Source organism: Haemaphysalis longicornis, unplaced genomic scaffold (assembly GCF_048455015.1).
Source record: "Haemaphysalis longicornis isolate Haplotype H1 unplaced genomic scaffold, Haemaphysalis longicornis Haplotype H1 scaffold_5, whole genome shotgun sequence".
NCBI classification, from domain to species: Eukaryota; Metazoa; Arthropoda; class Arachnida; order Ixodida; family Ixodidae; genus Haemaphysalis; species Haemaphysalis longicornis.
Window position 1 is genome coordinate 181691805 of NW_027526385.1, and position 72089 is coordinate 181763893.

Sequence of the window (72089 nt, forward strand, 5' to 3'; positions counted from 1 at the left end):
GCTGAGTTTGTCTTGCCTAGCGGACGAGCAGTGATGATTTCTGCTCCCGAACAGCGCAGGTGTTGCTTGAGATTATTAGGCGGAATGTCCTGTATTCCGTGTATTACGCCTCTGATATGCCCGGCTGCAAAGGACTCGTACCCGTTGACTGGAATGACGTTTTTTTGCACCTCTAGTTGCGTGAGACTTAGTAGATGAGTAGCAAGCAGAGGTGACTCCAAGTCTACAGCGAGTAGGTTTGAGCGTTCCAAAAGGCGCACCTGAAAGGCATAGTTTACGGGAAGCGTCTTGACATGGCGCTCAATAGCCCGGTGCGCATGAATGAGGCCTATTTGCTTTAGGTTGACTGGCTACTTGGGGCGGAAAATGACGGTGATGGGCAATCGGGTTCGCTGAGTTGGCATACCTGAAGTGTTGTGGTTAGCCTTGCTGGTTGTAGGGGCTTCTACGTCCTCGTGTTGGTTGCCAGTAGTGAGCTGAGAGGAGCTCGTAGAAGCGTCGGTTTTTGATGTGGCTGATCCAGCAGGCATAGCGGCGTCAGGCGGAGCGTTAGAACGGGAAGCTTGCCGCTTGGCCTTTTTGTCATAGGTGTTATGAAGTCTGTATTGTTCTCACCAGTTATATTGTCGATGTCTTCTGTTGGATCGCCCAAATGCATCTCCAGTGCTGAGTAGGGGCTGAGATCATGAGAAGCCATGTCAGCAGCGGCAGTGGCCGCTGCCGCGGAGGTATGGTTCGTCGTGACGAAGTACTGCGATCCACGGAATTCTTCGAATTGAAGGACCCACGTACGCCAGAAAGAAAGAATGGGATAAGATAACCCTGAGAAAAACAGGGTTTTCGTAGGAACGGCGTGAAGACCTCCGCGCCCTTCGTCTTTTCATCTTCCCAAAAATAGATCCATCACATGGCTTCCAGGAATTGGGAACCACTCCCACTTCACCTGCTCAAAAAAACGTTTTTCACTCACACTCTAGAAACTGGATTTGCAGAAACGGGAATTTAAGCTTGGAAACACCAGAAATCCTCATAGCGACGTGACTAGGTTCCTTAGGTATAAAAAAATCATCGATGTACTTAAACATTTTGGGGAATACCCCGTGTATGGTATGTTCAAAATCCCTGTACATCTTTCCTGCAAAAGAAATATATGCCGAGAACCGGGTGTCCGAAGTACGAAGAATGAAATTCACGACTGCTGGTCGTTTGTGCAGGCAGAAAATAACCCGACAGACTTTGCGACGCGTGAGATCAGCGGGAAGACCTTAGCAGAACCAGACCTGTGGTGGAGAGGTCCAGGCTGGATGACTGCACCTGATGCGCACAAACAAGAAATATTGAATCTCAGCACTGTTTTACAGTTGCAAGAGGGCGGCCAATGCAATAAATTCGAAGCACGTGCACTTTCTCGGTGCGTTATGCAGATATGGCGGTACAGTTGTTATAACCGGCTGCTACGCATCACTACTCAGGTTTCCTGAATCGTAATCTTGTGAAGAGAAACCACCAACACGGGCCGTTGAAGTCAACTGAGTAAAGCCAGGCAGAAATCTATAGGATAAAACAAGCACAAGAACCTATTGCTGACTTAAGTCGAAGCAAGACAAAGAGCAAGGAAAATATGGTTTCACTGCATGAAATGGAAGTATATTGAAAAAGTGATGGGGTGCTTTGGCACAAAGCACGACTACAGTACAGCAAGCTACCAAAATCGGATATTACTGTTTTGCCTAAAGGAGGTCACTTTGCGGAGCTTTCGGCCTGCTACGTTCATACCCTAGTTCTGCATGAAGGTTTTTATGACGTGTTGTCATAACTGGGCACAAGATTTCGGGTACCGCAAGGACGTCAGGTGCTGAAGAAAGTTTTGTACAATTGCATCGCTTGCAAGAGGCACAACATTAGTGCTGTGACGCAATCTACCCCACCGTCACCAGCAGAACGCGTCAATGTGGTGTTGACATTTGAAATCAACGCCGTACACGTTGCCGGAATACTGCACGCAAGAGAAAATGATGGGCACATAAAGATGTATGTCATAACTTTCACATATGTCGCCACAACGGGTGTACATTAGGAGTTAGTATCCAACATGTCGACCAACAGTTTTTTGCCAGTGTTCAGACGGTTTATACCAAAGATAATATACTAGGATAACGCAAAGACATCCAAGAAAGAAACCAAATAAGTCAATAGAATTATGCAAGCTATCCAGGACAAGAAAATGCAAGATTAGTGCTCCACACGCAAGAGTCAGTGGAATCTTGCGTGCGGAGTTCTATACAAGGACTTGAAACGTCAACGCGGAAGATAACCGTACCGTGTCGTGTGCTGCGCACGGACCTGATTTTAGGGTATCTAACACTTTAAACTCGAAAAGCAGCATTTTTACGGCTGAAGCGTATGGCATATTTCTGGTTTTAAAGCACATAGTTCATAAAATTCCCAAGTCCATCATCTTCACAGATTCCTTGAGTGTAGTACGTGCATTGTCATCTAAGCAGTTTTGTAAAAACCATGTTATTCATCTAGTTTACAAAACCATTATGTCAGCATTTGCATTAGGTCTTGAAGTGACCGTATGCGGGGTGCCAGGTCACTCGGGGATCGCCGGAAACGAGACAGCAGATCAAATGGCCGCTACTGCTGCACTTGCAAACACATTGGACATAACAACAATACCGTACACTTACCTTAAGTCACACATCACACAACACCTTCGCAATACATGGCAAGCACACTGGAATGAACAGGCAGACAACAAACTACACGTCATAAAGACACTCTTGGTAGCATACACCACTGACACACACAACAGGCACAATGAAGTTACCCTGGCTCGATTACGGATCGGCCACACGCATGCAACACACTCATACCTGCTCACGGGATCTCCAAGAACGTTGTGTAGCAGGTGTGGAGACGGCCTATCCATGATCTATGTGCTACATTAATGCAAAGCACTCCCCACAACACGACAGAAACACTTCGCCGAACTCTACAGACGACACATTCCACTACACCCAGCATTGTTTTTAGCGGATGATCCCATGATTTATGTACAACGCACCTTTAAGTTTCTTAGTGACATAAAGTTTTTACACCTCAATTCCTATCACGCGTAGTTATTTTCAAACCCGATTTCATGCCACGCATTATCACAACCTGGCGTTTTACACCAGCCGTCCTCATTGTCTTTTACTGAATTCACTTTTGTTTTTGTTGAACGATTTTAGCGCTTATGGTTACATCCTTCATACCTAACCACCGTTTTGGCGCTCGTTGCCTTCGTTTGCCTTGCGGCATTTAACACCAGCATCATCATCAACGCGGAAGATAATAGAAAAATCAACAACCCTATTACAGGAACTTCGGACGATAGTCACCGATCTGGAAGGCAGGCTCAACAACCGTCGTCCTACCTACGCGAATGCTGAACCTGAAAAACTGCTGTCTATAATACCTGCGGACGTCATTGGAGGAAGAATGAAACTTTACGAGGGAGGAAAGTAGACGCAAAATTTGCATATACAAAGGACTTGGAAAAGCCGGTGTCGCACCATTCGGTCTTGGAGGATCAGAAGGCACCGGGAATACTTGAGGGAGTTTGGAGCGACCGTTCGTACCAAGGCAGCAAGAAACGGAGGCATCTTAGTAGGAATCGTAGTTCTCGAATGTCATGAACCCAGAACATTCTATGAGGTGTGTCGGATTGAAAAGGTGTATCCCCAACGTGACGGCGTAATTAGGGCGTGCCAACTCCGCAATACCCACAAGGAGCTACAACTTCGGAATACAGGGCACCAACAACCGGTTAAAGATTGTTTTAAATACACGCGCCGACTCCCAGCTCATTTGGCGCGGACTGAAACCTGTATTTCTTTATTTATTTCGTGTTCCCCGTAATAAACAACACAAACAAATTGATGGAGCGAAACCCACTCCAGTCAAGCTGTGGCAGGCCAATAAAAAATAAATGAAAAAGAGCGAAAGCCCAAAGGTATTTTTTTAATAAAAAACCTATTTGTAAATGAGAAAAACAACAGTGACACAGCACAAAGCCAAACTCTCCACGCTTACCCAAATCGCAGGCAGCAAGCTAATAGCGAAATGGTCAAGCACCAATCACAAAAGTAAATCAGAATCAGCACAAATAAAACAGACACACTAAGGCAACCCCGGACACTGCGAAAAAGAAAGGTAAACAGCGCACATATCATGTGGCTTCGCCCCTTCCAGAAAAACGGTCTGCGAATGCTATATAGCTGACACCAGTCAACAAAAAAGTGGAACCTATGACTGTCGGTGCATATCTTGCAACGTTTCAATAACGGCGAGAAACAGCATGCCACTACATCCTTCACACTGCATAAGGAAAAGACAGGCGACAGTCAGTGCAAGTTGCGCTTGTACGAGAGACCTCCAGTCCCGCACACGGAATCAGCATACGGTAGCTTCCACAATGCGCTTAAATGACATTCTGCAGCCCCGCACACCGTACACACCATACTAGAAAATGCTGTTCATATGGTATTGCAGCCACGCACACTGCAAAGAACAGAAACCGGTCACACTAACACTGAAAAAAAAACTTGAGCGCATCACTCGCAACAAAGTACCTCTTGGCTCGGGGTGCTGGATATCTGTCACACCTCAGGCAGTTCCTTTGAAACAAAGTGAACCAGTTCCGTTAAAATTGAACTGCTACACAGTCATTCAATACTGTCCGTAAATGGGATGGTTCCAGAGCTTGTCGTTTTACGCTGTGGATTCGTCGAATGTACACAACTGCTCTTGTACAATCTTGTAAATAGTGAGTAATGGAAGGTACGTCTTTTCAACAGAAGCATCGACAGGTTGGCCTCAGTTGTAACGTATCAAAATAATGTGGGAACCGTCCATGTCCAGTGATCAACTCAGTTAGCTTTTTGGTGGAGGGAAGAAGGAGGGAATGTCCAATACATTGGGTAGCCATCTGTACAGTTGTCTGTTGGTATTTTTCATGGACCACCTTTGCTGCCATTGCAGGTGACCCTCTTTTGTTAATCGCGGTCTCATCATGCGTTTGGACAGTTTACCGTGGGCACCTTCTCCTCTAGTAGCCGCACTTGCCGCCACCATGCCCGCCAGCTCGTTACCCCCAAACACTTGAGGGTCCCTGTACGTGATAAAGACGAACAGAAACAACATTCGCGAGAGAAAGGATGTCTATTTTCAATTGGAGAACTGCTGTGGATTGATTAAACGGGTTATGAAGATCGGTTAGGACAAAGAGGCTGTTAACGGGAGAAGAAGGTAGATTTTCAAGTAAAAACTGTAGTAGTTTGTCCAGGGCTATTGCTTCTACTTCGAACGAAGAGGTTGGGGTAACGAGCCGGTGGCGGCGCACTGCTGTAATAGAATCAGGCCTAGACACGATAACAAAGCAGGCACCAGCTGAAGTACAGGTATGCGATTTATCTGTGTAGGCGTGTCGGCCAGGGATTCGTGATTTTTGGTTAGCGTCGGCAGCAGTGCCCCTCTCACTGCTAATTCGAATAAATCTGGCTTGATGAGTGAGAGGGTCAATGGGAAGGTCTACGTCGGAAGGTTCACAATTAAGTGAGTTGAACGTGATGAATTGCTGCTCATAAAACAGGAGAAACAGAAGTAAGGACTCGAATGCCTAGGTGTATGTCTAGAGGTAATGTATTAGCCATTACCTCCACAGCAGCCGTTCTTGCTGTCGTGTACGCTCCCGTCACCGCAAACAGTGTAGATCTGAGAAGCGAGCGTACTCTTGCCCGAAGCATGGAGTGTTCACTCGTATACCACCCCGCTGGAGCGGCGTACGAAAGGGCTGACGTCAAAAACAAATGATGTAATAGGCGAAGATGCTGTCTATTTACAATGGTGTGCTTACGACTAAAGCGTATCATGGACACCGCAAGGTTTTCGACGATGGTTCGGGGGTGATTGACGTGAGCGATAAAGGTTAAATGATTGTCGAAAACAACCCCAAGGAGCCTCATCTCAGGCACTTATCGCAAGGACGTCCCGTAAAGTCTCACTGTGGGTTTTCGGCTCGCTCCTCGTTCTCCTCTCGAAACCAGTAAACAGGAAGATTTCGTCGGATTATACGCAAGTTTTGCGTTGTTGCTCCAAGTGGTAACTCTATCCAAGGCTTGGTGAGCCGCTGTTTCAAGCTGCCTTCGCGTATTCCCATGTATAACAACGATCGTGTCATCCGCATATGTCGGAAGGTATACGTTATCAGGCATCGGAAGAGAGAGTAGATCATGGATATCAGCATTCCATAATAGCTGGCTTGATGGTGAACCTTGTGGGCGTCTGTTTTTCGCTGCATGGGTAATACTTCCGGAGTGTGAATGAAAAGACATTGTTCGGCCCTTTAAAAATGAATGCAATAGCCGGTATCTATTGCTAGGGCAGCGTTGGGACCGGAAGAAATGTAGAAGCCCTGCATGCCAAATTGAGCCAAATGCGCCACCAAAGTCCAAAGATATGGCCAAAGATAAATCTCCATTATCCCCGCGTTCTTGAAGTGAGCGACGGAGACCCACCAATGCAGTTGTCCGATTCTTCCCCTTAGTAAAATCATACTAGTGAGAATGGAGAAGACCAGATTGATGAAGGAAGAAGTATAAAGAATTTAGCATCCCCTCCAGCAACTTCCCCAGCATAGATGTAACACAAATTGCACGATATGAGGAGGGTTGATGTCCTGGCCTTCCAGGTTTTAAATGGAACGTAACACGGGAAATTTTCCAGTGGGACGGGAAGTGTCCAAGCTGAAGACAGGTGTTAAACAGATTGAGGAAGAATTTGGAATGGGGGTAATTAATAGCTGAGTCGAAAGAATAGTAATACCGTCAAAGCCAGGGGCTGAATTAGGGTTCAGGCTGCGGGCGGCTTCTCGTAATGCGCTTTGGGTGAAGTCGACATCTTGGTACTCCGACTGATATGGTGTGAGGGCAAAAAACGTGCGTAACGCCGTGCGAACCAACGCACCACTCTTCCTCGTGTCCTCTGATATGAGCGTCTTTAGAAGAAGATCGGCAGATTGTATGGTTCCAGTTGTGGAACTGCCGTCAGATTGTAGAAGGGGCGGCAGTACTGTTGGATCTGTATAGCGGCGAAATGCGACTTCAAAGGGACGTCCGCATAAGCTTCTTCTTGTTTCCCATGAACAGGCCTGTCTTGCTGGTGTGACCTTCGCTTCTTCTATGTGAATCCTGTAGTCACTATGGGCTTTGTAATCGGTAAACTATAGATGTGCTCGTTGAAGCGCATCCGTGCATCGCTGAAAATGCCGCCCTAAAACCTTTATTCCTTTATTGATTCCGTGTTCACCATAATAAAGAAACAAGAAGAAATTCGGGGAACAAAACCCGCTCCAACCAAGCTATGACAGCTTAACAGCCAATAAAAAATAGGTAAAAAGGAGCGATAGCCCAATGCTATTTTTTAATGTAAAAACCAATTTGTAGATGCGAAAAAAAAGAAGAAAGAAAAAGAAACACCAAACCAAACTCTCCACGCTTATCCAAATCACAGGCAGCAAGCTAATAGCGAACTCGTGATGCACCAATGACACAAAGAAATCAGAATTGCTACAAATCAAACAGACACACTAAGCCCGCCGCGCACACTGCGAAAAGAAAAGGTATACAGAGCACATACCAAGTGGCATCGCACAGTCCCGAAAAACGGTCTACGAACGCTATATAGCTGACACCAGTCAACAAAAAAGTGGCCCCTATGACTAGCTTGTCAAAGCATACCTCGCATCGTTTCAAAAGCAGAGAAACAACATGCCACGATATCCTTCACACTGCACAAGAAAAGGGCAGACAACAGTCAGTGCATGTTGCGCTTGTTCGAAAGAACTCCAGTCCCAAACACCGAATCAGGATACCGTAGCTACCACACTGTGCCTAAATTACATTCTGCTGCCCCGCACACTGCACACACCATACTAGAAAATACTGTTAATTTAACTAAGAGACGCAGTGCGAGAATTTGCCACCCTGTATTGTGACTACTGAGTTGTCTTCTAGTTCCTACAGTTGCATCGAAGCGCTTGACGTCGTTGCGTCGTTTCTGTCGTCTGGTGCTCTTCATCTATCTCGCTTTGAGGCGAAGGCCATCTAAGGACGTGCACGTTCTTCTTGGGAGCCTTTCTCTGGTGCACGTAGAAGCTAATGAACACGTCGTTAAATTACAAGCTAGTTTAGTCTACAGGCGAGGCAGCTTCGTATTTCGCCCCAACCATGATCTTCTTTCTTTCGTGCACGGTTCGCTGCCATGCCGAGGTTACCCCGTACAGGAGAGCGTGCGTCCGGATCACTTACTGAGAGATTGGCCAACTTCCTCCGCAGAGGAGGCGAGTGTAAACAAGGCTGCAGTCTTGCGTAAACATACATAGTATCTCGACTTTGTAGACACTGCAGACAGCTTTCTGCTATCGGGGGGAGCTAACAAGGCGTATAGCAAAGGGCGTAGGCAGCGTGAGCGGTTAGGGGTGGCGTATCAAGCCGGAAGAAGCACCCTTTGCCCTGTCTTCTTACTCCGCTCTCAAGGACCACGCTGCTCATAGATAGGGTATACCTGTCGCGCTCCTTCTTCGCTGTATTCGCTGCTCAAGTTTGCTGTGCGCCGCTAGCAGTGCGGTGCCCAATCTGTGATGTGCCGATTTCTCGTTATCTCTATCTGTCTTTCTCTTCACGTGTTTGCCTTGTTGTGGCCCACGGCCGGACTGGAGGAGCGGCGAGCGCGCACTTGCGACCGCCGCCCCTCCAGCCCGGCCGTGTGTGGCCTTGGGTTTTTCATTCGCTTGGAGCGTACTTCGAGCGGTGCAACACGATGCGAGCAAACCATTGGCTTTTATTGTGGGACGCGTTTTGCATGACCCACTTTCTTTGCCTTTTAAGCCCGTCCGTGTTCTTTCCGTCGATACGTCATTCGGAAAGTGAAAAACGGGATTGTACGAGATCTTCTTTCGGTCTCATCAGCGAGCACCTCAGTTTAACGTGTAGAACCTGTAAAATATTCCCATCAAGGATGAAGATGATGACCTACAAGAAGACCTGCTCATACAGCGCGAGGAGGCGATCTATATGTTTTCCGCCATTAAACATGCGTGTTCCGGCAGCGGCGCTCTCCCTCGTCTCAACAATCTCGTGTATTAGATTCCCTCTAAGCTCCCTCGGTTACACGGGGGCGGTCGGCTACGCAAAATTACAGAGGCTGGCGCTTAAGAGGTGGGATTTAAAAAATGGTGTAGTACCTTTGATATTAATTTTCTTTATAACACATGCCTGCATAACGAATAGAGCACCACAAGATTAGCCTGATGATGCGATTAACGTTTTACTTAACGTCACTGTTAATCCTATTTTAACAGTGGTGCTGTTGAGGCTTTTGAGTGCACACTTTACATACAGAAAAATATAACGTAAATGCCGAGCCCAGGTACCCGCATGGAGAATCGGCTACAAATCGAGCGTAAGCAGGACTAATGCGGGCCGTACACGAATACTGTAAATTTAAAACTTAAGCATTTGAATGAGGAACGTACCCGTGAAAGGAATTCGTAAAAAAAGCTAGGATTGGTGGAAGATTCAGATTTAGAATAGCAACAAAAAATGAACTCTTTGAACTGGAAAATAAAACTCGCAGGGCAGGTGCGTAGTCAGTAATACGAATCAAGGTTTGCGTGTGGGCTTGCAAAATAAAAAGAAAAAAAATACTAAGCGCACTTCCCAGTCAGCGTTTGAGCAAACAGCGTCGCCGACAAAATGACTATTTTTTGCTCCCAACGTCACTCGCTCCGCGTTGCTAGGGCAACTACCTGCACTCATAAAATTGGGGGCGGAAGGACTATCTCCAACTCTGTGCCACGCACATGGCGTATGAGCTTACCAAAGCAGATATGCACGCTGCAGACGACACGTATTATTAGGAAGCACACCGTGCTGCTGGCGAGAATGAAATCACCCAGAGGAGCAAGAAGACGAAGTTGTGCAGGCCTTCAACGGAGGGGGAGCGCTCGACGAAGACTTTGCAGTGGTGGACGATGGCGGGTTCTACCTGGTTGATGGCCTTTTTCAGGTCGGGTTGTTAGACAGTTAAGGGTTTAATTTCCGACTCTGAATCCTCACAGACAGTTGGAATGCGGGGCAGCTTGGTGTTCATGGTTCCTAACCTTAACGCATATGTCTAGGGATGGAGGGAGGGCCCACGCCACTACTGAGGGCTGTCTCGAGACATGGGGTCAGGATGCGGGCAATGACATCGCGTGCCGACATTGGGAGGAGTTTTCGGATATGAGCACCAAATTACTGCTGTGGGTGGTAGTACTTACTTTCAAGGTGGTAGCAGTCTTGTGAGTTTGATGTTTTCCAAGGCTGCGGCTTATACAAGGCTCTATTCTTCACAGAATACCTAATATAATTCGGAAACAATGCCGTCAGGTTGCGGTGGATATTATGGTCAGTTATTACCGGAAAGTCAAACAGCTTACTCACTCGGCTGTGAAGGTGGGGTGAGAAATACGGCACCTGCTCAACACAGGGACACGTGATAGGGTGCATACAGCCGCGGCGGGCGCCTAGTTTATTTATGCGTCGATTTGCTTCTTCGAGTAAAGGTCATTGTGGAAGTGAGGAAGAGTCAAATCGGCTGCAATCGTGAACCTAAGCGGTCTTGATTGTCGTAAACGTTGCGTACGTTTGTGTGAGCTTCCTTTCTTTTTTAAGTTCAAAAACTAAATTAATTTATCAAACCCTCTACTTCCGAATTATTTACTAACTCTCGCTTGTAATTATATGCGCTTTGTTCGTTCATATACCGTAGTTTCTTATTTATACTTTTGTGGAGGTGGTGCATTAGTCCATGTTATTCCCGATTCCTGTCCAATCCCCTACGTGGGTATTGTTTTGGTTTTGCGAGCCCGTCATATGGCGCAAGCCCACGCTCAGCCCTGGATACTCATCTAAGACTCGGCGCTTGTCCTGCTAGCTTTTAGTCTCCTTCTGCTCATAAAGTAAAGTTTTTGTTCCAACCTCAACGTCCGAATTTTTTAGACAATTCTCGCTTGAGATTACATGATCTTTCATTATTAATCATTATTCATTCTTAAACATTAATCATTCTTAAGGCCCATTACTTGCCAATCCGCTACGGGTGTACGTGTGTTCCGTATTTCTTTGTAATTTTCTGCGTACGGAGGCCGCAACCAAGGGCTTAAAAAGCGCGGCTCTGAGGAAGCACTCTGTGAGGCAAAGCCACACCTCGTGGTTCTTGAGGTAGAACGGCGGAGGTGGTGGGAAGGCCGCGGTATTCGGTGTAGTGGTGCGATCACGAGGAGTCGAGTAGCTTGGCGCAACCTGCTTTCAGCGGCCGCAGGTTTACGGGGGGCTTTTGGTGAAGCTGGGTGGTGGTGCAATGTTACTCCGCCCTAGGGTTAAAGCTAGAGCACAGGGATTCTGCAAGGCGGTTAGCGTTTTTACCATGCTAAAGTGCGTTACGGCGTGCTTGGGGACAGTGACCAGGGGCGCCATGACGTGATTGTGGTGGGATAGACTTATGACGACGATCGCGTTCACGTAGTCATGACAGACGTCGTACGGCCGCTCGCCATTATCTAGGAGCCCACACCGTAGGGGACCGTAGGTAAGACAGTGCTAATGTGGCAGTGCTCAGCCGGTGAGACAAAAGTGAGAATGCCAAAGTGCGCTTACATTTTGAGGAACCTGGCTGGGGGGAAGCGCCTCTAGAAGGCTGCAAGGGGAGAAACGGTATGGTGAAGCGGGGCTCCATGCTGACGGCGTCCGTGTAACAAATTCATGTAGGCGCCGACATAGTTTTTCGGCAGGTTCAAAATTTATTTGCCTATGTTATACGATGGCAGCTGGAGGACGGAATCGAGGAGCCACCTCATGCTGCGGCCGAGAAGACCAGAAGCCGCTGTCGTTGTTGCAGTTGTTGCTTTCTGTGTTGGACATACTCACTTGATGGATCGGCCAGGATCTGGAGGTTTTGATGGCTAAGGAGGCCGCTTTGCCAAGCTATGATTGAAAAAAAAAATTGTTTGAAGAACAAGTTTATGATTAAATTAGAATTTTTAAGCGAATAGTGTGAACTATGCGAGAAGATGTGCGAAAAAGCGTTTTATTTCATACTACGCGAATAAACTAGATGAAAGTAGACATGGTATTTCTCTGACGTTCCTCGTCCTGCCTGCTGAGGCCAGGCGCTACTGATGATGACGGCAGACCCATGATTATGTAGAAAGGCGCTTGTAGGTAATGAAGGAGTGGCTGCTGCAAGCTCGAGTGAAAGGCACAATATTATCACCAAGAAGGTACAGCTAGACGACAGACTGCGAAATCGCGAGGGAAGTGGAGCTTTCACTGAACCTCGGGCATGCCCTTCCCTATCGCTCATGAACCTAGGTTCATTAAGTGTTAAACGTCGGCCGTTCTGTTCCCCCGTTAAAACCTTTTTTGAGGCAGAGTGTTTACTGTCCCACCCTGGCAAGCCCTTCGTGCCCAGCCAAAAGTCCTATTAGCTGTATATAGGTGGACGCCACGTGGGACAATAGGTTAAAATACAGAAATTCTTTATTCATACTCCATAAAGCTAACCACGTAAAGGCGACAAAACATCGGTCTTAATTCCTAATTTCAAATGCGTAAACCACCAAAAACGTCTTGCACGATTTCTGACACAGTTCCAGGACATTCTTGTGGAACTCAATGCTTTTTGGTATTTGTGGTTCGGGAATTCCGGAGCGGCGCTGCTTTGGATTTGCTTCTCAGCGGAGTTGGTATATTACTCTGTATCCCTAGCGGTGTCGCCAGACCGTGTGATTGGCCCCCTGACCTGGAAGCCGACTCAGATTTTGCGCTGCCTTGGCTCTTCACATCGGCGGCTGGCTTGTCGCCTTTGAAGTCCTTGGAGTGAGCAGAAGACTTCGTGTGTCCCACGTCCTGGTACTGCTGGAGAAAAGGAGGCTTGTAGGCTGTTTTCATTGTTGAACTCGAAATCGTCGCATCCGCCTGGTCGTAAACTCTTCTTGTGATGGTGTTCATGAACTGCATGTGAATGTAAGGAAGAAGTTCAGTTATAGCCTGAGAACATCTGCCATACGAAGCACTATGTTTGGTGTCACTCTGAGAAAACACCTTAAACTCACAAAGATCAAAACTTTGCAAGAGCCACTTTCGCGATAGCTCTGTGTGAACAAATTTTTCTAACAGGGTGTAGCGTTGCAAATTACCAGGAATGGTGTCCCATTAGAACAAACGAAAACCTCACCCAAATTTCTGCAAAAGCACAGGCATATTAGCGAGCGTAACTGTGTCCTTCATAAAAAAAGCTGTGGTGCTTTACAGCAGGTAAATTAAAACCAACGCGCCTAGGCGAAGGGAAGTACCAACGGGAAGCGTAATATCTGCCCGTAAAACAGAATGCCTTGAACTCTCCCGCCCACTAGGGCCGCACTGATTCTGTAATAGCTTCTTACCACACCATGGAACAGCTCTTCTGACATAAATTGGTATAAATGTAGCTTCTCACACAAACATTTGGTTAACACCTTTTCCTACATTTAAAACAAAGAGTTTTTGAGGGGGTCGTGAACATCAGCATCAGCCAGAAAAAATGTCACTCTTGCTTACTTTTCTTAACACACGCTCATGAAGAGTGCATCTGTTTTTAAGCGATAGTCCACTAACTGCACTATGCGAAATTTTCTACGTTTTCCTCAAACCCAGCTTATGAAAAAAAAAATTGTTCCCGCATATATTTACTGGACATTTTACGACAAAGCCACCCTCACCTCGAAAAACTTCACCCAGGCAGCTACGACGGGTGGGGTCATATAACTCCTGTTCCTTGCCTCCATCTCTTCAAGGACGGCGGAGAAGAAACCCTCGAAGTTAGGGGGTCGGACTCCGGCGTGCTTCGTATGGTTGACGGAATTCCTGTGGATTAGCTCAGAAACCACATCGGGATCGTCCAGGCTCTCAACGATGGCCGAAAGCTGGAAGCCCACCACGCAGGCGTGCGCCTTGAACTTGGGGTTGCTGGGAAGCGTCTCCAGATCCGCATGCTTAAAACGCTCAAAGAGCTTCTGGTACTCGGGGTACTTGCGAAACATCCGCCGGAAGACAATAACTCCGAAGTCGGGGTTCTTTCGGGTGAAGTTTCGCCAGCTGTCCCGGACAAGCCTCTCCTCTCGTGGGGTCATCCCTGTCCGTGGGTCGGCCACGTCCTTTAGCAAGAGGTTCCCCATCGCTGATTCCTCAAGGTCCGCTATTGTTCTTCGTCATCTTCTACGTCCTGCTATCATGGTGCCCCGAGGACAGACCCCCTATCGCCGTTGGTACCCTTCGCGGCAGTACCTGTTATTTAAAACGTAGATGTTGTGTTGTGGGACGGTGTGCTGCCGCTTTTGGGAGGAGGGGATGTTGTGTTTTGTAATGTAGTTCTGTTTATGCCACCAGGTGTCGTACAGTGCTAAGGTGGACAATTTCCAGTATCATCATCAGTAAGCGCAGCCCGGTTTTAAATAGCATGTAACAACAATAAACGCTCTTTTTTCAGTGGGTACAAGGTGGCGTCTGCATCTCTATGCTACGTATGGTGACTCGTTGCGCTTGATATACAACATAATGGCGACGAGGTAACCCTTTTCGGCTTCGGGCGGAACGGCACGTCAGTACTCAAGTACGGCATACTACAATCTTTTTCGATGGCACTGACGCCGCCACCGCAGTTTCGACCGACACCGGGAAAGCCCGCCATATCATGGACGCAATGGTGTCGGCTGTTCGAGAACTACCTCGTAGCGTCGGCAAACGACGTGTACCTGCCAGCACACTGCAAGGCGCTCTTTCTACATTGTGTAAGGGTCGAGGGACAACGAATTTACTACACGCTACCAGAGAAGCAATCTACGGAGGACGACGACGAATTCAAGGCTGCTCTACAGACGCTCGAGGCGTACTACTCAGCAAGTACTAACGTTGTCATTGAACGCCAGCGGTTTGGTCAACGCGTTCAGTTGCCGGATGAGACCACGGACATATTCGTTTCTTCGCTGCGAGAACTTTCACTTGCCTGCGCCTTTAATGACAAGGCCGACGAGTCCATACGCGACCAACTCGTCGCAAAGACGAGTAACCCCGTACTTTGGGAGCGGCTACTTTTGGAAGGCTCCTCATTGACATTTGACAGGGCCCTCACAATTGCTCGAAGTATAGAAGAAGCTGCAAAATATTCCAAGCAGTTGTTATCAGCTAGCCCTGCAGGGTACGTGCAAAAAGTGGATAAGCGTTTGGCGCCAGGGCCAGCCGAGCGTGCCGCGTCGGGACAAAATAGTAGGATTTGCTTTTGCCGCGCCTCTGCGAAACACGTAGCCAATTCTAGAATTTGCAAAGCAAGGAACAAGACCTGCGACAATTGTGGCAAGGTAGGTCATTTCGAGAGAGTCTGTCGTAGCGAGAAGACTCCACCCCCACTCTAGCCAACATCGGTAAAATTGGTCGATTTTTCACGAAGAAAAAATAAACATTCAAGGGTGCTTCGCCACTCCAGTCCAGTATCGGAACCGTCATGCTCAACTTCTTTTCCACGTGGTACCACAAGGCACAAATCTCCTGGGAATCGACGACATCCACACACCACTGCAACTACAGATAAATGCTAAGTCACTGAGCTGCTTCCACACTTCTTTGAAACCGGAAGGGCTCCCTCCTGATCTGCTATCCCAGTTCTCTCACCTGTTTGATGGAAATTGGGGTCGTGCAAAGGGCTTCGTGCATAAAGTCAAGATACGCAAGGATGTTGCTCCTGTAAGCGCTAAATTACGACGCTTGCCGGTTGGGGTGAAAGGAGCCATGAAGAGAAAACACAAGTTTGGTTCATTCAAAAGATTGTCTCGTTAGAATCATACTGACACCACTTTTAACGTAAACTTCGCTCAAATAAGCTACATATTTAGGAAAAACGGGAATGGTCATGCGACCCACCAGCTCATTTCCCGCAACAGAACCTATGATGTCACATAGCTCTGCGATTGGCGCAGGCTGGCAGAAGCAGACGAAAATTAGGTGGAGCTTACAAACTAGACGAACGAGCGATTTGCGCTTAAATATAGGGCACATTCTTTACAAAGCAATAAGAATGATGGGACAAACAGTGGAAGTTACGAAAGGACATGTAAACATAGAAGTACTGATGCGTTCTGCTGTTCGTACTGCGCACAGCATGCTTGGTTTAGCTGCACAGCACTACGGGGCTTGGGGTTGTCTCAGACGACACTGGCCGATTGACGCAAGCAACGGTGTCTTACGTGACCCCATTTGTCGAGCGAGCACTGTTTCAGGGAACGAATATTTTCTCCCAGAACAAAAACAAGCCAGGTTTAAATGCGGGCAAAAACAAACCAAACGCTTGCCACGGTATGGTGGCGCCATCTAGGCTACGGAACGTAAAGAAATGCGGGAACAAACCAACAGCGCTGTACAGGGTGGAGACAAACTTTGAACGGTCCCGTGCCGCCGCAATTGGGCAACGGGCTCAACGCGTTATTCTTTTCGTTTCCCACGAGACCTAGCAACGCGAAACAGACAATATGATTCAAACTTCTTCAGTAAACCGCATTGCGGCGATAATTTTAGCGCGGTTTTGACACAATGACTTGCTTCGGCGGCGAGCGAGCAACCGAAAATGGCGGTGGCAGCGTATACGTGTCTCTACCCTGTACGGCGGATGCGTGAATGAAGGTACTCTAGGCTGCAAAGCGGTTGGTTCGTGTGATGACATTTGGGACCACGAAAACGCACGATTGAGCGGGAGAATCAAAATTTTAACCTAAATTGTTTAATTTCTCAGTGAATAAAGCACCGTTTGTATCCGGACAAGCGCTGGGGGCACTATAAAACACAAAATCTTACGAATAAAACCAACTTGCATTTTCTCTTCATGGCTCCTTGAAGGACTCTGTGGAAGTTGAACTGGATCAGCTAGAACAGGCAGATGTGATTGAGAAAATTGACAGTTCCCCTTGGGTCTCCCCAATAGTTGTAACAAAGAAAAATATCGGGAAAATTAGGACGTGTGTAGACCTGCGGGAACTTAACAATGCAATCATTGTTGATTCATTTCCCTTGCCCCACACAGACGAGTTGCAATACAAGCTGCATTGTGCAAAGTTCTTTTCAAGACTGGATTTGGCCTCGGCCTACCATCAAATGACTCTTAACCCAGACAGCAGGGACCTGACTGCTTTCATCACAGAGCATGGGCTGTACAGGTAAAAGCGTGTCTGTTTTTATACTCGCTTTAGCACCAGCTGCTTTCCAGAAAATGTTGACTACAATCTTGCAAGGCTTCAGAAATACTCTGTGCTACATTGACGACATTATGGAGTTTGGGTGCACAAAAGAAGATCATGACGCCTGCCTTCGGCAGGTTTTGAAGTGCATTGCCCATGCTGGGCTAAAACTGAATGACAAATGCATTTTTGGAGTGAAGGAGCTTGACATGTTCGGTCGCAGAGTGAACGAAGGAGGAGTTCGCCCACTCTTGAGCAATGTAGAGGCCATCCAGACAGTTCCAGCCTCCCCAAATGTGGCAACGTTGCGCTCTTTCCTTGGCATGCTTGGGTATTATGCAAACATCATACCGCACTATGCTGAACTCGTTGAGCCTCTACGACAGCTCTTACGGAAGGGAGTAGGTTTCACTTTGACGCCGGAAAGGCAAGCCTGTTTTGACCAGCTGAAGCTTCTCTTGGCAAGTAACTGCTTACAGCTTTTTGACCCTGGTCTTGAAATAGCGGTTACAACAGATGCTTCTGACGTTGGCATAGGAGCTGTACTCCAGCAACAGAAGAGTGATGACTTTCATACAATCGCTTCTGCATTAAGGCGCCCAACACCAGCTGAAGCCAAGTACTAGGTAGGCAAACTGGAAGCACTAGCCTGCATGTCGGCATGTGAGCATTGGAAGAGGTACCTTTGGGGCAGGCACTTCACGTAACGTTCAGAACATCAGGCACTGGTGACGGTGCTCGGTGCAAATGGAGGGGGCCGTCAGCCTTTCAGGATTACCAGATGGCATGCCAGACTGCTGGCATACAACTACACAATTGAATACAAGAAGGACACTGAAAACACTGTCGCAGATGCCCTTTTCCTTTTACCGCAAGAGAAGTATGGAGCCCGTCCGGAGCCGGAAGATGCTGCTTGCTTTGGTTCTTCATGTTTAACTCACGAGGAATTCGTAACCGCAACTGCGCAGGATACAGTACTTTGCCTAGTGATGCAGTGGAGAACGTCCAGGTGGCCATCAGCCAAGACGCTGCCTCCAGAAGCGACGCCTTTCTACAGGGTTCGGGACGAACTGTCAGTGATGAATGACCTGTTGCTCCGAGGGGAACAGTTCATGTCGCCTTCTTTGTTGGTGAGCAGACTTCTGGGTATCGCCCCTGAATCACACCCAGACAACACGCGTGCAAAACAACCGCTCCAAGAAAAATACTGGTGGCCTGGCATGAGCAAGCACATGGAACAGTTGATCAAGTCTTGTGCCTTTTTTCAATCTGTTGACAAATCAGCAAAGCCAGAGAGAGAGAGAGAGAGAGAGAGAGTAAATTTATTTTGCAAAAAAAGGGGGGTGGGGAGCACGTGGTCGCATTCCTCATTTCAGGATCCCGTTGGAGCTTGCTGCCTTCTCCGCATGTTCCACCAGCCGAAGGTGAGTTTCGCTGCTGGAGCTGGCCAGTTCTCTCTCACACTGCTCATAAGAAGGGTTGGGAATTGGGTGAATATTTGGGTTTTTCTGGCGGGCCCAAACCATGTGGTAGAGGGTACAGATCTCACCGCAGTGTGAGCATGTCGCGCTGTAGAGGGTGGGGTTGATGGCGTGAAGTTTAGATAGGTGTGGGAACGTGTTTGTCTGCAGAAGCCTCAGGTTATGTTCCTGTTTTTTGGTGAGTGACGGGTGGGCAGGAGGATATTGTTGCCGACTAAGCTTGTAGTGCTGTGTGATGCTTTGGTATGTTACTAGGGGATGAGTCGCTTGAAGTCAGTCGTCTCGCGGTGCCCGGTAGGCTAATTCTCAGGCTGTCGTGTGGGCCATGACATTGCCGCGAAGGGGCGAGTGGGCAGGTGCCCAAACCAGACTGATCTTGCGTTGAGGGGGTCGCTGGAGAAGGATTCTTGCAGCTGGTCTTGATATTCATCCGCGTATGTAGCTTCGGCATGCTGCTTGAGAATCAGTGAACTGGCGACATGCTCGGTGCATGTGGTGACGGCCGCTGTCATCGTATCCATACGAGCGTAGTCGGCGGCGTCCGTGTACCCAGTTTTGGAATTTGATCCATGGACTATATCTAATGCCTGTGCTCTCGCCGCACGTCTTCCTTGGTGAAACTGAGGGTGCATATTCCGTGGAATGGGAGCCACATAGATGTTTTGCCTTATCGTTGTAGGTATGTTCATGGAAGAACTGCCTTGTTCTTCTGGGGTATTTTATCCAAGGCGACCAAGCAGCCTCTATGAGCTCCTCCTCGTTGTTGTGTACTCCCAGTTTGAGAAGTCTGTCCGTTGCCGTGCTAACGGGGAGACCAAGTGCTTGTTTATATGCTTTCCGAATGAGTGTATCAAGTTTGGTTACGTCGCTTTTGCAGAGGATCGCATACGGGATGGCGTAATTGATGCGAGAGATGATGAAAGCTTGGACAAGCCGTAGTGTGTCTGCTTCCTTCATCCCTCTAGTCTTCGAGGTGATTCGGCGGAACATGTGAACAATTTGCCCTGTTGTTTGAGTGAGGTGCCGAAGAAGTATGGGGTTGGCGCAATCTTCTTGAAAGGCAATCCCCAGTATCTTTATGTCTGGGGAAATCGTGATCGTAGCTCCGTAAAGGGTAATTCGGATGCTTGGGTCTTGGTGCTTTCGACTTTGGCGCTTCCGGACACGGAGAGGCTCAGATTTGTCTGGAGAGCAGCATAAACCACACTTGGTTGCATAAGCTTGCACGATGTCAGCAGTCTGCTGAAGACGATCTTGCATTTCCCCTATCGACACTACGCCCGTCCATAACGTTATATCATCGGCATACAGGCCATGTCGAAGTTCAGGGATGGCATCTAATAGTTTGGGAAGGCCGATGAGGGCGATGTTAAATAGCAGTGCGGAAGGAACTGCGCCCTGTGGCGTGCCTCGACCTCCAACTTGAATGAGAGGTGATTACGCGTCGGCAACCTTCAAGAGTGCTTTCCGGTTAATAAGAAAATCCCTGATGTAATTGTATGTCCGAGCTCCACAGTGGAGTTTATTGAGATTGTTCAGAATCCTTTGATGATTTACATTGTCAAACGCCCCTTTTAAATCAAGGGCGAGAATATCTTTAGGCATGTGATTATTGGTCTGCATCATTATTTCTTCTTTGAGCTAAAGAAGAATATCGTGCGCACTGAGACTTGGTCTGAATCCGTACATGGATGTAGGAATTCGGCAAGTATCTTCTAGGTATTGTAGGCGAGCGAGGATGACGTGCTCGAGTAGCTTTCCTATGCAGGACGTTAATGAAATTGGGCGAAGATTCTCAACGCTTGGCTCCTTTCCTGGTTTCGGTATTAAACGAACCTCAGCCGTCTTTCATTCCGGCGGTATGACTCCCTTTTCCCAACAACAGCCATTCATGAATTGTGTGAGCGATGTGACAGTCATGGTCAAGGTTGGTCAGTATCTTGTTTGTGATACGGTCGCGGCCGGGTGTGGTATTTCTTCGTATCTTGGCTAGCGCTGCCCGTACCTCTGATTCGTCAATGGGCCTATCCAGGTGGAAGTTTGGATCGCCCGAGTAGTCTGGAGCAGAGTATAGCGGAGATAGAGGCAGGTATCTTTGCTTAAGCTTTTTGAGAAGGTCGTCCTTGGTGCCCGGGAAAGGGCGCAAAATGTTTTTATTGTCTTGGTAGTTTCGCATTTACTTTTTGAACGGTCAATAAAATATCTGAGTATGCGCCACGTCTTAGAAGTGGTGAGAGTAGCACCGAGGCTGTCGCAGATTGTAAGCCAATTATGCTTGCAAAGTTCAGCAGCGTATTTGGCCGCGTCCTGAGTTCGCGCTGCAATTCGCAATTTGAGTTTACGGTGTTGCTTTTGCCTCTTCCATCTGCGGATGAGTGACCGGCGAGCTTCCCATAAGTGGAGTAGTTTGGTGTCTATATGCGGAACCTGTGTAGTGGCATTTAGCTGTTGCCTTGTGGCTTTTACATCAGCTCGTAGCGCTTGCGTCCAGGTGTTGATGTCCTCGATCTTGGAGCTAGGCAGCTCAGCCCTGCGCTTGCGGAACTTGTCCCAGTTCGTTATTCGGACTTCGCCTAGGGGTGTTCGATATTGTAAAGGGTAATTGAAACGACTTCCTCCTCCAGGTTCACCCAAGTGGCGTGGTTGACGTTTTTAGTAAAAGTCAAATCCGGGAACGTGTCGTGAGTTACGCTGTTGCCCATTCGCGTCGGCGTACTGCAGTCCGTAAGTAGCAGCAAACCCTCTTCATCCACGCAGCGGAAGAGCTCATTGCCTCTCTTGTTCGCATATCGGTATCCCCATATGGGGTGGGCCGCGTTGAAATCCTCAAGGACAATAAGGGGATTGGAGCCCGCGGTGGTAGTTACTTGTTGCACTAGGCGGTCAATGCAATCTTCCTTATTTTTTGGCCGGCAGTAGACATTCAGGACAAACAGACTTTTCCCCTTGTATCCTTTCCTCGGGATGAGCTCGCTCGGGATGCCAGTTTGTTCTGCTTGTGTTATAGCGTGGTGTATGGCAGTGATGGATTTCTTGATTAGTGTGCAAGAATTAAACCTCTTTGAGTTTTCATGTGTGATATATTCTAGAAGCGTAGCGTGTGCGTTGGTTTCTTGAAGCGCAATGACGTCGGGTGCAGTGGACACTGATTCAATGTACTGCTGGAGTAGACCAATCTTGTTTGTTATGCTCCTGCAATTCCACTGCCATATTATGAGTTCTTTGGACGCTCCTGCATCGTGCGTACCCATTGAGGGACGTAGAGAGGTCCTTGTCTGCCGTGTCTGTTGTGATCAGTCGATGGTACGGCTTTTCTTTCCGAGATGACCGGCTGAGGGACGGCGTTGATTGACTTTCCAAGTGGTCAAGGCGGTTCAGTATGAGCGTATTTGTTTGCTGGCACTGTGCTATGATCTGTGCAAGTGAGCTAACCTGCGCAATGAGAGCACCAAGTTGCTCATTAACAGTTTGAGCATGTTTCTCGATGGCTTCCTGACATTCTGTTCTGACGTCATCAATTTGTGTAGGAGTGGGAGCATGATTCGGCGTGGTTGTTTTGCTCGCGTCGGAGATTTTGCGTTTTTTATCTACCCCTGCTTGTGTGTGCTGGGCTGAGGTGTTGGACTGCGTCAGTTGCGATATGGCTGCTTTGAGCGATGCAATTTCGCTTCTAAGACAGGTGACTCATTTTTGTAGGTTAGTGTATTCATTGCAGGTGGGTTTGGGGGAATGAGCAGTGTTAGAGAGAATCTGAGACCAGCTAACCTGCGGAGTCGGCGTTTCTTGGTTGCTCGAGGTGATCGGCGCCCACTGCTTTGACTGGCTGCAGCCGGTGGGGGCCCTGGACTTGGAGCGCGACCGTGACCTGGAGGAGCGCATGCCTTGATAGGACCCTCTTCTGCGCGATCTTTCGCGGCCGCCAGAGGGTGGTCTTTCAGCACAGGCATCCTTCTCCCAATTCTTCCGACGAAGGTAGTAGGGCTCCTTGAAACGTCGCGGGCAGTCTTTGCTCGCTGTCAAGTGCTCGACCTGACAGAGTGAGCATTTGGGGGAGCATGTGTGGTCCGGCTCTGGATTTCGTCTTCCACATTTGGCGCAGGCACTGGCGTTAGGTGTTGGGCAAACATCAGTGCGGTGGCCTGCTTCATGGCAATTGTGGCAGTAAGGAATTGCTTGCTTGTATAAGTAGCACCTGGTCTCCACTCCTTTATAGTATACGTAGAACAGTACCTTGTTGCATAGAATCGTGATCAGTACCGTGGAAGTACTTCCGAGACGACGACATGTTAGAAATTCAGTACCGGGGAGCCAGAGGTCTTCGAGGACTTCCTTCCTTGAGTAGTGTTGAGGGATATTATGTATTATGCCTCTGCAGGAGTCGTACGGGGAAACTCCATATTGGCTCACCGGGTAGGTTTTCCCTTGTAGGATTAGCTGCGTGATGCGGTTGAGGGCTCTGGCGGCTTGCTGATGTGGTGTGCCTATAGTTAGGATGTTCTGGCTCGGGTCGACCCGGACTCGGAGCTCAGCTTCTCTCCACGTGATTTCGGCGGCCGAGAGAATGCTCTCCGCGAGGAGTGCCGGGCTTTGCTTGCGTAGTTCGAGTCCTTCATTGGGGCGAATTACCATCTTGATATCTTCTTTCGGTGGAGGGGGTGGTCTTGGCTTTTTTGCGTTGGCACACGGCCTAATGCTCGTTTTACGTTCGGTTTGGAGATCAGGCTTGCTCTGTTTTTTCTGCGCGTCGCCTTGCTGACCGCCTCAATCCATACTTCGTTGTCTTCTTGCATACTTGGGGTTTCTAGTCTTTCCTGGGCTTCCATCTTGTTATCTTGTTCGTCGACGGGCATAGCTGCCGCGCGTGCAGCCATCACCGCTGTCGCCACCACTTCGTATTCGTGCTGGTGTCGGCCGCGCCGATGTTAGGGTTAGTAAAGCAGCTCTCGCCTTGAATCTTCAAAGTACCGCGAAAAACTCACTCACAGCCGTAAGCGTGGCATCGGGGTGATCCTTAAACCTTCATAGTAGTGGCCGTCGAGTTTTTTCTCGTGAACAGTGGACCTATTCGTTGCTTTGGAGCACTTTTCCAGGAGCCCATATGCTGCGCGTTCGCTCGGGTTGGCCCCCGTTGTGCCGCTAATTCAGCCGGTACCATTTCCTTCAGCACCGTGGGAGAAGATAGGCATCGAAATCGTTGGTCCTTTCGCAAGGGCCCCTCAGGACTGTCGTTTTGAAATTACTTTAGTAGGCTACTTCAGCAAGTTGCCAGAAGCAGGGTTCACCTCTAACGTCACTTCAGTGGCGACCATGTCCTTTTTGCGGAGTATATTTGGCCGTTAAAGGGGCACTGACACAAAAATTTTGCATCTTGTTTTTTTTTGTTGCGATAAGTAGCTAGTGACCTACTTATAACCTGTAGAAACCTCATTTGCTTCAGCGTGCGACGGTTGTTTAATTAGAGGCATTTTCAATGCGGCCAGTTGCAGTTTCGGTTTCAGCGAGTGCCGCGAAATGATGGATTTTGTGGATTTTGTGTGCACAAAGCTGACCACGTGACCGTCGGTGGGATATCACACAGCAGAGCCGCCGTAGCACTGTCGAATCCGCAGCGACGGCAGTTTCTGCGAATGCCCCCGCGTACTGATCTCGTGAGGCGCTTAATTAAAAAGTGACCGTGGATGTGACGCAGGCGCTGTGAGTGCAAATGCTACCGCGGCTAAAGAACGACGCGCGACGCTCGAGACGGTGGGTGGCAAGACGCGCGCTGGGAGCAGCCGGCCGGTCTGCCTACAGGTCCGCCTACAGATGTGTTCGGCTTAGCACTGCGGCGGATATTCGAGTGCCGCTCTCGTAAGCGGTGCAGATGAATATTTTTAATGCAACCCGCCATCGCATCATTAACTCCTGTCTCATGTAAGCCACCATGGTCGGGACCTGGTGGCAATTTCGTGCAGCGGTAACAAGCTATCACTCGAGCTACCTGCGCCGGCCTGGGCCACTGCACGGCCGTGGCCGCCGCCTGCACAGCGACCGTGCGGCTAGCCCAGTGGGCTTTTCGTGCCTCCGGCGCGTTTTCGCATCCAATGGTAATAAACAGTAATTGAAACAGAGTGCCTGGAATCGCTGTAGAACTTTGGTCGCGGCCAGCTGCCCCATGAGCTGACGAAATCACGGCGCCTCCGCCGCCAACGATCGGGTCGTTCGTTCTCGAGAGCAGAAGCTCCGCCCTCCGGCCCTCCGATTGGAGCGGCGAGCCGGGCGAGCCGGCGAAAAACGCCGGCAGTGCGGAAACGGCAAACGCAAACTCGTGACGTGTTTGAAGTTGTTTATTTACACGATATCCTCGGGATGTCGATTGCGCGTGGTCCTCTGCAGGCAGGTCAGTTCAGTTTCGCACTCTTTAAGATTGATTTTAAATATGTTCTAGGCTGTATTCGCCGCTGATATTTTGCAGATGATGTATATGTGTTCCCACCAATCTACCTCCGAAGTTATCTCGCCTTCAAAATTTTGTGTCAGTGCCCCTTTAAGGCTATCCGAAGGAGATAGGGAGGGACCAGGGGCCACAATTTACATCCGTCGAGTTTGAACAATTCTTGTGCAGTAGAGGTATCCACCACACATTCTCTGCAGTCTATCATCCCCAATCAAATAGAAAAGTGGAACGGTTTAATCGTATGTTAAAGGAATACATTCAGGTGTGTCTGGAGGAACACCGCCCACTAAAAGAGGCTGTCACGGAGTATCTAGGGATCTACCGCTGCACCCCGCATGCAACTACGGGTCAGAAACCTGCTGTTCTCCTACACGGCCGTCACCCAAGGACCAGACTCGATCTCGCTGCAGGACCGACTGGAAGTGTTCCTGAGGTCGAAGGCGTGGAGCTTCAAGCCGTCAAGCGAACGGTAACTCGGAAAGAGCTTGGAAGCAATCACTATACGGATCGACGTCGTGCAGCAAACAATCGTCACTGAGTGGAGGACAAGCGGGTCGGATAAAGGTACCAGGGCATGTGCCAAAGGGTTCCCCATTATATTCACCTCTTTTCACTGTGGTCCGGCGCTAACATGCGGACACGAACGAGCTGAGCGACGGTCGCGATTGGAAGCGTGAGCGGCTGATTCCATACACTGCAGCCTGGAATCCTGCGACAGATGCAACCTGTGGTTCCCCTGGGACTCCCAGCTCCACAGAAGTACAATCGCAGAGTGCCCAGATGTTCTAGCCACTTACTACCCCTGCCAGCACCGACAGAATGGCAGTTCCAACTTCAACTGCAGGTGCTGGTGTGCCGAGTGTTGATGTCACGGACATGAGTGTACCAAGCAACAAGCTGGGAGGGACGGAGGCAAGTGCTGAAAGTGAGGCTCCACGGCGATCCACCAGAGAACAACGCAAGCCTGCGTGGCTTGCCCAATATGGCTTATGAGATATTGCAATGACTGTGTGCTGCCCACTTTGGGAGGAGGGGATGTGTTGTGTGACGGTGTGCTGCCCCTTTTTGGGAGGAGGGGATGTTGTGTTGTGTAATGTAGTTCTGTTCATGCCATCAGGTGGCGCACAGTGCTAAGGTGGTCAATTTCCAGTATCATCATCAGTAACCGCAGCCCGGTTAAAATAGCACGTAACAACAATAAAGGCTCTCTTTTCCATGGGTACGAGGTGGCCTCTGCACCTCTCTGCAGGTATGGTGACTCGGTGGGCTTGAGACACAACAGTATATACATTCGTTATTATCATAATTACACAGCAGCAATTTTACATAAAATACTCCAGCGGGTGTAAATGGAACACTCGGCTTAATACAGGGGAGAGCTTTACGGGTGCTCCGCCGCAGAACGCTGTTTTGATTGAAGCGATTTGATTGAAAACTCTATACTCGAGGAGAACCGTCATGGGCAAAGACAGTCAAGGCCACAGAGATGAACAACGCAGTTTCGCTGCGCACCTAGAAGTAGTTCAGCAAAAACAATTGGTTGGCTATAACCTAAGAATCTTAAAAATATATGGTTCTTATGGTTTGGCCCTGGGTTGCTAATTGCATGAAATTACTAGCCAGATTATATGAAACAGGGAGAACTATTTTTTAGACATTCGGATTTCTCGGTTGCCACTGCCACCACTAGTGTCGCAATTGTTCTGTTCTTAAAAAAATATGGCGTTTTCGTCAACGGACTTCGGCAGCTAGTGGCAGCTCGCCACATTATTCTCCGCATAGGGCTTTTAAGAAGGTTGAAAAGCAAACGCTGTCAAAACAAACGAAGCAATTGGCTTTCAAAATATAGTCCAAGTGAGACTGCTGCAACTGATAGCCTCCATTGTTAATGCCGTGCATTTTGTTAGCCAGTTTAACTGCGTCAGCACGCAGGTTCGTAAGCTTGTGTTCGTGCTGCTCTTTCGATGTACTGCGCCCGCGCTGTCTAAATAGGCTACACATATCGGTGGTACTACCCATACATCAGCCCACAAGAAGTTACAAATTACAACAAGCCTTCAAAACTGTAGTGCTAACAAAATTTACTTCTGAACGACACAGAGTTGGGCGGTATTGGTCACGGTCAGTCTGAGTTCTCCAGTCAAAGTGTTGACTTGTGTTTACGAACAAACGAAGCGTGGGGAAGGAGACACCAACATGCCTGCATGCTCGGTGTTTGGGGTTCAGCGAACTCACCCACGGAGCTCAGCAAATGAATGAACTGCATCGGATGCGTGTCTCTCACGCCGAAACTGACACTGAAACCATTTTAGCGGAAACTGCTTTGGTGTTGTAAGACACCCAAAACAGTTAGCTCCCCCTTCCCCGGACACCCATAGCTTTCTCTCCATTGCCGCTGAAAGGTACTCTAGTCAGTCTTCGTATATTTGTGTTTAGGTTTGTTTTACGACGCGTTTCCGTAAAATAGGGAGAGGTTTAGGTTTGGTCAGGTTAGTTGAAGTTACATTGTAAGAAGCCATTAAGGTGCGTTATGTTACGGAAATTGCTTCCAAAGACTCTCTTCTGAAAGAGAAAAAATGTGCAAAGATGTTTATTTTCCGGTGAAGACCGGCTCGCGTAAGGGAGGTTTCACGCGCTGTAAGGGCAGAGCGGAACATCTCACGCTAGAAACCTTTCTTCACAAACTGAGTGCGCGAGTCTCTCTCATTACACTCACTGCTGTCGCATCGTCTACTGATTCCATCAAGCCTCATTAGTTCCATACCGACACCGGCAGGTTGTGGTGTCGACGCACGGGACATACCGGCCCGGGCACACCGCGTCCACACGCGCTGCATACTCGTGTTGCACGGACAGGATACCCATGCCAACATTTCACTCTGCAAGTTAAAGGGAGAAATAGAGGGGCGCTGGTTCTTTTCCGACCAGTCGTGATAGGCATTGTCAGTCTTCGTCATCTCGTATGTTCCACGTGCCGCCTCTCCACCAACACATGTTATGGTTGCGGGTCGGGAGTATGTGCCTTAGTGCGTGTGCTTTTCGCATGTTTTCCTGTACTTTCATGAATCCCCGCGTTATGGTGGCTAGTGCCAGCTATTGTTTTCCAGTCTATTGAATATTTACAGTTAAACCAGTTTTTTTTGTGTTTTTCTGCGCCATTGTGCTTTTGATAACCTACGGCGCCAAAATATCTAGCTGATAAGCCCATCACCACAGTAAATACCGCCACCTGGATGACTCGATGAGACCAAGGTCGCTAAACAAAGAACATAAAAAAGACGAAGAAGAGCGAGAGTGGGTACTGAGGGAGCAGCTACTGTTTTGGGAGCGGCCAGTTTCCCTGCTACTCAGCTAAGCGCTCATATTTATTTATTTTTTCCCTGGTTCCACTTTCACACTATAGACACTATTGCCTCTTCTGTATTTCTTTCTCTAATACGGGCCATTAGCCTACTCTGGTTCACTGCAGCCACATCTTCATTAAATACAAAGGTTTGGCCGATCCCCCACTTGGGCACGTGCCGGGCTCTGAGGCAGGCAACGTACACACTTACCAATGGGAATTCGGTTTCGCAAGGGCAATGCCGACGCACGGACCGGGATGACTGCATGCGAGGAGAGGCTAGCCGGACACAACTGGCGCTTCTTCTGCCGCAAGAACGCGGACCACAGCGTGTTCCTGTTCGTAGGGATGTTCACCAGTGACTCGAAGTTCCAGGAGACCTTGAGGAAGGGGCATCGGGTATGGTAGGCCAAGCTGCCAGCGCCCGGATAACGCCTCGTGTTCAATACTAGGGCCACCAAGCAGATTGTTTTTGGCCCAGTAAATATTCTTGTTTTTTTCAATCTCTCTCACTTAAGCAGTTCTGCCTCGTTGATGAGAAGAACAAAAATCTTGGCGTCTTTCATCCACTTTCTCACACTGCCTCCTACATTGATATCCACTTTTACGTACAAACATACCGCGCCATTAGAAGCACTGAACCGATTCACAATAGGGGGAGATCACGGTTTCTCATTTCTCTTGCAAAACGCGCGTTCCGGATTGAAAGACGTGGACACTTCGTTTCGAAATGACGCCTCTGGTTCCCCGCGCCCTTCATGACGTCAAGGGAGACACCCTCTTGCCATGTGGGCTGTCGGAAGCATTGGAAACGATCTTGCGGTAGGCACGCTGGCCCTTCCCGCGATTTTGCTGACATTTGAGTGTTTGTAAGTCACCGCAATCCGTTGCCTTCTTCCAGACCTATTCGTTCAGATATCTTGGAGCTTGAATTTGCTGTACGCGCCTGACAACCGCAAAGAAGTGATTTTGTGGCATCGGCTGGAGGGTTTCCTTAGGACATGTATAAAGTGGACATCCAGCATGTCTAATCTCGACATCCACCATGGAGGGCTTTCATTGCTTAGCCTAACATTAGGTGCTGCCTCAAGGGTGTGTTTTTTAAGTTGAACCATTTCTGGCTACAATTCAGCGACGTTGTGTAAACAATTGTACTGTGACGAGCAGGTACTCGCCCTGCGGGAAAATATAGGAATAATGTCCTGTAGATGCATATGACGTACAGTACTGCTTCATGTACAGTCCTAAACCAGCACACTGGCTAGGCTTCACAATTTCCTTGGTTCGTTGTCCCCCTGCCCCCCTTGACCCCATGCGCTATCATACACGCGAGTGCACGATTTCAGAGGCGGCGTTGCAGTGCTTTTCTGTCCCTGTTGCTCAAACAGTGTGCGTCTCCCTGTCTGACTTGCATTTATTCTAGAAATCTTAGCATACTCGTACCTCCATAGCATTCGCGGGCCTAGTGGGGCGTTATTGTCGCATGTGCGTTGCGCATTTTGCTACCCCAAATACGGCCACCTCATTATAACAAAACAGCTATACAACGCAGTTAGACTGTAGTCACGTTAAAGTTTGGCAACGATCGCAAAGAGTTTGTGATAAATCGTTGGCCTGTTCCACCACTGCCTGGTTTAAGCATATAAAACGCTAGTCTGGCAACGATCGTACAAGCACTGTTTGCTCCAGCTTTTTTCAGTGTCATCGTGATTTCTAGGACATTTTACTTTGGCGTTTTTCGTATCAACGAATATTTCTGGATCCCAGTTGAGCTTCAAAAGCAACCAGTGCATGTCAGGTTTCAATATCCAGGCCGACAGCACAAACAGCCCCAAAGATAACTCGCCGCGCTTTGTTGAAATTAATTAGGCCTCCTAGAAACTCGCGAATGTCTGCTATTTCGGTGATTTTGGCAGTATTTTCCCATTACGGACGAATATTTTCATCTCGCAGGCGATAATCTTTCAAAACCAGTAGAGACGAAAAAGAAGTAAAAGACCCGAAGCGCTCTACACTGGCTTTGTGTATTTGTAGCCGAAAATGCGGCAATTCTGTGAGGTACGTGTATCCCAATCATGCCACGTATTCAGGAGGTATTCGCCGTCATCTTGTTGCCTCGTTTGGACAAGAGGGTGAAATATTTCGGAAGCTACATCCATACTACGCCAGCCCTTGGCTTACGCTTGACGTAGGCCTACCACTGGAGTTGTCATGCAAGACACAACCAGCAGCAGCGACGAGTCAACCACTGTGAATGAATTCTTAACCAATTCCACCTCGACCGATGATGAAATGCATTCAGCTCATATCGAAGAAAGGCGTGAGCCTACAAATCAACAAGAGCTACAAGATTTAATCGAAATTGTCTCCACAGATCAAAGAAGACGTCAGCGTAAAGCAACCTCTTCTGACATGACTTCCACACCAGTCTTGTCTTCAACCATGCCGCGTAGGTAAGCCTCCTTTGAAATCCAAGCCTTTACCAGAAGACGACTTCAAGCTGGTGCTAAGACCCGAAGGCGGAGTAGCTCTCAGCGACATTCCCGATGATGAGCTCTCCTTGGCATTGCTGAACGTAATAAACGCCATGTGGCGTCAGGCAAATCTTCGATTACTGTGGACGTCACGCAGAACATAGCTACAATCAGCACCCCGTAATCGAAGGCAGCAGGGTTGCTCAGCCAAGTTAAACTCACCTTTGACAAGAAGCAATACGCTGTTCAACTGTATGCACTTGCACCTGACGACTCTATCGAAGGAGTCATTCGTGGCGTGCCCACAAGATTCACAGAAATTGAAATCCTGAACAACATTGACCAGACAGTGGACGAAGTATACACTCTCAGACGCATTAGGACCTTCTCCACGGTGATCATCCCCTTTGCTGGCACCAAAGTCCCTTATACAGTACGGCTATACGGAGCAGAATACCCTTGATCTATTTACAAGAAAAGAACTCCCGTCTGTGGTGCCTGCCGCAGGGTTGGACATCGAGCGATAGCCTGCCCTAATCCAGGGACTGCTGTGTCACGTCTGTGGCCTCCAAAATCCACATTCAGAACACGCCTGCCACAAAACGTGCAGCCGATGCGGCGGCTCCCACCAATCTGGGTCCCTTGGGTGCACTAAACGCTACGCTGAACCCTTCGTTCTCCAACAGCGACGACGCCGAAAGGCAAGAAGTGAATCATTCGGAACACCACAGGACCTATCACAGCATGGCAGTCGCACCCGAGACCTTCATCTACACCTGCTGCACCGAAATGCTGCCGTTCCAGAAGCAAGTCCAGGGGGGGCCTTATGCACCATGTCACCTGGGGATCAACTGGATCGGGCGGCACAAGTAAGCTGGGCTCAGGTGGTTTCTCCCACAGCTCAACCCCAATCCTCCCCCCTCTTCCTACCGAAGCTACACGAAATCCAACAACGTGCATGGAGTGCAAAAAGCTAACCCGTGTCCTGGAGGAGCAAACTGCCTTAATTACATCTCTACAGGACCGTGTTGAGTTCCTCGAAAACTCTCAAAGTGATCTCAATCACAAACGCAAAAAACCCAATCCTCCTCCCGGCGCCTCAACCACCCCTAACTCCGCTGCTCCGCCCAAAGAATCAGAATCAATGTCACTTCCCCAAATTGATAATATGCTCTCCCAGGTCACAGGCCAGCTTAGTGGAATAACTCGAGAAATTCAACTCATTCGCCTAGAAAATCAGAGCCTTCAACAGGAACTCAGATCTCAATGGGCTAATCAATGTTCCATTCGTAATGAAATCACCATTCACAACTTGACCACATCTTCCCCAGACCAAACATATGACCTCAGCACTCCGCGCACCAAACCACCCCATAAAAACGTGACTCGCGCCCACGGACGAGCTCTCCCTTACGCCCGTAACTCTGATGCGGTCCTCCCCCCCCCTTCCGGATGCCAGAAGCACGGCGTCAAGCTAGCTTAACCAGCATACTTCAATGGAATTGTTGAGGCATCAAACAGAAAAGAGCAGCTCTCCGTCAATTTCATCTGCACCCTCGATCAAAAATCAGTTGTTACCTGGGTATATAATGTATGGATCAATCGACACCTCCCCAACTTTACCTTTGTCAATAAGGCCGCATCAGCTGTTCATCACATCACACCGCAGCAAGGATGTAACCACACCCTCCTGGAACTTCTTTCCCCGTCCACCAAAACAAAGTCCAACGTATTCATACTCAACATATATTGTCGTCCTTCCCAAAAATAACCCGACATTACAGACACGATCAATGACGCCGTCGAAATCTCCACAACTAAACCTTTTTTTCTTTTAGGAGATTGTAATGCCACTCATTTTAACGGGGGCCACCACTACAAAACTAGCGGGGCTCCAATCTGGCGAATGTTATCGACGACCTCAATCTACTGCTGCTCAATCAACCTTATTCACGAACCCGCACTGGTACAAGCGTCACCAGGGACACTACCCCGGATCTTTCATTTCTTTTGGCCTCCCTAGATGTCTCCTGGTTTCTGCCGCAGGAAAACCTTGGGTCTGATGGCAAGCTTACAATAATTACAATTAAAAACCACATCTATAATGCTCAGCTGGGGGTGGCACGCCTTACCAACTGGGACGCCTTCAGAAAAGCAAATTCTTCCAAACCTATTGACCCCAGTCAACCCCTTTCAGCATGAATTGGTCATTCACTTCAAGCAGTTCACTACAGAACTAAACCCGTGGCTATCACCTACCACACTAGTGATGTCGACCCGACACTCTTAAGGCTTTGGGAGGCACAACGGAGCCTTACCAAGCGTTGGAAGCGGCTGCGGCACAACAGCAACCGAATCGCTCTTCTAAATCAACAAGCAACAACGAACGCCAACCACCTTTCAACAGAAAATTGGCTACAGCTGTGTGAGAGCCTCCAAGATACCCTGACAACCAAACGAACTTGGCACCTGCTCCGGCATCTCATCGACCCGCAAACCAATAGCACCGATTCTGATCGAGCATTGACCCAAAATCTTCATTCTTTCAAAGGCTCTTCTGAAGCCCTCATGCGTGCCTTAGAAAATAAATACCTCCACATAGCCAGACATTTCACTTCCCCTCCCTGCACAGGCCAGCCAAATCTGGATGTTAATTGTGATTTTCAACTTTACGAACTCTGCAGATCTCTTTCCGATTGCAACAAAAATAGCATCCCGGGAGCGGATCATGTGACCGGTCGCCTCTTAGCCAACTTAGATGATGACTCAATGGAACAACTTCTGCACCATATTAATGCCCATGGGAAATCCGGAAAACTTCCCCCACAATTGAAAACAGCAGAGATCCGCTTTATCCCGAAGCCTAACACGTCCCCCCACCTGGACGACCTTCGTCCTATTTAGTTAATATCATGTGTGGGTAAATTGCTGGAGCGCCTGTTACTCCGACATCTACAACCCTACCTAGAAGCCAAGGATCTCATCCCGAATACAGTGTACGGTTTCAGAAAACATCTGTGCACTCAAGACAACTTTCTTCGCATAAAGGAAGAAATTCTCGTACCAGCCTCCGAAATTCCCCTCGTGCAATTCTTGCATTGTCTCTCATTCTGCCATCCTCTTCCGTCTCAACAAAACAGGCGGCGGCTTGCGTACTTAATTCTACATTGCCGATTTTCTCACCAACAGAGAGGCGATCCTAAAAGCAGGCGATAAGAAATCTGACCCAATCACCCTAGGAGATCGAGGCACTCCTGAAGGTTCTGTTCTTTCACATTCGCTTTTTAATATCGCTCTCGTAGACCACCCTCGTCAGCTTAACGCCATTCCCCGTGTTCATCACGGACTGTACACGGATAATGTTTCCAGTTGGACTGACACGGGTTCTTTAAGTAAAATTCCAGATGCCCTTCAAAAAGCCACTGACACTGTAAAACAATGTCAGTGGCCTTCGGTGTTCCGCTCATAATTCTGACCTCATCATTGTACGGAAAAGTCACCCCGCATTCAATAAAGAATCGGTTCAAATTACCCTCGATGGTCAGCTTATACATCCCAGACCTTCACTTAAGATAACTGGTGTTACAATCCAGGTAAATACCCGGAATGATCAGACAGTATTTAAGCTCACCACAATATCCACTCAAGTTGCCCACATGCTTCGCCACATCTCCAGTCGACACCGCGGCATGAAGAAGGAAGAACTTCTCCGCCTTCTCCGCGTCTTCCTCTTATATCACGGGTCAGCTACATCGCCCCCTACCTAACTCACAGCAAAAGTGACACGGAAGCCATTGATCGCCTCATCCGCAAAGCTATAAAGAAAGCTCTTAATCATCATATGTCCACGGCGACAACTAAACTGCTCCAATTAGGCATTCACAACTCGGTCATGGAACTCATCGAAGGGCATCTTTCCAGTCAACGACCCCGCCTAACTCAAACACCAACAGGACTGGCACTTTTACAGGACCTCAAAATGTCAACTCCTCAGACCACGGACAGAAAACGTCTTCCCCATACTTGGCGCCAATTCCTTCGTGTCCGCCCTCTTCCCAAAAATATGCACCCCACTTTGCACTCCGGTCGTCGACACGCCCGTAGCCAAGCTCAATAACAAATCTACGGAAACAATCCCAATGTTTTGTACACAGTTGCCAGCTCTTAATCCAACCTGTCGCATCACTTAGCCATAGCAACAACTAAAGACAAGATCATCACCTGCGCCTCAATCAACACCACATCTATCTGGGCCGCGGTAGAATTTGCTGTGGCCCTCGCCATCACTCAAACACCCGTAACGATTCTAATTAAGGTCTGTCAAGCCGTCTGTTGCCGCTTTTTATCAGGTTACGTGGCCTCAACTACGTGGAACCTCCTAGCTCAACATGCCCCCAAAAGGAAGATCCACATTGTGTGGACCCCGGGACACTCCTCACTAACGGGCAATGATTTTGCCCATGGACAAGCCTGCGAACTCTCCTCCCAGGCCACTGAGGAAACGCCAAGTCTCGTTCTCCTGCTGACATTTCAAGACATCACTCAACATTACCGCACATCAAGACAACATTTTCTCCTCCTCAGCCGCAGCTTAGTAAAACAGAAGTAATACCCCGGAGGCTTCAAACAAACACCTTTCATCACCCAACTTGGCTACATCTGATGTACCCTACCCAATACCCTGCCACATGTAAATTGTGCCCTAACCCATGTACCCTCATACACAGGATCTTGGGGTGCGCACACAAGCCAGCCCTCCCACTTTTACCCATTTCCTTTCCCCTCCCTGAGCTGTGGGAGAACCTGACGACCAGTGCCGGCTTTGATGCAGAGCAACTCCTCGTGTTCCAGGCTGGGGCAGGAAGGTCGTCCCGTGTTCTTCTGGACTAAGAGCCACTCCCACATCACTAGGCTCACAATAAAGTTTTTCCTCGTTTTTCTCCACTTCTCCACCTCCTCAAAATCAGTAATGTTGTTGTCTTTGTTCTTTTACTTTGGAAAAAATAGTGGTTGATCCCTCTTTCATAGGAATCGGGCAAACACGAAAGTGAAAGGTGCCTACACAGGAGCAGCTGAATGTTAAAGGAACCTCCTTGATGTGGAAGGGATCGCGACCCTGACCCCGCCAGACAAAGTGACGCCGACACGAAAGAAACAAACAATAACCGGTTTATTTCAGGACAACAAAACCAAAGATGTCATGTACAGAAACAGCAGCTTGAAACCCATTACGGTCATTCGAACAACGCGACAGAGGAGGGTGCCTCAATTCACACGCGTCCACCATACACGAAGGCGCTGGCATCGAGGCGCCAACTTTTGTCGCTCTTTAGCGTCATGATGGGCTACTTCTCTTCGCCTCTGCTAGGCGGCAGCACCGTCTGAATGACTCGTAGCAATACTGCCTGTATAAACATTGCCTAACGCGTCGCCCGCTTTTCAATGGGAGCGGTAGGGACGCTTAGTTCTGGCAGTCATCCGCTATGTGGCGGGCGCCGGCGGACGTCCCACCTTACATCACTGCTCGCGAGTGGCGAACGCCGCATCCGCTGCTACAAACGTGTGTCTGTTAGCTTGCCTGTAGGGTTTCAAAAGCTGTTTCTCTCACATCTTAGCCGCAACGGGGCGCTAGTTGGGGGGCACACTGGGGATCTCGTTTCACGTGTCGCTCGCTTCATACCTGCTGCATTTTTGTAATGTTGATTGAAGGAAGCTGAAGTGAAATCGTGTAAGAACATATTGATTGACAGGTAGGCAAATAGGAAACAGAAAAACTATTTTCGGATGTTGCAGCAATTATTTTACTGATATTTTTCTCTCTGGAGGATTTGGTGAAGGAAAAATTATCTGCACATCTTTTGTTCCAGCTCTCACTTCCTCCATTACTTTCCAAAAACATATCACGTGCTCGTAATTTTCAGACCATTATAGAAAACAAAAGGATAAGCAGCTGAGGGTCTAGCGACACTGTCTCGTCGCTTCTACAGTACAGTTCTCAATTTTAGAACTCCGTACCGGTGGGGAGTGCGAACAGCGTGAACAATACAAGGCCGAAATGTGGAGGGAACATAGGGGGATTTTGCGGCACGTGATTCAAGTAGGTAAACGTGCAAAGCCGGCACCAGCCTGAGGCAGCACAAGTGATTTTGCTTCCCCGGCACGTAGTCGCCGCAATTTTGTGTGGCTAAATAAAGTTGTTCTCTCTCTCTCTCTCCCCCGTACTGTCACCCACCAATTGAGACTGCAGAGCCCCACACCCCTACTGAAGAAGCCCTACATCGCCCTGCACCCTTTAGTTATTGGCCCCATGTCGGGACCTACGCTAAAAAATGACTATTTTGTGATCCTAACGCCAATTTAAGCGTAGTTTTTATTTGTTTGCTTTAGTACTTTTACAGCGAAGATGTGTATGTTTCGGTTTTACAATAAAGCGTGCGTGGACAAATCGGCGTGAAACGGAAATTTTTCGTCCATAGAGCTAGGTTTTTGTGTTGCCTTCTTGAAAGACTCCTGGAGTTATGTTTTGGCCTGTGTTTCTGCCCTAGAGAGGTGTCCTCCTTGAAGGCTTCCCAAACAACGTTTCGCTGTGGGTTTTTACCACCAAGCACCCGCACATCACCGGACGCTCATTCATGCGTGCACGAGGAACTGGAGGAGGGGGAAACAGGGGGTTGGGGGGGGGGCTGCACACACGCAGCCGACTTCACGTTCGCACCGTTTCAGAACCCTTCTGATCGAAGGATTACTAGAAGACAGGAAGACAGCTGTAATTCTTGTCCAATCTGGGCAATCATGAAACACAATACGTTGTTATAGTTGAACCACCTTATAACGAAAGCCTATTTAGGGAATTACCCTCTATAACAAACCAGATACAAACTTTGGTTGGTCACACTTCATTTCAGTGACACCTATTCTTTTTAAAACGAAACCGAAACCACGATAAAAGCGCGCTATTGGTCGTAACGAAGAAATATTTGGTTCGCGGAGGCTCAGAAGCTACTTGGAAAAACTCCCTACGTCTAAAACGGCAGAAGGAAAGGATCTTACGTGTGAACAGTGTGAAAACTTCGTGCTGCTCAGGAATACGCAAAACCACCAGATGAAGATCCCATACTTAATCAAATAAAAACGAATGCAGACCTCTTTTGTCAAAAAAGCTTCGTTGGGTTGTATTATCACGTTAACATGTTCGGTTCATTTATTTTAAAAGCCCCAAGGAGAGAGCTAAAGATTACCACGTCTATAGTGGATTTGAAGCCTAGAATAATGCGGTTCTGTATCTGGAATTTTTGGCGATCCAGAGAGCTGATTTGTTGGAGCAATTTTTACCGCTAATAGTTCAACAAATATCGGATACAAAAATCAATTGGCTTCCCCGATAATACTTCGTTATATTGAGGTTCGACTGTATATGGCAATTACCTGCTAAGTTGACTCTAACCATACCCCGAGTTTGATTTAATTTTTTTTATCACGTAATTCACAGTTGGTAACTGCGCAGTTTGGAAATATTGGGAAATATTCGTCTGCTGTCAATATACATGTGCTCCTACGGGAGAAAAATCGACATCCCCCTGTTTTCCCGCTGCAACGAAATTGGAGCCCTTACAAGTTTCATTCTGCTCATTTACTTGGAAGTATGCTCAATCCCCAATTACAAGTAAGCGTGGCTTGTTTGGTCCACTCCTTTGGCTGTTGCCAGCGTCGTTGGTCATCTTTCTGCACAGAGTAGGACGCTGAATTTTTTATTCATTCACCGTCGGCTTCCGAATCACGGACTGAATCTCTCCCACGTTAACTATTGGTCAGATACTAATTGCGTGAAGTCATCCGAACCTCTATACAAGTGACAGTTGCAGAGCTTAGTGACGCCGATAGCCCTTCATTGTGATCATGGAGGGCAGCTTTGTTGCGGATCCTATTGATTGATTGCGGGTTTGAACGCGCAGACGCAACGCAGGCGATAAGGCCCGCCGTAGTGGAGGGCCCCGGATTAACTCATTTTGGCCCCGTAGCGATCACTCACGTGCGACGAAACATAAAACACACGGTGGTTATTCCTTTCCGCCTCCATCATGAAAGCGGCCGCCGCGGCCGGGCATGGAACCCGCGTCCTCGTGCTGAGCAGCACAACGGCTCAGACAGTGATCCACCGCCGCGGTTTTGTTGCGGATCCCTAGCTCTCTGCGCGCATCCTGCCGCTCGCAGTCTATCGTTTTCTAGTGGGTCAGCGTTTCTATCGCTCTATGTACGACGAAAGAATATATTTACACCATGTTCTCTGTGCAGAAACACAATTCTGCAGCCAAAGTTGGCGTTGCAGCCCGTTAGATTGAAGAATAATTTCATATTTTACCGGTTTAATTGGCTTAGAATTTAAAGTTCAAAAAGAAAACCCAAAATCGCCCTACGCCTGTCGGAAAAATAGCTTAACGGCCCTACGACGAGAGAAAAATTGCTGAAACGCGCTATATGTAGGGCGGAAACCCTACAGTTGGCAACACAGCCTAAACCCCTGGCAAAGGCGGTTTTATCAGCGACAGACCAAGACAGACAGGCATGATGCACACTGACGTATTTAATAAACTCTATTGAAGTAAAGATGGAGGAAAGCGGGAAGGGGAGGAAAGGATGGGAGAATCATAGGTGGAACCCTTTGTCCAGGGGTCCAGTGGTTTCTGCTCCCGTCTTCGCCCGGCTGATTAGGTCCTTTTGGATCTGTAAGTCGGGGCTGACGAGGGCGACCTGATTTACGTGACGTCAGTGGCGTTGATGTTCGGCCCCTGCCCAGAGGTGTGGGCAGGCCCACGTGGCATGGAAGAGTCTCTCCTCATAGCCTGCAGTCTTCTGTGTAGTCGGCTTCTCGTTGTTTGAGAATCTTCGCCCAGCGAGGTTTATGTATGAAGGTATTTGTTTGAATCTTACGTAGCATCTGGTCTTCACTTGCCGTTAGTTCACGGGATTGGATATGTAGCCCACTCTTTTCTGGAATTTTGTAGGTATTCACTGTACGTAGTGGTGCTAGGGTATCGTAAGGCGTCAGTAACAGGAGGGGTGGTGAGGGAAGTCGCACGCTCTCGCCTGTTCGCCACATTGCTACCCGGCAGTCCCTCGTGTCCGGGGGTCCACGTAATGTTGTGAACTTTCTGGAGTGATTCCGGAAATTTCTTCTAAGTGCAAGGGGTATTCTTCCTGCCGCTAGCATTCGCACGTCCTCTTGCGAATCGGTGATGACATTTAGGCCGCGGCCTTTTTGTTTTCCCTTGCGAATCCCGAGAAGAAGGGTGCCGGTCTCCGCGTGCTATGTGGTGGTGTTTCGCATGGTGATGCAGTCTATGATGTCCCGTTCACGGGTGGTCACCACTAATGCCGCCGTTTCTTCGTCATACTTCGCGGCATCGATGTACACCGTATTATTATCGTGATGTTCGTGAGCTATTTTATCCCTTTATGGCACTGTTCGAGGTTTTGAATGGGGTCGTTGGTTGGTTCGATGGCTTCCTTTTGTCGGAATTTTCTCCAGTCGGTGAGTCGCGCCTGCCCCACGAGTTTACTGAGCGAAGATGGTTGAACTGCAATCCGTATGACGCAGTGGTCGCTGCTTAATGTTTTCATGGTGTTTTTTCAGAAGATGCTCCGGTCAGATTCCCACGTGAGAGCTAGGTCGGGGCAAGTGTCGCGTTCCCCCTTCTGCCATAGCGCGTGGATTTATTAAAGAATTGGAACCCAAAGTATTCCGTTGCTGCAATGAGCTTGTTTCCTTTCTTTGAGTCGAAATTGTACGCCCAGTGGGTATGGGGTGCGTTAAAGTCCCCCACTATCACCAGCCTATTCTTCTCAGCCGCGCGAGTCGCTTCCCAGAAGAGGTCATCGAATTCCCCGCGGGTATTTCTTGGGGTCTGTGGACGTAAAGAAGGAATATACTTGGCTTCGAATGGCGATAGGGGAGTAATTCCGTGAGAAGCGCCCATGGGTTCTGTGTGTTCTGTCGGTGTGCGGTGGGTACTATGTCGTTTCTTGTATATGTCGCTACTTTTGTGGTACTGGAGGCCGGTTGGTATCCATGTAGATTCACTGCATGACCCGCATATGGCAATGGATTTGGACGACAAGGAGGCGTAGGAACGACGCCTGGGGAACGCTAGACAAACTGTCAACTATTTTGCATAGCTTCCGAGAAGCGGCGCTGGCTGGCGGACATAAAAGTACGTAGGAAGGCTACGGAGTACGGTAGGAAGGCTACGGATGGAAGGCTACAGTAGGAAGGCTACGGATGGACAAATGTACGCAGGAGACATATTACGGCTGAGAGGAAAGAATGGGTGGAGTGCGCAATCTCAGAAAGCGCCTCCGCAGTGACTAGGTTTATTTTCTCCTTCCGTCGGCCCTCGCAGCATCCTCCGTAGACACAGCCGCCAGCGGTGCCCGAAACTCACCTTACCACACTTAAACTCCTCCACCACCGGAGCTGCAGCCGGCGTTACCGTAATGGCAACTCTTCGCAAAGACAGGCCAATGGGTGCACTAAGGTTTAAAAACAATTTCAAGTCGTAGAACGTCAACCCAAAGTGAATAAAATGCGTCCCAATAAACATTGTCCCTCAAAAGAGCGTCAAAATGTAGAAATTAGCCAATTATTTTTGCAATCTCCTAGTGTCGGGTCAGCGCAACCAATTCGGCATCTTCCACTTTGTATCAACGGGCTTACTTGTTTTTGTTAGAACTGTCCACCTTCGAGGTGCCCCAGTCCACAAACACACTACCTTCTGTTTCCAATTCCCTGACGTCACCTAGGGTCCTCGTGTCAAAATAAGATATCTCTCCCTATAACTGGGAAACGACAAATGGCGGCCGGCGGCCAGGCGGGGCGCTAAAAGATCGCATTCGCGAAACTGTCGCATTAGCGCCGTAACTGAAAAACAACTCGAAGGGCGCGCACTTGCGGCCAGACGTTAAAGGAGCCATGAAGAGAAAACAAAAGTTTGTTTTATTCGAAAGATTAGGTGCTTCATAGTACCCCAAGCGCTTTCCCGGAAGCAAATGATGCTTTATTCACTGAGAAATAAGGCAATTTAAGCCAAAATTTTAAATCTCCCGCTAAAATTGCACATTTGGTGACGTGAGCAATGGCGTCACACGGGCCGGTCCATGAAACAGATACTTAGTATGTCGACTCCATATAGCACCCACACGCGGGGGTCAGCGAGACGGCGCCATTTTAAAAATACTAGTAAAACCTAGTGCACCCGCAGCCCTAGTCATGGAATCGCCTGATCCGGAGAACAAAACTCTCGCCGAGGAGCTCGGGCTTGCATTTAACAACCTCACACCACTTGAACGCTCAATGCTTCTAAGTGCACGAGCGGCAAGAGTTGTGGGATGCGCGGTGTACGGGAAAGCGACCATTCCGCGACTGTCACAACAGACGAACGCCCTGCCGTCGGCACCGCTGCCTCGTCAGCCCCGTCGCGACGGACGAATACAGACTGGTACGTATGTGCCGTATTTTTATTACGGTTAATAATAGTTCAACTTCAGTAGCAGTATCGCTTATGCCAGTTGGCCGGTGTCGTGTATGGAAAGCCGTTCGCGCGAGCTCTCTGCTTCGACCAGAAAGATACGAGCGTCAATGCGCGGTGTTTACGGCATTTTTCCCCCAAGGTCAGAGCGCCTCGAACCCGAAAATTCGTCTGCGCGACGGCGAGATGTCGAGCTCGGCCAGGCGGTAGTTTCGTACGCATTGGCGCACACGCTTGTGTGTTCGTTCGGAACTTCAACCGTTTACTCCACCGTTCTTTGTCATAAAAGGAATGTGCAGTATGTTTCATGGGGATATAGCTCGCTATGCAAACTGTAAGCCCTGCCAAACATGCGTTTGCTTTTGCCGGCCTCCGCCAATCGCAGAGCTTAGCTCATGTGACATCACAGGTTCTGTTGCGGAAAATGAGCTGGTGGGTCGCATGGTCATTTCCTTTTTTCCTAGTTATCTAGCTTATTTGAGCGAAGTTTGCGTTATAAGTGGTGTCGTTATGGTTCTAACGAGGCAATCTTTCGAATGAACCAAACTTGTGTTTTCTCTTCATGGCTCCTTTAAACGTCGCAAGCGTAGATTCCCTCTTCCTTTTTGTCTTTCATGTTGTTTTCTGCTTCATTGCCTTATTGCAGTTAAGTGTATTTTTCTACTTTCTGTTTTATGCGATTTTAAGTGTCGACGAAAATGCTTACAGCCAAAATATCTAGCTGAGAAGAGCATCGTCTGAACCGGGAACGCATAGTTTACCGCAGTAGAGATTGCCACCAGGTCGACCCGATGAAATCGCTGTCACAACAAGAAGAAGAGGAACAGGAAGAAGGAGAGCGGACCTACATTTAAGCAGGTCAGGATTGGTATTAACAGGTGCGTGCTTGCTTTGTAATCAACCCGAATGATTAGAACACTATTTGTTTGAATGCCGCCGTTTCACACAGCAAATAAAACGTTACCTTACTCTGTCGTTCGAGTGCCTTAGAGGTGGACTAAAAACTTCCGTTCTTTTTCCATTTGGTGCTAGCTGCCTTGGCAAAGCAAGCGAATACATTTACTTCCTCCTTCACGAATTCATCACGGCTTTTGGATGACTCATATGCTAGCGGATTCGTCCAATCATTTATCTGGCCCCGCCCCTAAGGGGTGTAGTTTTTTATCATTATATTGCAATTCTAACGAACAGTTTTGAAATTATCAGATAAACCTCAAGCCTTGGCCAATCCCCCTCAGTACGCACGTGCCATTACAAATGAAGAAGAAGAAGAAGAAGGAAATAAGAAGAAGAAGAAGGACTGTTTGGACCCCTGAGAAAGCATGCAGTGATGGGGAACTTCTTGCGCAAGGACGTGGTTGATTCCTGGACCGGCATGACTTCACGCGAGAAGAGACTCGTCCTCGACAGTTGGCGCAGGTTCTGCCGCCAGAACCCGGACTACAGCGTGATCCTCTTCATGGGGATGTTCACCAGGCATCCCGAGTACCAGAAGCTCTTCAGGCCTTTCAGGAAGGTACATCGGGAGGCGCTCCCCAGCAACGCGAAGTTCCGGGCGCACGCATGCGCCGTGGGCCATCAGCTGTCCGCCATCGTTGAGAGCCTGGACGAGCCCGAGGTGGCTGTCGAGCTGATCCGCAAGAACGCCGCCGATCACACGAAGCGCGCACGCGTGAGACCCGCCAACTTCGAGGGCCTCTTCTCGGCCGTCCTCGCCGAGATGGAGGCCAAGAGCAAGCCGGTCATGACTCCAGCTGTCGTAGCCGCCTGGGAAAAGCTCTTTCGGGTGAGAAATCGTTTTGTTTTTTTCGCACAGTGAGAATAGCTTTAATGGCTGCGTCTAATCTCACGGCAGCCGTGAGAATTACCTCCGGGCAATTCTCACGGCACTTACCATAACAGCTGGCTGGCCTAAAATTTGCTTTATAATATTGCGCACCAACGTAACCTAACATAGCAGAGCCTCAATGAACGTAGCGTAACCTAACCGAACGCGTCATAACCAACCCAAATCCAGCTAAACTGCAACAAACCTAATCCAAGCCAACCCAACGACACAGAACGCAACCTATATTAAACGTAATTTAACCAATTCTAGAAGTCCTGTACGACGATCTCTTGATATAGTAAAAACCAGAGTAAAAAAGCATTAACAAAATCACAATGACCGAGAAATTCTCAAAGCCGAACAAAGAACATCGCATTGCTGGACTCGAACCTGAGCCTTTTCGTTTGAAATTATATACTATACCACAGCACTAGAGTGACAGCTGCAAACATTTCTTTGTAGGGAATATTTATCCTGTAGAATCTCGGCGTAGCGTGCTTAGCCAATGAGAGGCGACTGCCATGAGAAATTTCGGACGGTATTTCTGACGGTCGCCGGGATAATAGACACTACCTAGTTTAATCGCGATGGGTTTGTTCTGCTGCCATGGGTGGTAAAAAAGACTGAGGAATTTTCGACGAAGTTTGAACTGAATGGCTGTTAAAAGTGGACGGTCATTGTAACTGTCTGTTTACAGATAGCGCAAGCAAAGGCCGCCTTAATTTGGTCGTCTGGCTGAGGTTGCTCTTTATGGCGGCCACTCTAAAATCGTTGCCGAAGGCTAAACAATTACCTTTTGCCATGAATTGATATTTTAAATCCAAATGTTTGTCGCCGTATAGGCCGTTTATAATTTTTCTTGCCAACAGAAAGGGAAACGGGGCAGCATTAGATATTGAGGTAAGGAATTACTAGGACAGCCAAGCATTTCATAAGTTGCCGGAAATCAGCAACGATTCATTTGCAATTGCCGAAGACACCATCCCCATCAGCCTTTCCCCTTTGCCACTTTCCCTTCTTCGCTGCAGTACTGTAAAAAGGTAACCTTTTTCGCAACGCCGAGCAAAGAGGACACATAATGGGACCATACATTGCTGCTCAAATGAGCGCTTTTTGAGTACTTAGCATGCCGAAATTAGACGTAGGCTTCGCTGACTGTCCCTAAGAAGTGTTTCGAAGCGTGGAACGCCACCATGGTGGAATAATTCGGCAGCTCTCTTGAGCGAATTCACCAGGCGTTTTTCGTCCAAGAAAATAAACAATCAAACCTTACATTTTTGTAAGAATGTTTCGTACCCTCTTCGCGCATCCTGTGAAGTCGTGTTACCTGGAAATTCCTCTAGATAACGCTTGTTTTCTCGTTGTTGGGGCGGGGGGGGGGGGGGGGGCTGAGGAAATGTATCACGTTCTGTGATGGTAATATAAACGTTTGATATCATCTCTCGTATTTTTTGACGCAATCACTAGGACTCATTATTTTCAGTAATCGGCATGTATGTCTAGCACAATAACTAGAACAAAAACGGCTTGTTTTCTAAACGAACAGCTTTTGTATGGTTCATGATCGCGGGTCTTTCAAAAAAGCTGTATAATAATGAAGAGAGCGTAAACGCTGATTCTCATTCGAATAAAATGCCCTCGGAAACAGCGACAAAAGAAGAAGTGGTTTCAATCCGCGCTGCGCAAGTGGTTGGAAAGCAAAGCTTTAGACGTCCACCACAACGATTGCCCATGCGATGTCACTTGAATTCACACACGTGGCTCTACAAAGTGTGAAACCAGAGATTCTGCCAGCCGTTACCTGAAATTCACGGGGGCGGCGCCGTGAACGCATCAGCAGCTTTGCCACGGCCGGGCTAGAGCGGCGGACGACACCACCGATGTAGGCCGGCCGTGAGTCGGGAGAAAGAAAACGGAGAGAAGCGTCTTTCGAGGGGTGAGACAGCGGAACCTAGCCATCGTGATGGGCTACCTTGGGGCTACACCACCGCGCGACCCAAGCGCAGACACCGAAACAAATAGGCATGTGAGCTTAGTGATTCACATTTATACCGATTTAAACTAGTTATTTTAGTAAGTTCGAGAACTGCGACAAAGCTGAGGCAACTTTTATAATCGCTATTTATCAGAACCAGTTGCTGCTTTCGCCTTTTGTAATACCTGTTAAACCACAACCGGATTGGTATTCACCAATTTAGAAAATGGAGTCCCGTTCGAGGCAAGTAGTGCGCAAAAGGTAGCGTTTCTCTAGCGGAAAGATGTCTAAATGTGATCTCTAAATTTTGTTTTGCCGCCCTGCAAAGCAATCATTAACGTATGTTTGGCGTACGACCACTTAATTCGGTCGGGTACGGGTTACGCTGGAGGTGCAGTCGAACACGTTAATCAAGCCATGCGAAGGCACCGCGCAATCGATGTAAAGCTGCACCAAAACAGGCCCAAAACAGCCGTCGCTAAAGCAAACGACAAAGCCGCACCGCCGACGCCGCCGCCATTTCTAGTGTGCTCCGTGAGTGAAACCCTCCCCCCCTTTCCCCCCTACCGCCTCCGCCGCGTTGGTAGTTTGTTGTCCCGCACGCTATGAAAGAACCGTTCGCTGGTAGAGCTAGAAAGCTTTACTTTAAAATTGTCACACGCCAGTTGAGATCAGCGCAGATATTGACCGATGAAAGCTTCGCCTTACGTCGCATTCCACCTCTGCGTGGGATCCACCAGATTTTGTTTGCGCCATTATCTACCTCCTATCCATGTCATTTTAGCCTATAATCGTTGATTTTTTTGTGGTTCTCGCAAAACCTTCCTCAGTCGTTTTTTTTATTTATTAAAAATTGCGACACTCGGAAACATAACTGAGTTTTGCAACAATTGTGATTAACGCTTCTTAACGCTGACACGCTTCCAGTGCCCGTATTGGGTAGGGTGTTTACGATGTGTCATCTTTGTCCATACACACTTATAGCAAGGGACCTTCTTTCAAAGGAACGTTTTGCGTGACCTGAAAGGTGCTTCCAAAAACTGACGCTATCGAATTTCCGCTGAAAAACCTCCCCCAAATTCACCATGTTCCTAAGCAAAAACTGAACCGTGTTGTGACATTCATTTCCAGAGAATCAACATAATCACACGGTCCGTCTACGACCAGGCGGATGCTACGGCTTCGGGTTCGGCGACGGTACAAAGCGGCACCCCTTCTTTGCATGAGGAGCACCCGGCCCAGGCCAGGGACGCCGCTCACAGTGAGGCTGGCGCAAAGCTCTTCGACGCCGAAGAAGACAGCACAAAAGGCAGCACAAAATCCGAGACGCCTTTGAAACACAAGAGCTCGTCACTCGTGGAGACGTCGCCGGCGATACGTAGTGTCATCCCAAGTCCAGAGATGACCAGCACGTCGGCACGTCCCCCCACGACTTCTACCGAAGCGATGAAGAGAGACTGACCCAACTACGGAATAATTAGCGGCAACTTTTGCTTCAGTCTAGCGAAACCTGATCGTTAATTCTTGTCGATTATTTTTGCTCGTGATTCTCTCCAATAACGAGCGAGTGTTCCTCCCTGGTTTTTTCAGCTCTGTGGTGATTCATTCAGTGGCACGCGTCTTGGGAAGGCATTTCTAAACAGCAACTGATTTGAACCCTTACGGGTCATATGACTCCCTGAAAAGTGACGTTCAATGACCTTGCGGTTGGCAGGAATGGTTGTAAAAACTGGATGAAAGGTTGTCACTTCACACGGGGAAATCCAAAACGCAGAAAAACCTATCAGCCGTACATAACAGATTATGATGATTACCGAAGTAATTACAAATAGTGATTATTGGTCACTTTGATTAGTTTGGATTGATTTGGTGTCACACGAATTAAGGTAGATGATACCTGGATGAAATATGAAGTTTTCACATGAGTTAGGTTGGAGAAATGGCTGGTAGGTGATCGATAGTAAGAATATATAATGTCAAAAAGAAGTAGATAAGTTTGGAGTTAGGTAGGTGAAAACATGGAATAACATAGGTTGACGTGCAGTGAAATTGATTAACGTGTATTGTGATTCATTAAGGGTGCTCAACGAGGATCAAGGATAGTGAAATAGCGTGACAGCTGTTTGAACTGGTGGCCGTTTATGGAAAAGGTACCCATCACAATTGGACACCATGCTTTCAGTTTCAAAGCGGCTAAGGAAAGTTAGGCATCCCTATAATTGTTATTAACTGAATGCCACGCCGTGAGAATATATTGATTAGAACGAAAATCAATATAAGCACTCAAAATTCTCCGAGTACCCGAACTCCCCCTCGGCCACAGCGTGCGTAACAGGGGTCTACACCATGCAGCAACCAAGCTGCCCATGCCGCGGCTTGAGATCGTCTACACCGGGAAGTTCGCCCCCGCCATATCCCCGACAAGTCATGTTTTTAGATGCGAAGCATCTGATGCTCGGGGCTGTGTCCCTCCCTCCCTCGTCGTTGTCCGCCGTCCGCACCCCCACTGCGCATGCCTGGCCAGGCACCGCTGATGATGATTGTGGCAGGATGCCCCTAGGCATTGACCAACCAAACAATCCTTCACGAGATAGCTTTGAGTTCAACCACCATCGTCATCTTCCCGTAGGGGAACCCTGAGTAGTTTGCGAGGAATTCCTCCTCTCCTCTCCGGCATTCCTCCTCTCCTCTCCGAAGCTCCTCTCCTCTACGGGATTGCGGAACGAATGGCAACATATGCGGCTCCACGCGCGATAATACGAAGCAGCTTAGGGTTAGAGACACGACGGTAGCCGCTGCATACTCCGCTGGGGGCGCCACTGTAGCTCCGCGACGTAAACGACGCGCGCGTGCTCTCCGCTCCCCTCATTCTTCTCCCGCAACGCCGCGATCGAACTGAAAACTAATGGGAACTTGAGACGACCCCATGGCTGCTTCGCATACTACTCAGGGTTCCCCTACAGGAAGGTCGTGAGATATTTTTTTTCTCACCCACTGTTTCCCTACTCGCCTGCCTATACACACATTCTCGCCCACTGTCGAAAATCTCATCAAAAATTTCCACCGCGCATGAGCAATTCTCCCGACACTAAGTAACCACACTCCGAAGTCACACCAGAAGATACGCTCACAACAAACTACTTTAGACCGCGTGACCCACAAAATACAAAGCTATACTTGAACGCTACGCTTAATCATTGATTGATTGATTGTGGGGTTTAACGCGCCGACGCAACCAAGGCGATGAGGCGCGCCGTAGTGGAGGGCTCCGGATTAATTTTGACCACCTGGGGATCTTTATCGTGCGCCGAAATCTCGTACACACGGGCGTTTTTGCTTTTCGCCTCCATCAGAAAAGCGGCCGCCGCGGCCGGGAATCGAACCCGCGACCTTGTGCTCAGCAGCGCAACGCCTTAGCCACTGAGCCACCGCGGCGGGTTACGCTTAATCAGGAACTTTACCTAACATAATTGCATGCCCCACACGCCAACTTTCCCCCACTCCCCAACGCCACACCACACGCATGGGTGGAGCTTCTGATGAGCTTGGACCTAGCCGTCCAGCCTGTGCTGGTGGAGAGGGTGATTTTGCTACCAGCACCAAGCTTTCCTGGACTGAGGACGCCTCTCCCTGGACCGCACCCGAAGATCTCGCTTCCTGCTGCCTAAGTGGTAGTCGTCGGAGCAGTAGTAGAGAACACTTTAATCTGAGTATTCAGCTCTCGGAGGGCGGTGCCTTTAGTCCACCCCCGCTGCTGCTGCAAGGCCGTCTTGCCCGGTCGATCAGTCAATTCCGGTCATCCAGGGCTGCGCTGGAACCAGAGGATTCTTTTTTTTGCGAGAGTTTGCCTTACGGCATAGCAGTCATATATACAACATTACATTGGTTTCACGCAGAAACGTCAACAGAGACCGGTACTGAGGGCCCCATATCCACCGCTGTAGATCAGGGGGTCTCCCAGGATGGAGCCCTGTGCCCCGGAGGTGTTGCAGGCGAGAGGTTTGAAGGGCAGGGCAGGTCCATAGAAGGTGGCTCGTGTCGGCTTCGGACGCAGGGACCGTACAAAAGGGACAGGTGTCCGCAAACGGTGAATGATAGCAGGCAGGCCAAGCGTGGGTCACTGCTGGGGATAAGGCCACCCCAACTCGAAGCCTCCGCAGCAGGACCTCCTCCCAGCGAGCGAGCCCACTGGGGAGGTCGGTTCCACGAGGTAGAAGTAAAGCACGCGTGGCGCGGCGGAGGTTCTTCTTTTCCACCAGCAGTTCTTCTAGAGTGGACACCGGAAGAAGTGGCAGCGGCCTTTGTAGGTCTATACGGCGACAGGCGCGATCCGCCGCTATGTGGGCAGGAAGCATGTCCCGGCGAACCCACAATACACGCACAGGGCATGGGTATGTGTCCAGGATCGCGTGAATTCGTGCCGACATGCTGGTGCTACGCGCAACGCGACGTAGATCACGTATCGCCGTCGTTGAGTCCGAAGCGGAGGAAGAGGGGTTGGGCATGGGATATTGGCCAGGGGTTTGGGGCCTTCCCCTGTGAAATGTTAAGGATTTGGGTGTCCTCCACAGAATGGGCATCGGTGGACAGAAGGACAGAAGGTGTGCCGGAGAAAGAGGCTAAGAAACGTGTTTAGAGCTGGTGCCATGCAGTGGCTTCTTCCCATGCTGGTTTAGAAAAAAATAGGTGACTTGTGGAAGTATTTGTAATGTTGCATGTTGCAGCTTATGTGTGTATGCGAGTAGGGTGCTATCGGCCTTGTCAGAGTTGGGTTGGCCTCCGCTGGTGCCAAGAGGGTGAGGCTCCTCGCTATCGCATCAATGCACTCATTCCCAGAGAGTGGCCCCTGCCCAGGTGTCCAGAGAAAAGTACTGGTGAAATATGTTAGTCCCTTTCCAGGATGGGATGTGTGCTCCTCACGAAAGATGTGGCGGGCTTCTTGCTACTACGATGGATTGTTAAATTCGATAGTCTTTGTCGGGTTACTTAAAACCAAAAATTTTGGCGTGTCTGTCTGTCTGTCTGTCTGTCTGTCTCCTATTGGCTGTTTGTCTGCTGCTCTATTCATCTGCCGAGCCAAAATTTGAAGGAATTCTTGACCGAGAAGCTTTATAGCTGAAACCATTGCGAACCCTTACATCGTCGTACTTCGTACTTATCAGCATTGTTCAGCAAGAAGAAAATATTAGGCGTATTTTAGGCAAAACATCAATGCTTGATTGGTACTCTCAGGGTTCTTTTATTTGAACATAAATGTGTGCTGTATAGCAATAGCAAAAAGTAGGAGTATAAAACATTTTCAACCAAAAATAGAAGAGCTCACGCGAGCCCGGGCATTGTGGCAGTGCACCAAATTCAACCGTAACCGAAAATTCCAGTTGGTGGCGATAGCGGTGGAACGCGTGCAGGAAACTTGAATTAAATTTAGCGAAGCTCCTCCATGTTTCTCGCGGGAGGTTCGAAAGGGAGAGGAAGAGCATGAGAGCTAGGAGGAGGAGAGAGGAGACGGAAGTTACGTGAACGAGGCGGCCAAATGGTACTATTTTTCGCCGACATTTGCAGCGAAGTGAGCAGAGACACCGGCATTTTTTATTGGGTTTCCTGAAGGGCGAGTGCTGACGCGAGGGCTATTGCACACTTCCTCTTACGTTATGTTACCTTTGCGTGCGTGGCTGGGGTTATTGCGCCACCCCTCCAGTCGGCTACACTACCACCTTTGCGTTTAGAGCTGTGTAGTCTGCAGAATCCATACAGAGAATGTCGGGTTCATGGCCAGATATTCGATGGCGGAGTGTATACCCCGCACCCCGCGCCTTCCGGTATGGCAGGGGACTACAGCGCAGCTTGCACACGGACGCAAGGAAGGAGAACTAGACACACACGTGTGCTGTCTAGTTCTCCTCCCTTGTGTCCGTGTGCAAGCTGCGCTGTAGTCCCCTATCATGTTCTACCACCAAGCCCAAATAGCCAGTTTTGTGCGTTCAGGTATGGTGTTTTGGGTGAACATTCTTGGGAATGGTTGCTGTTAACGGAAGAACGACCGAAGCGACACCGAAGCCATGGCTGTCCTTAGCGGCGATCACCACATTACTGACACGGTCTATCTACATGACGATGATGATGATTACTGACGCATACCCTTAGGAAGATTCAACACACTCCCGCGCGCGCAAAGTTCACATCTGCTATTAAAAGGTACAAGCGCCGTCCTTCAATTTTCTGGCACAAGCGTTGCAGCGCGAACCGATCCTTTCCTGCGTCCTAACACGTTCCTTACGGACGATGCTTGCGCAAAGAGCCCCATTGAGTGGCACCTTGAACTCCTCATTCCGTTGCGAGCTGATGCACCGCTCCTGGTTCGTTTCGATGTCGCCTACGCTGATTTGCTGCCCAGCATTGAACGCAGATTCTTCACCCTTCGGTTGAAACCACGCGGGTCAGTTCTTCCTGAGCCTCGTGACAGCGCTGCTTTTCTTGGCGACCCGTGGCCTCCGCTCTGGCGTCCTTTTCAAGGGCTGTCGCATCTCTCTCACCCCCGCGAGAAAATCTCTGCGAAGATGAATAAGCCCACAATCCTAACAGGTTGGCTTCCGGTCCATAAGGTCAATCCTGAAGGAGCTGTCGGGAGATGCTGTCGTCTTGTGTCTCCAGCGGTGCATGAGCCGTCGTGCAGCTTTAAGCACAGCCTGGCGTCGCCAAGGCGAAGTGGACGTCAACAAATCCCTGTGCCCAGCCTTTTGAATAGCTTGAAATTCCACAGTCTTGTAGCCATTTCCCGAATGGCGTTGTCGCGCAACTTCCAGTGCCTTGTTGGTGCGGTGGCTCGTGCGAAGACAGCCGAGCCGTGTTCTTAGAAAAGTCTTGTAACTTCTTCGGGTGAATCTTTCGGTAGTTTCGTCTGTTGACGAGCTCTTTTTGGTGCTCGTTTTCGGCTCACTGTATGGTTCTCGTGGTTCTCGACCAGTCCTCTGGATCTCGTCGCAGTTCAGAGAAGTAAACACAAGTGGGGCAGATTTTCTATCTCCACGAATACGGAAGCACTTAAATCTGTGTTCGGGTGAAACCTCCCGGTGGACTGAGATTGGTGCTAGTCGGCCTTTACGAAGGTCCGGTAACGATTCACTTTTTATGAAGTCTGGTGGAAAGACGTACTCGAACTCAAAATCAAACCGTGGTGGCTCTATCCTTTCGTTCACGTCCTTAAATTGAAGTGTTTCGTCGTCTGCTTGAACGGAATCTACTAAGTCGCCGTTGTCTGCGGCCCGCGTGGCCTCGCGTTCGTCACGCTTAGTTTTCTCCAGGACACTCGAAGCGAACTCGGTGCTGGCTCCCACCTGCATGTCTTTCCGCTGAGGATCATCTTTGGCATGTTGGAACCTTGAATCGTGCATTGCAACAATGGCTTGTTCCTGCACGGCTACTTGCGAGACGTTTCCGGACAAATTAGTCTTGACTATCTTCTCTTGTTGTCCTTGTGGCAATAACCTCTTCTCCGCGTCCCGCGTCACGTTAAGCGAACTTCCACAGTTGCATCACCATCGTGGAGTTGTTGTACTCCGACGAACCTGCTGGCCTCACGCTACCCCGAGTCGATGCTCTGTACGTTATGTGCAAAACGCGGTGTGCACTCTCCCTTCGTTTTCTCGGCGTGATAGACGTGGACGACCGCGTATTTGTCAACTCTATCTCAGACAAATCCTTGTGTTCGCGCGTAGTCTTCTTGCAAATGCTCCCAAGCCTCTGCATTTCACGCGGCTCAACCTTAAATGTTGGGACCTGGAATGATGGCAAGGTAACCTTCAAGGTCGATGTAAGTGAGCGCAACGCCGTTGAACGCAGTAGTCCATGGGCAAGGGCAAATTGGTGTGCCTGACGTGCCGTTGGTAGTGGCTGTCATGCAGGGCGCCTTGCGAGAGTTCAAAGCAGAGCTCAGACGGTTAATGGTACAATCTATGGTTTCGCGATGAGCCAATGCGTCACAGTAATATCCCTCAACCTCATCATCGTCCAGAAGCTGTACAATTTTCTCTTCAACTTCATAAAGTGCAGTGTCCTTACTTTCCAGGAGGTCAATGGCCTCTTGAAGGTCGTGAGGAGTCGCTGAGACGGCTTCAATAAGATCCGTTACTGCCTTTAGTAGTCTACTGCTTGCGTCGCGAAGGATACGTTGATGACGGCGCAGCTTATCGATCGCACGCATTCGGTCGGTCGTCATTACGTGATTAGGGCCAGCCATGCTGACCTCCGGCTGAGGGCGGGGCTAAGCAGCGTAGTAGCAGTCAAAGGAGTGGGGTTCTACGAACCTCAAGCCGGAAGGGACGTCGGTGGTCTCCTTCGCCGGAAGTTTTCATTCTCCCGGGCTTAACGGCACCAAAATGTTAACGGAAGAACGACCGAAGCGAGACCGAAGCCATGGCTGCCATTAGCGTGGATCACCACTTTACTGACACGGTCTATCTACATGATGATGATGATGATTACTGACGCATACCCATCGGGAGATTCAACAGTTGCTACTGCTTTCTTCGCGCTGATTCCCGGTGCTAGTTGTAAAGGCTTGCGAGGTGGAAATTCCGAAGTGGATTACTGTAGTTGGCTGAGTTTATTCAGCACTCAGTCACATGCTGGGCGGATCGTCCCTTTCTAAGGAAGGCATTGTGGTAAGGCGAGCAAGGGTAGCGCGTTTGCTCAATAGCGTGGTCCCAAAGAAATCTGCCCTCTTCAATTGTGCGTGATGCACATATATAATTGCGTGCTTGTGGTTTACTTGTCCTAGCTGCACCGCTTTAACCAAACAAAGATTTGTCACACGAACAATGATTTTCTAACGATTTCTTAACTAATTGTGGAAGCGATGAAAACAGTGAGCTCTTTACGCCTATTTGATGCGCTCAAGGATCGCAAATGTTTTGGACATTAAGCTTTTTTTTTCTCTACAGACGTATCTCGATAGCCACAAAACAGTGCACCGCCACCTGCTGTATGTTTATACTCTTGTTTAACCAGAAACCGCCATGTATGCATTAGTTGAGCTTGGTTTAAGCAGCAGAGAGTCACCTCGGTTATTCCTCACATCTGAAAGCTGAAGGCGGGTTGCTGTTGGAGACGTGATGCTTTCGCTACTTTTAAATCCTGCCTGACCATCGGTAACTTATATGCAGGCCACGACGACAACAAAAAATCTTGTTTAGTTTGAAAGAACTAGCATTTGGTTATTCATATTCCATGTTTCGTTTCAGAACAATGTTACTTTGCCCTCTCAAAACTGCCCATCTAAAAACTTTCAAATTTTATTTCATTTTTTGCAATGCCTATTCGGGGCCACATTTTTGAAGTGTGCGCAGCGTATTGATCGCCCTCATCACAACCTCAGTACTTATCTTCTCTCTACAGGTACATGTCTTCCCTAGTGCATGAAAAAATTATAATGGCGGGTGACTTTAATCTACCGTCCATTGAGTGGTCGCGCAAAAATGTGATTGATTTGCTCGATTGGCCACTGGTGGATATAATCTTAGCATGCGATTTGCAGCAGGTAGTACGCACCGTCACGCATGAACATGGTGACGGTGACTCAATTTTAGACCTTGTTTTCTTAAGCAACGCATTTACCGAATATGAATTAAGTATGGAGCCTGGTGTATCGGAACATAAAGTAGTGCTTCTTTCATGCTATTTTGATAAATGTGTACCTAAGAAGCCCGTACTCAAAACAATCGGAGACTTTACGCGTGCGGATGATCAGTCTATGCTTGACAGACTGTGGGATTTTGTTGACAATATTTCTGATAGTGATCCTCGAACGCTTTGGGAAACATTCAAGAAAACTGTGAAGGACTGTATAATTAGGCACGTTCCCTTACGGCGCATCAAGTAGCCACGCAAAAGCCCCTGGATTGATCGCAATGTAGTACATTTAAAAAGGAGACTAAAACGTGCAAGAAAGAAACAGGTCGTGAGTGTTCAGCTGATACAGACGCTGCAGACCGAGCTCTCTGCAGCACTGGCAACTGCTAGAAACAAATATTTTAGAATAACGCTGCCAAACTTCATGTAAGAAAGCCCGGAAAAGTTACGGTGTTATCTAGCCTCCAAGAGTGGAAGTTAGAACAAATACAACAAAATGGTGCTCTTATCAATGACGCCCTAAGGTGGCCGACAAGGCAAACGACTACTTCCGTTTAGTATTTTCCACATCGCACGATGATAGTTATCCTTTGGTAACTACAGAATGCCCTCCTGAAGTCCTCAAGGTTTCATATGTCAAACCAGCGTGTTATCATTGCTGCTCAGCGTACGAGACAAGTCATCGAGTGGATAGCCTACCCAACGCATTCTTACGCCGATACGCCGAACCAATATCTCACGTTTTAACTGAAATTTTTCGTTTGTCCCTGGCTTCTGCAATTTTGCTCGAATATTATTGGCAGCACACAACAAGAGGGATCGTTTACTGATAGAAAACTACCAGCCGATCTCATTAACGCCTACATCCTGTAACTTATTGGAGCACATTGTTGCCCATTTTATAACAGACTTCCTCAAACGTAACAGCTTACTTTCCGAATTTGAGCACGGTTTTCGTAAAGGGCTATCGATGCACCCACATCTGTTAGCTACTGTGCACGAAATTGCCTCTTCCCTTAATTTGGCCAGCCAGATAGACTTGGTGTTCCTCGAGTTCAGCAAGGCGTTCGATCGCGTTCCTCATGGTAAACTTTTAGGCAAACTACTAAAGCTTGGTATACCAGATTTTCTTGTTAACTGGAACAGATCTTACCTTTCTAACAGGACTCAATAGGTGGAGATCTCCGGGTGCTCGTCACGCGCATTACCTGTCTTATCAAGTGTTCCACAGGGAAGCGTCTTGGGCCCAATTCTCTTTTTAATTTATGTAAGTTATACAACTTCAGTTGTCTCTTCTGATGTTCATATACTCTTATTTGTAGATGATTGCGTCATTTTCAGAAAAATTACATGTCCTGAGGATCAAATAACCTTAAATGACAGCCTCACATGTATCATGCCGAGCAGCCAGCAGAGGACCACGAGCAATCGACATCCCATGGATATTTTGCAAATAAACAACATCCAAACAGGTCACGAGCTTGTGTTTGCCGCTTCCGCACTGCCGGTGTTTTTCGCCGGCTCGCCCGGCTCGCCGCTCCAATCGGAGAGCCGGAGGGCGGAGCTTCTGCTCTCGAGAACCAACGACCCGATCGTTGGCGGCCGAGGCGCCGTGATTTCGTCAACTCATCGGGCAGCTGCCCGCGGCCAAAGTTCTACAGCGATTCCAGGCACTCTGTTTCTATAACTTTTTATTTACATTGGACGCGAAAACGCGCCGGAGACACGAAAAGCCCACCCAGCGAGCCGCACGGTGGCTGTGCATGCAGGCGGCGGCCACGGACGCGCAGTGGCCCAGGCTGGCGCAGGTAGCTCGAATGATAGCTTGTTACCCCTGCACGAAATTGTACCCAAGTCCCACCCTGGCAGCTTATGTCAGAAAGGACAGATAGAAAGGATAGAAAGGAGATAATGATGCGATGACGGGTTGCATTAAAAATTGTCATCTGAACCGCTTACGGGAGCGGCAATCGAATATCCCCCGCAGTGCTAAGCCGAACACATCTGTAGGCGGACCTGTAGGCAGACCGCCCGGCTGCTCTCAGCGCGCGTCTTGCCACCCACTCTCTCGAGCATCGCGCGTCGTTCTTTAGCCGTGGTAGCATTTGCACTCGCAGCGCCTACGTCACGTCCACGGTCGCTTTTTAATTAGCGGCTCACGAGATCAGTACGTGGGGGCATTCGCAGAAACTGCCGGCGATGCGGATTCCACAGTGCTACGGCAGCTCTGCTCTGTGATATCCCTCCGACGGTCACGTGATCAGTTTGTTCACATAAAATCCATTATTTCGCGGCCCCCGCTGAAACCAAAACTGCGACTGGCCCTATTTAAAATGCCTCTAATTAAACAACCGCTGCACGCTGAAGCAAATGAGGTTTCTACATGTGATAAGTAGGTCACTAGCAACTTATCGCAACAAAAAACAAAAAGCAAAATTTTTGTGTCAGTGCCCCTTTTTTTCTTTTCCTTTTTTCACGGGCACCTGAAGCTCAACGCAAACGCTTACGTCAAACCGTTTTTGCCTCGAGCGTCGAGACATCGCCACTCACAAAATTTTCTGCCTTACAGTGCTCGCACTAATCTACTCAAATACTCTTTCTTCCCGCGGACAATTGCGCAGTGGAATACACTACCGAGTTCGGTTTTCTCTGCGCGAACTGCAGCCGATTTTTCAGCGGAGGTGTTTAATGCCTTAGAATAATAAGCATGTTTGTGTCAGAGGTTTTCACACTGATTGCTTGCGCTTTTCTATTTTCCGTCTAGCTCTTGAATGCTGAGGATGTTTTATTTGTGGGTTTCTTTGTTTTTCTGGATATTCACGCATTTGCTTGATCCTTGTTGTTTCTCTCGATGTGGAAATACTTAAGGTGGCCTCCTGTTGTACGAGCTTGTATTGTACGAAGGTTTTGTTTCTCTCGATGCAGAAACATATTGTGATCATTGTAACTTTTTAGTGTACAATGAGTTTTCAACTGTGCAACGGTTTTTGTTTAAAATGATACAGCCATTATTTGTTACCCCCATATGTGTGTATATATGTATGTAAGTGTATGTATTTATTTATATATTTATACTTTTTTTGTGTGTGTGACCAAATCATGGTAATTGATATGTATTCATCACTACCGTGTGGTAGATGTACTTTTCCCTTCTGCCCTCCTTCTTGCTCCTTAGAGGACTGCAGTATGTATTCAATAAAAATAAATAAATAAATAAATTAATACATAAATAAATAAATAAATAAATTATTAATTAATTAATTAAATAATTGATTAATAAAATAAAAATTAACGCTTCGAATCTTGGTCTGAGCTATAAGGAGTTTCGGAGGATGGGACCACGAAATAATTTCGACCACTTACAGATCTTTAACAAGCCTGGAAATGTTGAGACATGGGCGTGTTTCCTTTTCGCTTCTATAAGATAACCGGGCGCGTGGCCAGGTTCGAAACCCAACACTTTGGGGTCAGCAGAACTTTGAAATTTCGTGCTATACGACGCCACCTCCAACGCAAGGAAGCAGTGCTAAGAATGTTGTCATTTTGTTAACTGCGGGTGATCATTCAAGTAAACCTATTAAATGAAATTTGAAGCACCTTTACAATTGCACGGCCATATTTCTTGGCGGTGGCTTTCCCGCGCGACTGTCATTTAAAGAAAAATCAGCCCTTGTTCCGTCACAAATAAAGTGATTGGTGAATTGCCACTGCTTCCCATATTGTTGATGTACGGCCTAAAGGGTTAATATTAGGCTTAGTGAGACGAACTCGGTGTTAAATTCGAGAACATTGTTTCTGTGTCAATGCAGATTCAACGGACCAAAACTTGAGGTGTGTCGTCTTGAGCACCTTAATTTTTCTATTAAAAATTCCAAAAAGAATCTGTAAAATCGCCAAATAACACGCGTGTTTAGTGTTGGTAGTCCACCCAAAATTGTAGTGAAGCCCTTTTAACACGAAAGTGTTTCATTCCCGGATACACAAAGATTTCACCGACGTTACATCCGTCACGGAAGTGACGCCAGTACAACGGAGCAAGCGGCCTGTAAATGGTTAACCCCTGCACAGAAGGTCTTCTTGAGGGGAAGCAACGTTTAGTACTAAAGAGTGCGTTAGACTTAGGGTTCGTTTTCGGGTTTTATATTTTAGCACGACACTGCTTTATGCCGGTATACACGAAGATTTCGCTGACGCCATATCTGTCACGGAAATGACGCCAGTACACCTTTGCCGAAGCGACCCGTCAGCAGGACATCACTCGCCAAGCACATCCACAAGACAGCCTCCGGCCCGCAAAATGTGCTCAGCTTCATACTTCGCTGCACATTTCACTTTCTCGTTTTACAGATTCCTATGACATAGAAATAAACCAAGGTTTTGATTTTGAGTCTCTATCTCAACCTGAAAGAGAATGGACGTTTCACTCAGGAACTATTCTGCCAAAATTTGGCTGGAGTGTGGAAATTACTCAGGCTCGGAAAATCCTCTACACTCGGCGGCCGTGTCTACGGCGCGCAGGAGGGAGGCAGGAAAGAGACAATGGCACCGATCTAAATTCTCAAGGGTGTTTATTCCATAGAGTTTCCCGGTAAGTATACTTGACAAGAAACTGCACCTAGTAATCCATGTCGTCGTGGGGGATTATAGGAAGGCCCCCACTTCTGGCTTTGCCTTGGCATGAAAGTTGGATTCTTCAGCGGTTTTTTTTTGTTTTGCTTTCTCTACTATGCATGTCTACGAGCTGCTTGGTGCAAGTACAGCCAGTGCGTGATGATACCTAACGTTAGTCATGCCGGAGTCAAAAGAACGTATGACTGAGCGGGTAATATGCCGCCGCGAAAGTTGTAGCTGACGAAAAAAAAAAAAAGAAACCAAATGTACTTTGACGAAGACCCGGAGTCCTGATACGAAGATACGACAGGTGCGGGAGCCTGCGGCCGTCAATATCTTGTCTTTGCTCACGACAGTTTAACTCCACGTTTTCTTTTTTCTTCAAGTATGAACCAACTCGCTCAGCAACAAATTTTGTTAAACTGTAGCTGACCGTAGGTGCACCGGTTCCCCCCGAAGGCGACGTTTTTATGGGCACGCTCAAAAACGTTTCCACACTTTTCGAACAACTTATTATTTGAAATAAAGGGAAAATTATTATAGTGAGAGTCCCTAATATGCTTCTGCCAAAATATTAACATTGTTTTTGACTACCAGGTTGACCGGCAGAATAGTAGGCACAACCATTTAGGCTAAAATACGCTTTACTTCCTTTTTTCTTAGCTTTACAACAGCCACTTATATAATAACATATCATTATTTGCGTTTTTATGGCACTGTGTTCGAATATATGGCCTCCAAAACGTTTCAATCCAAGCCAATGATGAAATTAATGCGAACGAATGATATAATGGCGGCCCATGACGACAAAGACGGCCTTTATATGGACCGCATAGACGCTAGCGCCAGATTTTTCTCTAGTGTATATAGTAAGAAACTAGTTTAATCTCGAAACAAACCAACCGCTCCCTTCATCTACCGCGTGCACCGAATGCAGTGCCACCAACGGGCTACGTTCGGTCCTGACTGGATGGCAAGAGCCGGATCCCTTGCTGTGACACCTACCGACGTCCTCCAGAGCCAGTCTCCCCTCAGGCCGGCGCCTCTCCTGAGTGGCCTGAGGCGCGCCGCCCCCGGTGGTCGCGCAATCTGCCGGGGACCAGCCGAACGCTCGCCATAGAAAATCCCGTTCAAAACTTGTCGTCTGCTATCTGCGCAGTCATTTTTAATATCTAACACAACGTAGCGATCCCGACTTCCAAGATGCCCAGAACATAGTTTATTTCCTCTTAATGCATCATTCAGGACACCGTTGTTAGAAAACAAAGTCAGTATCGCGCGCTGCCATTCTAATCGCCTAAAGTTTCATTTCGTTTTTTTTTTCGGGGCGGTTGTAAGCTTACGTTTTAAAAGAATTTGTTATGGCTTTGTATTACGGCAGACACTTCAAGAAACGGATATTTTCTTCTTCAACCTCCGGCAAACTCCACCATTCCTGACAGTGAAAGTAACTACACATATTTGTCGCTAACATGGATACGCTGAGGATGCTCGAACTGTTTATTGGCCCACAGAAATCATGCTAAACTTTGTTAATGGCGACAGTGAGAGTCTGGTGCAGAAAAGTGTTGAACTGCATGAAAAAATGAGTCTTCCAGAACTCCCGTAGCATGGAGCGAGAAGCTTAAAAAATTCGCCCCATCTTCCAGAAGGGAACGCTGAGTAGATGCGGAGCATCTCGGGGTTCCGTTGTGTTTCCGTTGTGTTCGTAGTCGAATTTGGTGGACCCACTAACTGACGGGACTGTTGCTTCCATCACATTTCATCGGAAGAACGGAGTGAAGTGGAGTCAACCGCAGCAAGCGCTGAACTGAACGCGCGCAGCGCGCTACCCGATTTACATTCAAGGTTGAAGGAGAGGAGACGAGAGGAGAGAGATGCCCAAGCGCCGAGCATGCGCCGCGAAAGCAGAAGGGAGAACGCGGGAGAAACGAAAGCGAAGTGCACGCAGCTGGTACGAGAGATGAAGTGGCGGGAGTATCGCGCAGCTGTGGGAGAGTGGGAAGGAGGAGAGTTGCGCATGCGCAGTGTGAGTGCGGACGCCGACGCGCGACATGCCCAGGCTATAAGATGCTCCGCATCTAAAACCACTCCGATCGCACACCTTATGCCCTGTCCGGTTCCCTGAATCAAGATTCTCTGTCACCACTAGATGGTTCGGTACCATGTAATGCAGCCTTGAATCGTACCCAGAGCCCTCGACCCTAAGCTGAACCGTGAAGCGTGAATATCCGCCCACCAGCGTAATCGTTCCTGCGGTTCCGGAACAGCTCTTCCACGGCACCATCAGACGGGCGCAACCGTCGCTGACTATGTCGAACCGGGTCACTATAATTCCGTTGACGCAGTAGCGTTGCAGAGGGCCGTAACGTTTCAGTGTGTGAAGGCCAGCAAGCTGTAGTCGGCCATTCTCGAGTATTTCGTAATTACCGGCGAACACAGTTCTGATTATGTCTCGTTCCTTGGGCAGCCGTGTCAGAATTTGGTTGACAGCATACTCTACGTTCAGGCCGGAGAAGTTGCATGTGTTTCCTCCAAGCTCTGTAAATTAATTCATCGGGACGAATCCGTAAAATGCGCGAGAGGGAAAAAAAATATTTTCCGATGGTAGGTAAGAGGCGAGTTTGCAATGCAGCAGTAAAATTCGACATAGGCATAATGAAAGTCCGGGTCAAAAATGTTTTGCACCCTCATACCGTGCGACCACCTTAATCGGCACCTATAACTACATATCGTGAAGAAGCACGCAGGGAAAGCGTCATTGTTGTCATTCTTGGTTTTCCTATAACTCGCTGTCGTTTTCGGGATGTTCTTGAAAACAATGTAGTAAGCAAGAAAAGTTATCATCCTTACTATCTTAATCGGGAAGTCGTGAAAAAGAGGAAGTGGTTCCTCAGAAGAATATTGCAATATTCAGCCAGTCAGCTGACGTCTTGAGATGCTTGGAAAGTATTTCCTTCTTTTCTTTTTACAGCGAAGCTGTTTAGAAATTTGTTTATTCCGGCATTTCACAAAATTCAGTATAACAGTATAAAGAAAACCAATCACCGTCCCCGGCTTGATTCAACCTGAGTCTGGTAGATCAACGGAGGTAAAGATAGTCGTATTATGCCTGTGCTACACGGTGACATTCAATTGACAATTGGACTCTCCCCCACAACTGCTTGCTATGTATTTAAATTGGGCACTCAATAGACAATCGGTTCAACGGCCCTCCGAAGGCTTTTGAAGCGACCGTGTAGCACAGGTATTACCCAGCTGTCTACGAACGTGAGTTAGTATCCGATAGGCAAACGGCATACTCACTCGGCTGTGACTGTGGGGAGAGGAATAACGTCACCTGCTCGACAAAGAACACGTGATACGGTACACGTTCACCTGGGTGTACACATCGCCATTATAGAAACAAAGCTGGATACTCTTCGGGAGGTGAAGAAGAAGTAAATCGGCTGCAATTGTGGGCTCAAACCGTCGTGATGGTCTTGAAGGTTTATTACAGATTCACTACCTTCATTCAAGTCTTACGCGTTAGCGTGAGCTTCCATCTTTTTTTTTTACTCCACCTGTTCTCTGTCGGAGAGAGCTTAAAACTCGGGCGCTGTGGGCTCATGGGATATCTACAAATTTCCGGCCGACGCTTTGAGCATTCTCAGCATGTTAAGGCAAGGGCCTATTTGGACTTCTGTTTATGTAATGTTGAGCTTCCTGTTGAACTTTTCGGCAGCGCCTTTAACCGTTTGACCAACCTCCAGGACAGAACCCTACGAATCTGTTTTAGAGCGCAGCACTTAAGCGTCCACTGCTGTGGTTTGACGGCTTAGTCAGCCTCCTAACCGAGCGCACGAAGGAAACACCGAAGGCAGAAGGCAAGCCGAGAAGGAAAGTGTGGAGAAAGTGTGAGGGGGAGGGCCGTGGGCTGATGCGGCGCCACAGAAGCCCAGCACGGGCTGCGTTATGCACGTACATAGGTCCTTCGGCGTCCAGTTTTGCTCCTTTCTCTCACAACAAACAATTATCTTTCTCCTCCCGAGTTCGTGGCTCATCCGAACCACCTGACATTTTCGCGGCAAATTCGAACACGATTTAAACGACATGTTCGGCGGCGACGACGCGCTGCGAGGTAACGGCAGAGTAGCATGTGTTACATGTGTTCGCTGACCACGCGATCACTTCATCGGCCACTAAACATAGGCGGTGGAAGGTACCGTCCTCTCTGCTCCGCACCCCCCCCCCTTCCTATGAGGGAGAGGAACAAGCTCCTGTGGGGCCACGGTGCCCCCTATGGGTGGGCCAGAGAACCGGTTTCTGCGAGGCCGCTGTGGCGAGAGCATTACACCCTATATCAACCTATAAAAGCTCCGCTGTTAAAAATAGTACCAGGGCCCACTACCGCGGCTGAACGGAATCGCAAGTTTATGTCCAATCTATTCGTGACGGCATTCCAAGTACGAGAGAAACTAGAGGTCCTAATAGATTGCGTTTGGGCCCCGGGAGCGCGGGAAGATTGAATTGAATTTCTTAAAGCTTCCCTAAGTTCATCTTAGGAGGAGCGAGACATCCGACGTACACCGTGATGGGTGGGAAGGTGAGAGAACAGAGTGATATACGTGGCCGGGGGTGGCAGATGACAGCCGTCTTTCGGTGACATTTGCAGCGGAATGATCAGATACACTACGCGTATGTTTCGCTAGGAGGAAGAAGAGCAGGAATGGAAGGTATGGCTGCGTTCGGTTAGAAGAAGAAGTACGCGGGGATGTACCGGGCACTTAAAACTCACCAAAGCGACACCTTCGCCGACTTCCATCTTAGCAGAGTGAAACGGCTTCTTTTAATGGAGTATCACACCAAACAACATTTACGCTATTACATGAAGCAACTAAGTACAGAATGTCGAAAACAGCGGGGCATTTCTTTGTGCATTTTGCAATAAACACAGGTATCAATTTAAGATGCACATCTGTTCAGGCAGGCGTTTCTAAAATTGCGTGGCTGTTAAGTGCTCACCAAAATCAAGAGTCGTGGCTGTGGCCGATAATGCGATGGAAACAGCAGCGATAAGAGCATTCGTTGCAAACATCTTCATCCTAACCCACAAAAACGATCAGTAAGAGCGACTGAATGCTTTGATTGGCAAGGTAAATAAATTTTAATCCCAGCTCAAAGGTTGATCTATGTATCATTATTGAGACATTTTTTTTTCTTCAACGGGTATCGCACAAGGTGGTAGTCTTGCGAAAACAAATGAGAAGAACGAAAAGGTTCACATGATCATAACACAACGTGCAGCGGGTGGCATCTGCATGAGAGCGCATGAATTTTTTTTTTTGCATATGATTTTGGCTATAATTTTACGCAACATCTGGTTTTCCCTAATAGCCACAATGTCAGTTGGGCGGAGGCGTGGTTCTTGGTATGGTGGAAGTAGAAATGAATCAGTTGGATCCTTACTGATGTTATAGCTATAAAATGTGTTGTTCCTTGCTTCGGTTATTCTGATGAAAACGTACGGAGTGATTGGGGAGAAGGCAGTTCAAGGGGCGTTGTACAATGGTGGCGTAATTTACGAAGCAAAGCTAGCCGGGTGAAGTGCCTACGGTATAAGGGACACCCAAGCGAAATGTTACCGTATGCACGTGATGCCCTGGCATTACAGCTAAAGTTCAACAGAATATAATGGACTGAGTTATTTTTAAAAAAAATTTCGAGAGGCAAGTAAATATAATTGCAACTATGGGTATTCTAATCTGACACGCGTAATCTTTTTATGATGATTGGGTGCTCGAAAAATTACGAAGGGTAAACCCAGAACATTGTTAGTGCTGTTCATGTCAAGCTCAATATATTTATCAGGTAAGGTTAGCTGTAACAAAAACGCCAAAATATTCGGTAGAGCTAACAAGTTCTTGTTTCGTTCATTGCATTGAAGACATCCGTATGCCTTTGGGTTTTAAGGTTCAGTTTCACTAGCGACCCTTCGAACCAGTTAATAAAAGCTACTTTGTTGAAGTGCGGTAATGTCGCCAGTACGATACTTCTGATGAAAATCAAGACAGTGGTCTGTAAAAAAATAAAGAATTTTACAATCTGCGTACAAAATTTATAGCTTACATGAAAAAAAATCCAAATATGTAAATAAACAACCAACGAGCACAAAGGAAGATTCTTGAGATACACTGGTGCGATCTTTGCTGAAAGAGGAGTCACATGTGTAAGGACACTTATAAATTCGTGCGGCTGCTCATGAAACACCAAGTGATTAAAAAGGGGGAGAGCACCCAAGTACTGTTTTTATGTGGTTGTTAAAACATCAGTGTCCGGTTGCCTATCGTGTCCCCTCATTAGCATTGTTATCTCTTTCATTCTGCGTTTTATCTCTCGGGTAATATGTCGAGCAACGAATTTTCGACCCCATAGTTAGTACTCCTTTAACTGGCGTATTAAAATTAGTCATGCAGACCCCATTGCATGTTCCAAACACGTTTGATTGTAGAAAGCATCAGCGCATTCACCTCCTGTATCTGCATTATGTTTGCTTTGCTTTTTGTCTCCTGGTTGCGGCTGTTATGATACTGAACATACCCGCGTTGCCTTCGCATAAAAGGGGGAATTCAGTGGGAGACACTTTGATGCTCACATAATTGCTACATTTTTCTCATTAGCACGCTCAAATTACCAATGTAGGCCTGTGCACTTTACTTTAACACACGTTTTTAGTTCGAAGGCTACAGCACATGCTCTAGGTGTAACTCTGGTCGGCAAACGTAAGTCGTTGGGATGGTGTTGGGTATGTACGCTGTTCTTGAGTCGCGGAGGACCCTGGTTTGTATCCCATCAGGACATTTTTGTTAACGCGATTTCTGTCTCAGGGGCGGGACATGTATACAAATGGCGTTGGTTTGGCCTACAAAGGTATTGATGCTTTCGCGATAAACATTTTTTGGCCGGGCTTCAGATAGTTTATAGACAGCGGCTTTGTGACAGAAGTTATCGCTAACTTTATAGAAATTAACATAAAAGCCACGGCTTTGTCTTGTTGTGAAGTGCCGAAAGAAAAGCTTTCAGTTGCAAAGATGTGCATCAATAACCAGTGAGGTTGTGCGCCTTGAATAAAAGAAGTTGAACGAAGAAACATTCTATGTGCTTGGTGGTTATTGTAGTATGTGCCAATTTGTCAATGCATGTTGATATTTTGTTTTACTTGAGCGTACAGAAAGAAGACAGGGGACAGTGAACGCCGTTGCTTTGTTGTTTCTTCGGTGTGGCGGCGGCGAGAAAAATTGGCGGATACAACATTTAGAATATCGTCGAATAAGTTGAATAAGCTAAAAGAACTGACTGTGTCTACTTCTTCCCCATCTAAAAATCTCCCGTGCATCTCTTGTGTACTCTTTTAATGCACAGTTTGCGAACTAGAATGCCAACTAGCCCAAGTTTGCATTCTACTGAAGCTGATGTCTTCTACATCAGGCTCAGTTTCTTTGGTTAACATTTTCGACATCAATGTTTCTGCTAGTTTCTACGTCGCGTCAACGTGTCGTGCTCGACTGCCCGCCTCTGCGCCCTGTGTGTCTATTCGTCTTCTCTTGTGTAAACGATAAACTTCTCTCCGCCGACGTTGCACGCGCTTGGCTGCGTAATTTAGTTCCAGCCACTCGGGGCAGCACGTTCACCGTTCCTACGTACTTTTTATCCGATTCGCGGACATTTCTTTGTTTTCGTACCAACCCTTCCTGTGTCTATATTTAGTGAAAAGAGCACTGTTAGCATCGTTTATGAAGTCTAATACAACACCATGACGGAAGACAGTCTGGTCGAGATGCATGTTGAAGAAGAAAAAAAATTGACGCCCACCGCAATGTTGGTACTTTAAAAATTATAACGTTTCGGCCCGCACAGTGCACCCTTGGTCACAATACAAGATAGAGCACAAACGTTCGCCTTAAGTACGCCTCTCAACGCTGCCCAGGCATTTTACGTAGACTGGTGGCAGATTTCCGGAGTTCCTGGAGTCCGCCCACGTAGAGACGACTGGGCACGCACTTAATCGGAACTGCGGACATTTGCCTGCAGTCTACGCAAGATGCCTGGGTAGCATAGTGAACCATACTTACGGCGTGCGTTTATGCTCTCTATCCAATTGTCACCAAGCTACCGTGGACGAAGCCAAACGTTGTTCTTTTAAACTTACGTACTCTGTGGTAGGCGTCATTGCCTTTATTTTATGTTTAGGAAGTTAGGTTTAGCGCCAAACGTGAGCATCCTTCCAGCGTTACTTAATGCTGACATTAAATAATGTTAATTATACCACAAGTGGTGGTGGTAAACGTACCTGCTTTATAAACTTGTTATTTGGTAATACAACAGTAATGCTGCAGAGGCCACACATCTGGGGGTTGTTTTCGTAGCGGTGGTGGTGCATGCATGAAGAATACTTCGCTTAGGGTACTACCCAAGTACCAAAGTTTTAAGACTACTTCTAATGCGTAGGCGGGTGGTTTTTGGCGGCACGAGTTGAGAGAGTGTGACAAAAGGGGAGAGGTCAGCTTGAGCGACTAACCTTTGGCCTGCTACCTCCCACTGTGACGAGGTTACGGGGAACACAGAGAGAAAAAGAATGAATATAGATGGTATAAAAATGTCATTGAGATCAAGCAATGAACTACATACACTTAAAGTACAGGTGCTAACAAGCGCGCCTTCGTCACGCTGTTAAGAAACAAATACTTGGTCTTCGCCGCTGAGAGGCCAAAGTTCAGTACTAATATGTCCCTGCTACAAGGGCGTTTGAAATTAGGTTCAAATTTCAAAGTTTCAAAGTTATTTAAAAAATGCAATAATGTGCGATTACACAATGTAAGTATACAAGAGGAGGTCCCAAGGTAAGAAAAGCTAAGAAAAGGAAAAGCTACGGTAAGAAAAACAGTTAAATGGCCTTTGAAACATCAAATGCCCTACGTTTGAAATTTCGAACGTCATTTGACTCTAATATCATTTCAAACGCAAGCGTAGCAGTGGTATAAAACAGGTGACATGAGTTTGTGAGAACAAAAGTTTGGAGCAGCCCCAGTTTGTTACATTGTACTGCATATAAGGAAACTTGTGCGAGGGGCGCGCGACATTGTTGTTGTTTTTAATGTGCTGTCTACCCTAAGCCATGCAGGGGAAATGTTCACTGCTTAACATAAGACAAATAATGAAGGCACCAATAAACAGATTTACAAAACGTTCAACAAAATTGCCCCATTGCACCTCGCTTTTTTCTGGGAAAAAATTAGGACATGCCGTACTCGTGTGCACTAGTTCTGCAGCTGCTCGTGCCACTTCCCCAGAGGTGTGCTTAGCCATCAATGAAGCGCGTATCTCGCTAATTGGTTCAAGTCTGGAATAGGCTTTTTTGTAGCGAGTACTTAATCCACTTATTCGTTTTGGGTACACTGACATATTCGGTAACATATGTATTTGTACCCTGAAGTCCTCATGCATTTCAGAGGGGAGTGGGTGCTACTTTGTACATAAAAAATGGCTGCGGCTTAGCTCCGCTACCCTAGGATATGAAAAGCAAAAGCTTGGCTTAGTCTGGTTGAGTCTTATTTTTGCTTGGTAAACCTCTGATGTATCTGTATTGCCGACCATGGCTCAAAGGCGTTCGGTACCGTGCAACACTCACAGGAGGAGGCGCAGCCTCGCTTTCATTCTGGGCGAACGCGGAGTTTCTCTTTAACGGCGAACGCAGCGCAACATGAGTCACATCGCCCGAGACACCCCAGCGGCGCATGCGTGGGAGGCTGCGGGTTTTGTCGGCTGTGGATCAGCTGAGCGGGAACTCCGTCGCCGCCGCGACGGGAGCGGCGGCGATGTGAGGAGAACGACTTCAAATGGTGCCTTGTGCAGAGCGCCGACAGTGGACCCGGCGAATCACGCGATGCGCTTCGAGGGGTGTGTCACCGGGGGGTGTTTCCGGTCAAAAGGTTAACTTGCGCATCCTCCGCGAAAGCGATAGCAGAAAGTATTAAAGCTTCGCTTTAAAATGACAAACTGCAATCACAATACCGGGCAGATAAGTATATACAAGCTTAAATGGGCCCTAATCATACAATGTTTTCTTGCCCTGCGTGACGCCGAAGGTTGTCTTCTATAGCGCCGGTCAGTCCGGGAAGGCGGTTCGTATCTTGCCACGTCTGGGGAATAAATGACTTGAAGTGGTTGAAATAACTTCAAATGGTTGAAATCGCACTAAATTACTCCTACTTTATGTCACTAATCAATACAAGAAGAAATTTATGAAGGGAGGGAAATTACGCATTGTATTGGTTGGAACTGTGGTAGTAAATTTCGTGAAACATACCGGCCGAAAGTGTCATCGTACCCCTCAGGCCTTCACTTCTATTGACCATAGGTTTTTTTTTTCAAACATCGCGCCCTGCAGGCTGCAATTTTAATGGATTGTTCTTGCAAGGCAAGACATTAAAAGTCATTGAGAAATTTTGAACCGACACGTACGTAAAATGCACCTTCTTGCTAAGCTTGATTCGAAGGATTTGGTTTGAGATCAGCAGTCACACTGCCGAATGCGTTTTTAGATGATCTCGTAGTAATTACATTACATCAAAATTTACGGTGAAATGTCTTCCTCTATTGGGACAAAAGAGGCATGAAATAGCACACAGAAATTAGCACTACCCGATACGCTACGCTACCTTACAGTACTCCTTGATGGACGTAAATACAGTACAAGTTCGTTAATATGAAACGCAAGAGTACGTCGTCTCAGTTCAAATTAATGAAAGTTCGAACTAACGAAAGTGAAAAGTAACAACAGTACACGGCGAAAGGGAAGCTGACGACATGTCAATAATGTATTCCTTGAGAAACTCCGTACCTGACGCCTGCCCTTTGCCCTACGAGGCGACGGCGAGCACTTTTTGCTCTAAGTAGCGGATCGGGAAAAAGCGTTCCCCTTAGCCTTTTTCAAAACCAAGCAGGAGGCGGGTGTTTTTACTTCGGACTCCGACATTGCACCGTACGGCCGCAATGTAGTGCTGCGTCCTCCCCCCCTTCATGGCCACTGTCAGCTAGAGGTTTGGCGTTTCAAGCCTAAGAACGGATGTCCTGATCTATCAGCACACCACAATGCACTGAACTCGCGTTCTCACCGAAGTAGACAGCAGCGAAGACGTCTGTGGAAACATCCCCGAACCAAATCGTGCCGGCCCAAATCCTACAGTTCAAATTACCCATACATGCGAATGATCATGAAGTTCGAATTAATGGCCTTTCATGGTATTTGTCATTTGGAAACCATAATTTTGTAATTTCTGTGCTCACTCTTAAACCATTGGTTCGAGATCGACTTTGGCTCATTCGCTCTTACCGCTACATGACACTAGCCCACCACATTCCTTTCCTAAATGCTTGATTAAGAAAACAAACAAGTTACCAGTCAAG

At 48.0% G+C, this 72089-nt stretch overlaps 1 protein-coding gene across 1 annotated transcript; it reads right to left on the minus strand.

Annotated features, from left to right (window-relative positions):
* Positions 1-11776: 11776 nt before the first annotated feature.
* LOC144140031 (cytoglobin-1-like) lies at positions 11777-14302 on the minus strand. The gene is made up of 3 exons (XM_077672244.1): positions 13847-14302; positions 12917-13100; positions 11777-11784 (listed from the first exon to the last, which is right to left on the minus strand). Exons 1-3 carry the CDS (start codon positions 14300-14302, stop codon positions 11777-11779), a joined length of 648 nt encoding a protein of 215 aa, XP_077528370.1.
* Between the last annotated feature and the right edge of the window lie 57787 nt (positions 14303-72089).

What these genes read in the sequence shown, in the direction of transcription:
- LOC144140031 (XM_077672244.1), bottom strand. Translation starts at nt 14,302, where the DNA reads ATGGGGAACCTCTTGCTAAAGGACGTGGCCGACCCACGGACAGGGATG. An exon ending in CCTGGGTGAAGTTTTTCGAG is followed by an intron (nt 13,101 to 13,846) that starts GTGAGGGTGGCT and finishes ATTCACATGCAG; the next exon opens with TTCATGAACACCATCACAAG.